Source organism: Cavia porcellus, unplaced genomic scaffold (genome assembly GCF_034190915.1).
Source record: "Cavia porcellus strain 051 isolate PalLab524CR breed Dunkin Hartley unplaced genomic scaffold, mCavPor4.1 scaffold_31, whole genome shotgun sequence".
Classification (NCBI taxonomy): Eukaryota; Metazoa; Chordata; class Mammalia; order Rodentia; family Caviidae; genus Cavia; species Cavia porcellus.
The window spans coordinates 41,645,919-41,717,045 of record NW_026947514.1 but is presented as its reverse complement, the minus strand read 5'-3'; the positions used below and the strand labels follow the sequence as shown (position 1 = coordinate 41,717,045).

General features: G+C 39.8%; 2 long non-coding RNA genes and 1 pseudogene across 2 annotated transcripts; 2 read left to right on the top strand and 1 right to left on the bottom strand.

Annotated features, from left to right (window-relative positions):
* Nucleotides 1-10,637: 10,637 nt before the first annotated feature.
* Nucleotides 10,638-30,193, bottom strand: LOC134474161 (uncharacterized). Its single transcript, XR_010044809.1, has 3 exons — nucleotides 29,895-30,193; nucleotides 12,415-12,482; nucleotides 10,638-12,109 (listed from the first exon to the last, which is right to left on the bottom strand). It is a non-coding gene; the product is annotated as an uncharacterized LOC134474161 (long non-coding RNA).
* On the top strand, nucleotides 14,127-18,210 carry LOC134474156 (uncharacterized). The gene is made up of 2 exons (XR_010044802.1): nucleotides 14,127-14,305; nucleotides 18,036-18,210. It is a non-coding gene; the product is annotated as an uncharacterized LOC134474156 (long non-coding RNA).
* A 14,630-nt stretch (nucleotides 30,194-44,823) lies between the features above and the next one.
* LOC100733142 (ubiquitin domain-containing protein UBFD1-like) lies at nucleotides 44,824-48,829 on the top strand (annotated as a pseudogene).
* Nucleotides 48,830-71,127: the final 22,298 nt, after the last annotated feature.

Sequence of the window (71,127 nt, the reverse complement as noted above, 5' to 3'; positions counted from 1 at the left end):
CTATTGTATCTGTGTATCTTTTGGTGCCATGTTCTAGGTGATGTCTTTAGCTCTGTCTTCCAAATCACTAGTTCTCTTGTCATCCAATCCAGACCAAGGGTTGGCAAATATTTTCTTAAAGGTGTAGATAGTAAATGCTTCAGGGCTGTGGGTCATTCTGTCTCAATGGCAACTGCTCAACTCTTGTTGGAACTCAACAGAAACCTAAGATACCACCTAGTGAGTGGGTGCGGCTGAGCTCCTGTCAAACTCTATTTACAGATTTGCAGTTGCTCACAGGCTGTAGTTTGTAAATAATTGCCCATTTTATAGCCCAGTCTATCCTACTGATATGAATTAAATTACTACATATTTTTGTTTCATAAATCTCCACTTGTTTTTCAAGTTTACCTGTTGTTTTGCGGATTTGAAATTTGCCTTTTCTTCTTTGATCCTTTTAGACATATTTTTAAGTGTGTTCCATACCACTCCATATCTGAGATACCTGGGGAGCATTCTCACTCATATATATATATAGCTACTAGTAACTAATTTTTATGGGCTGGGTTTCCCAGTGCCCTGTGTTTTTTGCCTCTGAGGTCCCTTTCAGTGGACAATTTCTGCAGGAACCCACTTGAGCACACTGAGTGTGGAACTGGCATAAGGAGCTTTGGAAGAGTCCCTGCCTGGTTTTTCATACCAATGGGGCAGAAGAAGAAGTCTGGCTGCACACTTGCCCATGACTAGGATGCAGGGTGTCAGTTCCTTATTCCATATCCCTGGCAAGTCCCTTGGGCCAAATGGTAAGACTTTTAAAATTATAGTAGAATAGAAATTCTTTTCCAACTTCTGGGTCTTTTTTTTTTTTTTCTGCCTTACAGGTTCAGTTCTTGCTTCTCTCTGTGAAGGCCGGGACCTAAATTCCTGCCCTCTTATGAGTATCTGTGTTATTTTTCCTACAAAAAATAGGAAAAACCCACTTTAAGGAGGAAGAGTTAATTTTGCTCATGGTTTCAGAGGTTTCAGTCCATGATAGGTGATCCCCCAGCTGTGGTCTAAGGTGAGCAGAGCCTCATGGCAGGATGCCATGGTGAAGCAAGGCCACTTGCCTCCGGGAGAGAGGGAAAGAGCACAGAGCAAGTGGCTGGAGAGCAAATGCAGTCCAGGTCACCTCTCCATGAGCTCTTCCTTTTAAATAGGCCTGCTTCCTAAGTTTCCATCACTTCCCAGTGAGGCCATGGATTATAATCTCATCAGTGGAGAAACAGGTGGAGTTAGAATCCTCACGGTCCAATCATCTATGAATTTCTAAAGCTTTGCAAAACATTTTAGACCTAAACTATAGCAGCACCATAACTGAAATCCTGAAAACTGTGTTCTGTTTCTGGGCTACATGTGATCTATCTACTCCCTCTCTCCATTGGGTATTCCTTACCTCCAGCACTTACAGGTGTGTTAGTTGAATACTCATCCATGCAGTCCATTTTTTTTCAATGTATTTTGTCTAGAGTGTCTGTATTTGAAACAAGACACGTGAACTTCCTTGAGTAGCTCAGTCTGTCTTCCAATCAGAAATCCCCATTCAGCCTGGCAGAGCAAGATTAATTACAAGTGCTGAGCATGTATTCTAGGGATACGCACCAGATGATGCTAGAATTTTATGAGGTAAATCTCTAAATAAAACTGATGCTTCCTGTGACATAGAACTGCCCCACCTTCCCTGGAGATTAGGATTCGGTTCCTTACTGTCCCAGTTGTATTGCCTGAACATACGCAGTCACTATGTCAGTCATTACATAGTTGTGCTGGTAATTACATCAATCTTTTCTTCCCTTGGTTTTTCTCACTGAAATTTCTATGTATCTTACAGTGAGTTTTTCTCAGATGGTCACCTGCCAGGCACTGTTTTTAGGTATTTGATTAAAGTCACTGCAGTCTACACAAATTCTAGAACTGATAGTCTGCACTAATCAATCCACAGCAGCAGTCCCCAGGAAAGCCTCGGTGGGCAGTTAGGAGAGCTAAGCAGTCACTTCCAGACCCACTCGCCTTTCTCCAGTGTAACACGTAGGATTTGGAAAGGAGCCGTGTGTTCAGATGGGGAAAGAAACAAATTGTCTGTTGCAGGACCATGTTAATGGTTCACTACCTAGAACCAGACAGCATCAGGGATGCCACTGGGCGGTACCTTCCCTCCCATGCAGAGTTCCTGTGCACCATTAGCAAAGTCCTGCAGCAGATTGGTTTTGGAATCATCCACTGAGGGAAATACCCACAAATTTGTGCAGAAAAATGTCCATAAATGCTTGTTTTCATAATTTAAATCCTAAATATGCTATGTCTCTCACAGTTGCATAATTTAATTTAATAAAATGCTGTATCTATAAGGCCTTCAAAGGTACAGGGCATTTTGGTGGCATCTTAGGGCTTTAAGAAGAATAAAACCAAGAACTCTTAGTTATGATGCAATGCCAGATGTGGCTGCCTATGATGAGTCACAGGAGAGCAGCCAGTCAGCAGCAAGGAAAACAGAATAACACACTTGGATTGGCTACTTGGAAATCACCCACCAAGAATACAGTTGTGGAGGATATTTTCAGTTTCCTGGAGATTATAGGAGTTTCTATGAGCAATGATCAGTTAGGCACGAAGGAAAAATCCAAGAATGACTGAGGCTACAAACTCCCGGACTTTGCAAGGGTATGCTGCACTGCCTTTAACTGAAAAGCCTGGCCCGACACCTGTTCAGTTTACCCCCTTCTACGCAGAAGACACAGAAGACTGCTGTGTTCAGGCAGTCCAGACATGAGACGCTGTCTTTGCCTCTGTGCCCTAAAGGACAGCAGTGTCAGATTAAACCCAAGTTCATGGTCTCTTGGGACTGAAAACCAGATCTATGAACTGCAAATCTCCAATGAAATGAAGATAGAGTGAGAATATTTTTAATTGCTATCTAGAAAGTTAGTCACTTCAAAGATGAAGGAAAGAACAGCTCTTTTGAAATACTCCTATTATTGTTTCAAGTGGGTCTTTTACAAGAAGGAAGGAAGAAAGGAAGGAAGGAAGGAAGGAGGGAAGAAAGAAAGAAAGAAAGAAAAAAAGAAAGAAAGAAAGAAAGAAAGAAAGAAAGAAAGGAAGGTACGGTGATACACTAGACCAGGAGAAGTTCTTGTGTTCGTTTCCCTCTCTGCCCCACCCGCACAGGCCTTAGAAGTCTCCTCAACTCCAGACTCCAGGCAGTTATTACCCACAAATCCACTTTCTTTCCTAGATGTGTAGCAACTAGATGTGGGGGACACTCAGGAAAACAAAAACTATAGCTAGGCTAGCAACTGCCACAGGAAAGATACATTTCTTTTTGGAGGTAGTACAATTTGCAATTAGACAGATGGAGGTCAAATTTCACCTTCTTGCTTTACAACTCTGGGCAAGCCCGAGAGCTGGATCAGCACTGGCTTCTGTATAATCAGTGTGGGAGATGATGTGGCAGTCAGTGTGGGCCTGTTGTGGAGCCTGAAGGAATATAACATATGCAAAAAGCTTGGCGTGGTGCCCAAGGGTCATTACTATTGCTGTTGTCAGTTAAAAATAAGGATACAAAATTAACCATGTAGATATTCTAGTACTTGCATTGTGGTTAAAGCTTACTGTTTTAGAACTGAGCTTCTCAGAGGCCTTGAGAGAAGACCTTAGGGGCCACCTTCAGAGGGGGCCATGAACAACAGACAGAGGAACCTTGAAATGTGCATCAACAGACCAACGCAGCAGTCAGAGCTGGACCTGTGACCAAATCAACATCTGGGGAAGGAAAAAGAATTCCTTGTCTTAAAAAGAATGAAAATTATTGCTGGGTTTATATTCATGTCTTTTTGGCCTCTTGCTAAAGTCTAAATAAAAATTACAACATTTTTAATCGCAAAACAAGCACAATTAAGCTTAAGTTGGCTAATGATTCCCAGATCAGACAGTGTTGAACGTTCTACTTATTAATCCCATTTTAAAGGTTTTCTTTACTGAGCTAAAGATGTGTGCCAATTCACCTAGAATGAGCCTGTTTCCTTTTCCAAAGACCTCTCCAATACATGAGAATGATTGTTAGCACCCTCCTCCTGAAACTTTACCAGCCAAACACCCTAAGTTTCCTCAACAGGACAAGAATGTGCTGTTCCCAGTGTCACTTCGAGGTCTGGGGAACCACTGGGAACAAGACACCACTAATAGCACACCTAGAGCCCAGAAGATACGAAATTTGGTCTCGTGCAGTATGGATACAGTCAGCTTACAATTAACTTTCTGCTTCCTTTACTCTGTAAAATTCAGAGGACTCCCTCTGTGCCCTCTCCCCACCCCTATGATGACGCCAAACACTGTTCCATCTGCAGGAGCCAGTTTCAGGGTTATTAGGTTCTTCATGGTTGGAATCCAGTGTGGAACCTTTGAAGAGCTTTATTGTGGTCTCTGGGAAGGTTCAGTGGAGGTGAGACGTGACAGCTGAGGAGGATCAATCAAACAGCTCCATCTTAATTTAAGAGCAAACTATCACCAAGTCAGCACAGCTCAGATGTCTGGCAGCTCTGGTCGCCTAGATTTCTTATGTAAATGGTAAACCGCATGCTGAATTAGGACAGTTTCTCAGACTGCTAGGACGAGCTGTCAGCTGCTCTCTGCTTGCACTTGACGTCTTGAGCTGCTGGTAAGACGAATCATGTTAACAAAAACATTTCCGGACTAATCATAATCATGAAGCCGTGCTTAGAAATGATGCTCCTTGAACAGCACGTCATACTGTACACCTCTGCTTCCCTCGCTGGGCTCTGGGGTGAGAGCTGGAAAGGTCTAGCATTACCTGGCCCACCCAGTGGCCAATTCTTTTTGCTTTATTTTTTGTATGGCTGTTAAAATGCTTTGACTACATGTGGTTGCCATGTTGCCTCCACTGCATGTGTGGTAGACAGCATTCATCCAGCAGCACGGCAGGGCCTGCGAATCCCACGGGGCTCTGCTTCGCTCTCAGACCTGACTACCCCTGACTACACTACTTCTTCCCTAGTTAGGCAGTGCGGTGGCCTCAGATTTTGGCACACATGCGTGCTGTGATCTGAATGGTGTCCCGCCCCCTTCAAACGTCCTAAACTGAAGCCTGGTTGTCCCACCCCATGTTTGTTCTAGAGAAGGAAACTTTAAGGAGGTGGCTGAAGTTAAATGGGGGCATAAGGGCAAAGCCCGGATCCAGCACACCTAGCCCTGGTAGGAAGAGCACTTGTTCGTCAACATGCAAATACACGGCGGGACAGTGGCTAGCTGTGAGCTGTAGCAGAGCCTTCCCCAGACATGACCTTAGAATTCTAGCTCCAAAACTGTGAGAAAGTCTCAGTTACTTAAGCCCCCAGTCTAGGGTTCACGCCAAGGCAGCCTATCTTAGTCACTTCCCTCACTGCTGGGACAAAATACCTGACATGCACCCCTGAAGGAAGGAGGGGAGCCTTTGGCTCATGTTTCTGTCGATGGTCAGCTGGCTCCAAACCAGGATGGCATGGAAGAGGGCCATGATCGGGAAGAGCTGCTCGCAGCATGGCAGACAGGCAGCAGAGAGATCAGGGGAGGAGCCAGGAAGGGTAATACACCCTTCTGGGTCATGTCTACTGTGACCTGCCTCTTCTGACCAGACCCTACCTCCTAACAGCAGACCACCTATGATCCCCATTACTCAACCACCTTGGGACCAAAGGTCCCAACTATGAGCACATGGGGCTTTTGAGGGATGTCCAGATATAAACCCTAATACAGCCTGAGAACACTTAGGACAATTAGAATCACACAGGGAGTTTGTCAGACAGGTTCCTAGGCTCCCATTCTGAACAGTACTGATTCTATTAATGTTTGCTTTTTAAAACACAATAAAATAAATCAATGTCCTAAGCATTGTTTCCACGACCCGCACTTTGATATACCCTGGGCTAATAAGAAGCCTGATTATCTAGACTCCTGTTGGCACTCTTGTAGCCTGAGTTGGGAGCTGTGAGGTGAACCCCTAATTCCACCACTCCAGCAGTGGTAACCTCATTAGATCACAAGTGCCCCCTCTTGGCAAAGCATTATAAACCGTGAAATCCATGAAACAGGTAGCAAGCACAAGTGCCCTTACTACAGTGGGGTTACCCCCAATGGATGCATCATCAGCTAAGAATGCCATGACAGATGTACTTAATATGCCCTACATGTCCAACTTCCTAGCCCAGCACCCCTGTACACTGGCCTATTGGTTGATGCTTGTTATGTCTGTGTAGCTGACCAGGAACTCTGGCTCACTGCCACTGCTCCGGTTAGCCAGAAAATACAGCATGGGCAACTATGGAAATTCACAGCGCCGCTTTTCACATTGTAAAGTCAAAAATCCTTATCTGGACTCTCATAAATTGAGACCATCTTATTAATGAGTCATATGTGCCAAACTGCAAGTCACATACTGGGAATTAGTAAACTTTATTTTTTATCTAAAAAATAAAGAATTTATGCTGCTTTCACTCTGGATCTCAATGACTCATCTTTTGTCTGCAGAGGCCTCTCACCAAACAACAAATTCTACTTGCCTTTGCATGCCATCCCCATCCTTCTTTTCTACTCTTAGAAATGGCCTATTTGTTCCAGCGCCCAGCTCATAAATCTTCTCTGCATAGTGCCCTCCACACTGCCCACAGGTGGAACCGCTCCTGCAGCCTGCTTCGCAGCGCCTCTGTGCTGCTCCTGCGGCTGATTTAGCTCAATGAATTGCAAGTATTTGTTTAACCTGTCAGCTCCTTAAGCTCGGGGAATGTGCATTATCTGTTTGATCTGTGCCTCGCACATGTCCTGGCATGGAGCGTGCATTTGTTAATGTTTATGAAATGAGCAAAGCAAGGAATGAAAGTGCAATTAATCAGTGCTTTAAGCAAGTCATCGCCCTTCCCTGCAGAAGCAAATTTCCCCAAGTGCATCATCAGAAATAATCCACACAAAAAGAGTGCAATGCAGAAAGCTACCTCAGGACATATCAGGTTTGGTGTTTGTGTTTTCAAAAACATACATACATCCCAGAATTCTTGGAGGCTGAGACAAGAGGATCACAAGTTCAGGCCAGCCTGGGCTACAGAATGAAACCCTGTGTAAAAATGAAAAAAAAAAAAAAAAGACAAAAATTCAGACCCAAACTAAACATAAAAGAAAAACATACAGACTTAATAACCAGCCAATTGCAGAAAAAGAGGATTTTTTGCTGTTTTCCTCTTACTGCTTTTAAAAATTTTTTCAGTTGTCTTTTAAGGTCAGGAACCTCCTGGCAGAAGAATAATGGATGATTTGTGCTCAACCTCAGGGCATGCTTGTGGAGCAGGACAGAGATGGACGGTGAACAGCAGTGCTTCTAAGAGCATCACAACTCGTAATCTATATCCAGGTCTGCACAAAATGAAGGAATCACCTGGTCTGAGTTCCAGGGATGTTGTGGCTATAAATATTCACTGCTAGTGACATGCACCCGGCATGGGTGACAACAGTAAGTGTCTTCCTTTGTGCTTCCCAAACTGCCTCCTTTATTAGGAGTTGGTCCACCTCTTCCTTCTTTACAGGCTCTTCTGGCCTCCGCGGAGGTCAGTTACAGCAGGACCCCTGCCAGAGGAGTCGGCTTGGCGCCCCCTTTCATGTGGTAGGGCCCACACTGATGAAAGGAATGCTTGTCACTTACCTGTTTACACAAAAGCTTTCCCTCACAGCAGGAACCTGAAAGACTCTAAGTTGTACATAATTTGTTTGCCTTCTCAGACCCACTTAAAAGGCTTGACCCTGTGATATATTGAAAAGTAAAATGCAAGTCTATGAATCTTTTTTGAGAGGTAATTAGCAAGAAACATTAATAATTAGAAGGATTTCTATTTTGTCTCTTAAAGAAATAAAAATGTAGGACGCTCAGTTAAATTTGAATTTCAGATAGTGAGTAACTCTCAGGTCTAAGTATGTCCCAAATATTGTCATCTCTAGCCTTAGAGGGCAGAGACTTTGCATAGCTCTTATGTGGAAAAATTCTCTGTGACCTTTTGGAAATGTTTTCTTCGAGTTAGGAGGTCTGTTAATAAAACCATAAATCTGAGCATTGAGCTATATGAATTGAACTATTGCTTATTTATTACTTCAAAAACTTTATCCCAGTTATTCTTTGCACGTCCACCATGTACAGGTCCTGGTAGACTGCTGGGGAAATGTAAGTGCTGGAGCACACTATCCCTGGCTTGCTGGGGCTTATCTCGGGGCACTGTAGTAACCTTTGGCTCCCTTGCCTCCTGTTCTCTGCATGGGACACAGCGCGGAGTCCTCTCAGGGTTGCATGCATACTCAGGACTGTGGTCTATGCTAATAGAGCGATCAAAGAAGTTTTCCATGAACCAAAAAATACAATCCTGTGTTAAAGCTAACGCTTTAGTGTAAGCCTTTTCAACATGAATGACAGTTGCTGTGGTCTCCACAGTGTCTAACCCCAGAACTGTCCCTGCAAAGACCGCTCTGAGGATTAGTGTTCAAGAATACATACTGGGAAACCCTGTCCTCAGCCAGTGCCTAAAATTCATTATAAATGTGCCATTCTGGGATTCTGAACTTGCCATCTTTCCCTTTTTTGCCTAAAATCTCCTTTCTCCAGAAAGGTCCACCCCCAATTTCCACCTCTAAGACCTTCTCTTCCCCTTCTCTTCCTGTTTCCAACATCCATTATCACACAGCCAGCACAACAAGCATCTAACACCTCTGTATCCTGCTACAGACAGAACCCACAGGTGAGCCTCATTGATAAGTTTTCTTTTGAACAAATGATAAGTGAGTTAGCACGTACTGCCAATAGATGTACCCAGTCCTGTTGTTTCTCATCATATCCTTTCTGTTGTGAGATAATTATTTCTTCAATATCTACTTCCTATTTATATTGGGACTGTTTCGAGGATAGCATAAAAATCGGGCTAATTTGTCCACCATGCCTAGTAAACAAACACAATGCCTGGCACCCAGCTTGCTCTTTACAAACAACAACAGCACTGATCACATCCTACCCAGGCACCCGTGTGAATGACTGCACTTGGTCCTCACAGCAATCATCTGGAGGATATGATGGTAAATACTGTGCATGGCTTACAGACTTCATGCTGGAAAGATGAAAACCCTGCTTCCTTTGGAGCCTGAGGTCTTGCATAAATATTGGCTTTCTCAGATCACAAGTGTCTGCATGAGTCAGGGAAAGTGGAAGTGAGGCAAGCGTCACTTCCTGCTCCTTTGGAAGTTTCACCTGGAAGCAGAAGTATTGGTGACATATTTCAGTCATGTGCTTATGAACACAATGTGTGTCCCATGGTGACTTTGGAGGCAATGTCTTCCCTATTGGGCCTGCTCTGAGCAGGAGCCACTCCACTGGGTACACACCAGAGTTGACTCCTCCAGGCTGCCCACCAGCTGTGCAAAGACATGAATCCCTGTGCTAATAAATAACTAAGTAAATAAATTTTAAAAATGATCAATAACTTTGACAGAAATTACAAATTTGCAAATAGTTGCACCATTTTTTGAAAAGAAAAAAAAATGGTGCCTAAATGGATCCATGAATTAATTCTTTTAAATTTCCAGTGTTACATTCCAGAGTACAAAGAATTAAAGGATCCTAATTCTTTCGAGAATATCTGAATACCACTGACTTTAAAACCTGACAAAATTTTAGCAAAGGAAATCCAGAAATACATTAAAAGACTAGTGTACTAGGCAAGTTTTAGTCTAATAACATAAAACTAATTCAATATTAAGAATCTTAATCATGAGTCTCCCTGTTACTACGCCAAAGGAGAAAAATCGTGTCATCACCCAAACACAGGATGAAAAAATAATTTAAAAACACCCAATGCTCATTCCTCAAAAAAAACTCTTAATGAGAAGTAGGGTGACATGTGGTTATATCTGTAAAACAAGGAACATATTTGGAAAGGGATGGATAAAGAGATAAATATGGAGATCTTGAGAAGGTCAGCTCAACACTTAATGGTGAATCACATGGAGATGCTCCCAGAGAAGGAGAGAGATAGGAAGTTGTGCCCTGTCTCTACTGTTGTCTGGGAAGGTTGTGGCAGTGAGTGTGTTGAGACAAGAGGACAGATGTGAGTTTGAGCAGCTGCCAGGCTCTTCCAGGTGTCAGCTGTTGTTCTAGAAGATTCCTCTATAGAAGAGTACAAGGTCAGTGTAAGACTTAGATGGCCAGGACTCCGTCCCCTGTGTCCTCCCTCTGTGGACACCTGCCCCAGCACAGCCAGGAACTCATTCCCTTGTTGCTCTCCTAGCCCAAACCCCAGGTGACCCCCTACTGGTTCCTCCATGTCTCCTTGGCAACAGATGCCCTGGTCTGTCCCTGCCAGACCTTTGCAGCTTCTCCAAGATCCCAGCCCTGCTCCTCAGTACTGAGCTCCCAGTCTAACCAGGTAGATAGTGGAACCCACCGCTGGCACAGCCTAAATAAGGACCAACCAAGTGAAGCATACCTTTCCCCAGCAACCTGTTAGCAGTGAGACACAGAGGCTTTGTGAGGACAGTTTCTTTCTTTTTTTTAAATTTTATTTAAAAGAAAAAGAGAAAAAATAAAACAAAACAAAGCAGTGTAAGGATAAAATTAATACAGAGGTACAAAAAAAAGTAAGAAATCACCAGTTAATAGATTACAATTATCATCTTAGAGATAGTTGCTCAAGTCACAGTATCAAAACATACAAAATGGACATTCAAACAGTGAGACTGCAAACAGTTGTGTTCAATGATCCAACCAAAAACATTAATATGGTCAGCTATTTAACACCCCTAAACACACTTGCAGTTGTATACTTTAGAGCACTTTTTTTTCCTCTCTTTTTTACAACAAAATTTATACATTTTGGGTTTTATTACTCCTTAGTTCTTATTACTGTTTTTTTTTTTTTGGAAGAGAATAAAGTCAGAGGACAGTTTCTTATGTGCCAGCAATGACACTGATAGAGGGAATTTTAGGCAACCATGGTAGAATCACACAGACCTCAGAAGGAATTTCTGACTCGACCAGGCCTTCTAAATGCTATATGTACTGTCATTGGCTGTATTTAAAGTCTTCCCTGTACTTGACAAGCTTTGTTGACATTATTATTGGTTTATCAGTATTATATCTTAGCTGGATTTTGTGACCCACATTTGTAATTCTACTATTCTGCAGGCTGAGGCAGGAAGACATTTAATCCCCAGCACCACTAACAATAACAACAAATAAGAATAAAAATCACCAGAATTAAATATCATAGGAGTATAGAGCTTCCTGGAAGTGGAAAACCAAAAACACAGCATGCTGAATATCTCACACTGCTTGCTAAACAGCACCATCAAATTCTCATAAGAATCTAAGCTCCTGCTGTCATTAAATTCCTACACACGCAGCAGAATAGTCCTTCGGAACTGCCCTGCACAGCTGGTAAGAGCTGACAAGCATCTGCCACGGTGAAGAGGCCTCTGTCCTTGCATTCGAGTCCTTCTGTCCAGGGTGCCTCTTTAGAAATGTGGGTGCTAGCAGAAGGCACAGACGAGAGCAGGAGGAAGACGGCACCTGGCTGAGCGTGGTCACTGTAAGGAAGGATGCTTAATTAGCACACATGGAGCCAGAAGAGAGGCGCTGTACAAAGAATCCTGCATCATTATTATCCATCAGTGTAAACACGAGACTTGTTTCCAGCTCTTCTGTGGTAAAGTTGATGAGATACTGTAGTAAAATTCCTAGGTGATGCTAAATGACTAGAATGACTAGTACCGCTCCTTGGAAGGCAACACTTTTCTTTCCGGGACCAGGCACCACCATTGTCTTTTAACATAACTGATGCACCATCAAGCTGTGGACTTCTGCAAGGCTGGGAATAATTCATGCAGCCGGTCTTCTTTAAGCAGCTCATTGTCTCTCCCTTTAGGAAATATAAGGTACAAAACCCTGGTGATGATTGTGAAGCAGCAGCAGCATCTGCAGGAACCTACTGGCTCAGTTTTTGTTCAGTAAAGCTCAGGAATCTTCAAATGCAGTGAAAGATCTTTCCAAGCAGCAAGCTCCAAGCCTGCCACAATTACTCTGCAACGAAAGTATTCAAATGCTGACTTCTCGGAAATCTTTTATACTCTCAAAAGATCATTAAAGGCCTAAAGAGCTTTCGTATACATGTAATATACAGATATAGATAAGATATTGGTATTCACATATTAGAAATGAAAAAGGGAAAAATTAAATAAGTATTTTGTTAATCTTATTTTTAAAATACCAGGCTGAGGCCGGGAATATAGCTCAGCAGCACAGCACCTGCCTGGCTAGCATAAGTTCTTGAGTTGGATTCCTGATACCGCCCCCCCCCAAAAAAAAAACATTAAAAAGCAAAATACCAGACTGGGAATGTAGCTCCATGGTAGAACACTTAGCATGTGTGAGGCCTTGGGTTTGATCTTCAGTCCTGAAAAAGATAAAATTAAATTTAAAAAAAATTAAAAATCCATTAAATGTTAATGTTTTTATAAAGCACAAGTAGACTTTCCATAACAAAAGTAAGAAGAGTGGTATTTTTACATGTTTACAAATCTTTCTTATGCCTGGCCATGAGTGAGATTGCTGTATTCAATCTATCCTCATTTCACATGTCACAGAACAGGTGTGAAAACCACTGTCTGCTCAGGACAGACTGACAGCAGAAGAGGGTAAGAGCTCAGAGACCTTGGGAGAGTTGTGACCTCACAGGCTGACAGGATGATTCAGGGATGCTGAAGCTCCCTTTACACTTAGAGAACTGCATATTTTAATAAGACTGTCTCCCACAAAAGGAAAATTAAGCTAACTATCTAAAGAAGCAAGAACTGAAATTAGAAAAAATGAAAGTTCTACTCTGGGTGTAAAGATAAGCAGCAGCAGGAAACACAGTGTGTCCTTCCAAGAGCCCACAGGTTATCTTGCTGTAAAGTGGTGACGTGTGTTGCGTCACTGTGAAAACATTTGCCATCTGTCTCTCCACTTCTCACTGGGCTGTCTTTGCAGAGCTCCTCCACATGAAGACGGTGCTCTTCCCACCCCACTATGTCTGGCATCTGTCACTGTGGCCAGCGACACGCGAGTGGAAGTGACAACTCCTACTTCTGTGGAGAACCTCAAGCACTATCACCTGGCTCCTGTACCCCTCTTTTCTCCTACAAGATCCGTGATGTTCCAAAAGGAGCTTGCTTAGCCCTCAAAGAGAAGCAGGGCACAGGGTTGCATGTCACAAAGATTTTTAATTCACTGAGATTTTTGACATTATGTATTACTGCAGCACAACTTAGTCTGTTTCTGCTAACAGAAAAATTGCAATAACATAAATTCAAAATGCTTAAGCACTGCAGAAAATATAGGAATAATGATTCCCACATATTAAAGAATATGAAACAACAAGTGATCTGCATCAGTGCCCTCAATATTTTCAGTAAATACTTATTTAAATAGAGGCAAGCCCTGGGCTATTTAATACACTGAATATTCAAGGAGAGAGAAGACATGGTCTCAACACAGCAGAAGATATAAAGAAGCCAGAGTCTGATACTAGTAGATGCAGTTAGAAACCTGGCTTCTCTGCTCATGTCTGTGTAATCCCATGTATGCTTCTCTGAGCTTCATTATTCTCACCTGTAAAGTGGTTGTGGCAATAACTACTTCAGGAGATTGTAGAAATTAAAAGGGATGACTCTGTAGATAATAATCAGATTACTCTGATAATATTGGCATGGTATCAAGTCCACTGAAAGCTACGTTTCCTCTTCCTCCAGCTCCAAGTTCCCAGTAGAGACTGGGGGCTCTCAGCTCTATCAAATGCACTTCTCAGTTACTTTTCTTAAATTAAGACTTTCAAAAAAGTTGTATATACACTCCTCTATTAATTTAGTCTGCCATTTAACAAACTAAGTAAATAGTATTGTCATCCCTATTTTGCAAATGAGAGAACCTAGGAGAGACTGCATATTACAGTTTATGTCTGGATGCCCCACCAAAGCCTCACGCAGTCATGGGGGCTGGCCTTTTGAAGGCAGCTGAGTCTAGAGCTTGTGATTGGTTCATTGTCTAGTGCTGGGGTTGGTGATGTGAATGCTGCACCAGCCCGGATGCAGGCAGCCAGCATACAATGTAAGGGAGAGAAAGAGACTTGCTCCTTTTTGCTCTTGTTGGTTTTGCTGTTTTCTGCCCATGAACTGTTGCCCCCTGCCATGCTACCCTTCCTCGAAGCCAGTTGATTATGGACTGAAACCACCACAAACTGTGAGTTTAGTGAACCTTTCTTTCATTAATTTTGGGAATTATTTTGTCTCAGCAATAACAGAAATGTAGCCAACACACTGAATAACTTCCTAAGGTCATATGTGGCACATACTTATCTACTTGATTCTTTCTTTGGTTAATAATAGTCAATATATAGAGCTTGTGCCTAGCACTAATGTTTACCACACCAAGTCCTCTAAATGGTCCCATTTCATGCTGCTGTCACAAGGTTGCCCTGCAGACAGCATCCCTCTTTTCTGTCCCTGAGGTTTCCTCCACTTTCCCTCAGGGAATTAGACGAGTCTTGCTGGAAATAGGCTTTGTTCTGCTCTGAGCTACACAAGAATAATTCCTCAACCTCAAAGGTAACTTGTATATTGATCCAGAAACATTGCAGGAGTGTAGCTTTCTCATTGATTACTTGATAATGGATCATTTCATTTTTATCTACACTGATTTCTCTAACTCAGATAAAAACCTAAGTAACCTGAGCATATAATTCATCTCCATGGAAAGCATTTGGTCTGCCAATTCACATTAGTTCAAAGAGCAAGCCTGCAAGCCTCCAAGTCATCCAGAACAATGCAGTCCAGTGATGCCTCTTCCCAACTTATTTTTGTAAAATATTTGAGCAAATAAAATCAAGAGAAAATTTAGTTTAAAGAAAATTGCATTTCATATTTTGTTGGAATGAGACAAGAGCAGATCCAAAACATCTTTCAATGGCATGAGCCCACACTGACAAGAGTGCTTCCACTGTGTGTTCTTAGCCAATTTACAACTATAGCCACTAAATTAATAATAATCAGCTGGGACTCACAAAGGCCTAATACCCAGGGCTCTGCTCTGAAGCTCTGGCCTGATATTTAAATATTTATTGATGATAATTAGGTGACAGATAGGAATGAACTCAGCCTGAAATAAATTCAGTCTGCCTGTACAGGCACAAGCCACCTCTTAGCCAAGATTCCTCCTCATCCCACAGAGATATGGTACCAAGAGAAACAGGATATCCCTTAAGGAGATATGAGACTAACACACTGTCTTATAATTACTTCTTTGGCTAGAAGACAAATTCTTCAAAATTATTTGTTGATTGTGTGTGCTTTTGTAGTTTGCTAGTTTCACTGGATTGCGAACAAAGAGAATTGGGAATTCAACATTTTGCTTTCCTGGATTCTGGATTGCCCTCCCTATTTCAAAAAATATTTTATTATAAAGGCATTCCATTTATGTACAGGTCATTAAGATCTGGGGTTCAAGATCTGCCAGGTTTTTCTCAATAACAAAGAACTAAAAAGTCTTAATGAAAACCAGCAAAGTTTCTTCCGTGCTCCACATCCTGGGCTCATATCAGACCAATGGACATTCTGCCCATTGTTATCAATCAAGGACACAAGCTGGTACAGGAGCCAGGTCCTATATCAGAGAGGAAAAGAATGTTCTAGAAATTCTGACACAGAAGCAAGCAGTCAATATTATGACTGCTGCAGAGGTCCATGCTTACGATAAGTGTGGTTTGTGATGCCTTCCTGCTTCTTACCAACCAGGGGATTCTGAAGATAGGCTTACATTCTTAACTGCAAAATGAATAGCATTTACTCATCACATGTCTCTGAATAATAAATGAGACAATAAACATGTAGCCTTTGGCACATACTAGGGGCTCTACAAATGATAGGATTTTCTGTCTATGTTAAAAGACTTTGATGTTACCCAGGACTCATGGGGAAACGGTTTTGCTCACTTGTACTATACTACACACAAAAATCTTGAAATTAAACTGCAGTATATATAGTGGTACCTTGGCTCATAAACTTAATTCTGTCCACAATTCTGGTTCCAAACCAAATTAAATTCAATGTCTAGGTTTAATGTTGACCTCATAGGAAATTAGGATTCACAGAAAATGGAGTAATATATTGTGTGGAATGGTCATTGCACATACATAATTTTAAAAAATCTTTTAATTTATCCAATCCTCTCCTAAATGCTGCCTGGGAAAGGTACTATCCTGAGACACAGTGGATTCACTCTCCTCTCCCACAAGCAAACAGGCTGGGCAGAGCAATGACATAGAGAACAGAGTTAGCAAATTTAAAAGATTAAAAATTATTCCATTTAACATCCATAATAGTAGCTAATACTAACTGAAAATTTTTTCCTGTGACACATTCTGTCCCATATTCTTTTCAAAGACTATCTCACTTAATCCTCACACTCGCCATAAGGAAAATAACCCAATGAATCTTAGTTACTTTTCTTGTTGCTAAGACAAAATATCTGACATCCAAACTTAAAAGAGAAGAAATTTATTTCAGATCACAGTTTTTGAAGATTTCAGTCCATCGTCAGGGAGCTCCAAAGCACAGTAGCATAGGAGAGGAGAGTGACGGGGGAGAAACAGTCCATGGCAGGGCAGGAAGGAAGCAGCAAGCAGGAAGCAACAAGCCTCCTTTTTGCTTTTATACCATCCAAACTACAAGCGTTTTGGGTGGTGCTACACAGTCCCAGGGAGGGCTTTTCTCTTTGGGAAATCCATCCAGACACACCCAGCACCATAGTCTTTCCAATCAGTGGACTAATTTAGTGCCGCACACTCTTATTCTCAGTATCACACTCCCTTGGTCCAGCCAGTTCCAAAAAGCCCTACCTATAAGCACATGAGATGAGGCTTTCGAGGAACTTCTAGACACAAACCATAACACTGTAATTCCATTTTGTAGGTAACAGACCTGAGGCATCATTAAGTGAAATACTTTGCTTAAAGTCTCTACATAGTAAGTGAAAGAATTAAGATTTGAGCAAGTTTGTTTTATTTTGGATTCCATGTTCTTAACTTCTTCATTGAAATTTTGTCATATACTCATTATTTTGAAACCCTACTTACCAGAAAAAGAGAAGGAGGGAGGATGCAACTGCTTTATAGCTTAGAGGACATTGTGAAGAACTAGGAACTGTTGGTTTATTTAAACATCCTTATGATTCTTACCCATGACTGTACAGCATCTTCCTAGCATCAGACAAGTAACCACAGGTAAGTTCTTGAGCATGTAAACAAAGAATAAAAGAATGGGGCGGACTCTAACATTGAGTGTGTGTTTTCTGAATGAGTCATCTAATTTGTGATGTAATGGAAGATGATAGTCAACAACATCTCCTTCATAAACAAAGCTCATTATATCAACGACCCTATTCTTTCACATAGGAGATGCATGCCAGATTATTCAGGGGCAACTTTGTTGCACCACTGCCTCTTCACACTCCTAGGAAGACAGTTGTGGCATAGAGTGTTAGGGAAATGACTGGAGTAGAAGCCAAAGAGAGAACTCACCCCATAGCAGGAGCAGGTGGGCTTCATCAGTTTGACAGGTACTACTGAAGGGACCAATAAATTGCAGGGAAAACTCAGTACCATTATTTTAACATATACCTAAATGAAAATTTTAAATTCCATATCCTTGCGGCCTAACACTAACCTCGGAATGTCACAGCTAAACTCTAGCAAATAAAACAATGCTCTTTCCAAATGAAAACAGCAATATTTAATGTAATTCTCTTGTGTTGTAAATGTATACCCAATTAGCAATCACTCAGCCAGGAACTAATGGAGCTTACTGTGTATCCCTTCCTGATTTCTCAAAGATAACTTGGTATCTAATGGGATGTGACGTATTTCACATTAAGTCCATAAGCCATTTTCAAACTCTTGTTTTTCTGTCTTTCACAGGACAAAGCAACTATCAATTTCTGCAATCACAAGAATGATCACTGTCACTAAATAGAGGCCACAGGACAATAGCATCTGGCCAGCGTACAATAGCGTATTAATTCATTTCCTGTTGCTATAGTAAAATACTTGAGCCTACATTCTTATTAAAAGGCGTACAATTGCCCTCCAAAAAGACATGTGTAACTAAGAGGAGAGGAGGCAAAGGGATGAAGAGTTTTAAAGAATATTATGTACATGTACAAATCTGCCAAGAGGAAACTTATTAATCTTTATAACCAATATGCATTAATAAAAATGGGGGGGGGTTAGCTAATAATTTTGGATGCTGAAAGTTCCAAATCAGGCAGCTCCATCTGTTTGGCCTCTGTTCAGGGTCTTCTTGGCTGTGTCATATCAAGACAGATGACACTGTTGGGGATATGAACATGATGGAGAGAGAGTTCGTGCAGTACGATAAAGAGCCAGAGATTAGGAGGGTCCAGTCTTGCTGTAACAACCTACTCTCACGGCCACTAATTCACTCCATGAGCTCAGTGTTAATCTCTCTCAAGAGCAAGACTCCAACAATCAAATTATCTTGCAAGAAGCTTCCTCCTCTGCCTATTTTTTAAAGACTCTACCACCTCTCGCATGGCCACACTGGTGCCCATTCTTGCAATACAGTGATCTTTGGGGACAAAGTCAAACTTATTCAATCCATGGTGGTTAGCATCTCATATAGTGATTCAGTCAACACTGCTGACTACACTCTTCTGCCTGCTATCCATGTCTCCTTAGCTGGGTGAGCAGGTGAATTGTCCCTGAGCTCCACTCACAATAGGGATAAATGACATATGGGCACTGAGAACTCACCATGAAAAAAATATCATTCAAATTTGTAAGCCCTAAAACAATTATACAATGGTCACTGAAGTCATCAATGATGTTCATCTCTATTGGAATAGACCAGTATCACTGCACTGATAAAGGATCAAGGTAACCCAAAGGAAAGCCTTTTGGCTTTCTGATTGATTAAGAAAGAATGGATGGAAAAAAAAAGAAATGATTGAAGAACATTTTCTGGGCCCAGGGAAGACCTGTAGCTCTCAAGAAGTATTCACACCCTTATGTTTTTCTGAAATGAACCATAGAGACCATGATATAAATGGGTGCCTAGCATCACTACCATGCATATCATTTGTGTATCTAGCATAAGACCTAAGTTGTTACTTCCTACAAATGACTTTATACAAAAGCTACAGCACACATATGTTTGAAACCCCAAAGCACTTTTGTTAAACCATGATAAATACACTAAATACAAATTTTATTTGCTGATCACATGAGGAAGAAAGAGAAGAAACTTCAAGCATAAAAATGTCCTGAGTTCCTGAGTGGAATATTTTCCTTTATTGGCACTAAACATTAGATACCTCTTAGCAACCCAGGGTGCTTCAAAGCCCAAAATACCCTACTCAGTTGACCACCCCCCCCTACAAAAAATAAAACCCAGACATGTTCAGGAAGAAGAAGAAAGAACAAACAAGTTAGAAAAGCAATGTAAGTATGACACTGTGGAAATGCTGTTACCTTCACGAACATTTACCCAGACTCTTCTGTAGGAATAACTTGGCCCAGCTATTAAAATGTCCATGCAGACAAGGAAATGTGGGAGATGGAAGCTAAGTGGAGGTGATACTGACATTCAGAAGGCCCATGGGAACCTATCAACTAACAGTCCTGCCAAGAGTACCAAGAGGGAAACTAGATATCAGACACAGCAGACTGTAGTTGATTATGGATTCAGCTCCCAAGAAAACAGCAGGCAGACACCCTGGCACCAAAGATATGGCCAAGAAAACACTGAGGACAGGTCCCCGTTTACAAGTCTGTGATCTCAAAAGAATCCTTAGTAAAAGGTTTTTCACTCCAAATTCATCAGTCTGCTTTCATGCTTGTTGTCTCTCGATGTGCACCCCTACCTGGACATCTGAAGGAAATGAGCCTGGGTTTTTCTAGTATTTATCCACTAAGTAAGACATCAGTTCCCATGATGGAGAAGCAGTAAGCTCTTCCTGAAAGAATCCTTACTCCAGGACCTAGGGAATCTATTGAACATGTCCTGTCTCCTAGAGACCAGATAAAGGTAAGGAGTCATACAAGCAATGGGGGGCAATGTGAGGGGAGCAGATAGTGGATAGAGAAAGAGACTCAAGGCTTGAACAATGTAGCCTTGGGGTCCCCAGTCTGTTTCCCGTCCCTGGCCAGATCAGCCTTTCTTTATAGAAGCCAATGCTTTAACTCTGGGGTATCCTGGGACATCCAACTCCCTGCCTTCCACTCACCAATAATGGCTGCCTCCCCTCACTTCTGTTTTTCTGCAGATGACCTCCTTTCTGAGTGGGCCTGGATACTACTGCTTCTGAGATCACAGTCTCCAAGTCACCATCTTCCCACTTATTACTTCTTGCTACTTTTCATGGGGAGACTGCCTTAGATCTAGAAGCCAGCAGATGACCAAATGATGAGCAAAAAGATGGCATTGTCACAGGAAGACAAGGCGTCTTGTTTCTAGCATTCTCTTAACAGGAGAGAAATCTCAGGTTTTATCCTGTTTATAGACAAGATACTCAGCTGTCTGGAATTCATCTGTAAAAATTCAGGAATTTTTACAGGAATTCGGCAGCCACATTAGAGCAAGGGAACTGAGAGTGATTAGAACCCAAAGTCACAGCTATACTTTCCTAAAGCCACCAGATTACAGCACAGATTTGCAGTGCCAGGGGAGAGAGGCACTACTTAGCTTCTTAGGAAGGGTAGACACAGGGCTCAGCCTGAGGAATTTGGATCATTCTTTTGCATCATAACATGTAAAGGCTGATGGTGAGCTTACTTGAGACAGACAAGAGAGAAAAGATGGTACCACTGATGCAAGCCTGGGTTAGTAGCAAGGAATTAAAGACAGTTGCCAATGTCAAGGTCCTCTAGTTCTTGATTTTCCATCCCAGCCAAACTTGCCATGGAAAGACTGGTGATCAGGCCTTGTGGCAAGAGTATACACACAGCACATCAGAATGCCTGGATGGTTTCTCGAACAGTCCAGCACATGGACAAGTACAGGACCATAATCTGGAGGAAAAGTTCAGAAGAAACTTGACTTTGAACTCTAGAGTCCATGACTCCCAGTCCGGAACATACCCTAAGGCATGGACTAAGGGTTACTGCTTTAGGAAGCACAATTCCAGGTTAGTAAAAGAAAGAAAAAAGAAAAGCGAGTCCGGAAAGCATGAGCAGCAGTTAGACGCTTCATTGTGCCTTCACTGCTTCCCAACAAGTCTCAACAGGGAGCAGCTATTTCTCAGTGCCTACACCTGAGTGAAGGTCATCTCTGGTCAGGGTATATAGAGAAAAAAAAACTCATCAAAAATAAGAATGGGTAGGGAATTTAGTTATCTGTCTCCAGCTTCCCTGGCCAGCCTCTGAGTGGCATGAAATGGCCCCATCCCCTTGGAGAAGCCAGCTCCCACACGCTGTATCATGATGTCCTTCCATGCCCAGAGGGGCTGGGAGGAATGAGAGACACTGCCTCACATCAGAGTCTCGTCAGAGGCAACTTCTGAAATGACCAAGCCCTGGGTCTCCAGGCAGGTGAGGCTCATGATATTTAGTTAAAAAAAAAAACATTCGTCATCACTCCTGGTTTCAACGCAGCTCCTAGTTTTCACTCTTGAATTCCGAATCCATCCCTGAAATTGACAAAGTCTGAAGGTTAGGAAGGAAACAAGGGTCTCTCTGCCTCTCTAAATGACTTTGTGTAATGATAGAGCTCTAGCCCCTGTGGCACCTTCTTCCTCGAACAGGCTTTCTGATTTCCACCCACAGAAGCATTATCAATTGGGTGAAAGCAGGGTTGACCTGCTGGCCACTGGTGTCTCCTCTAGAATTTAGTTTAATGATGAGGCTAAAAGTACCCATGCATCTTCTTCTCTATTGAGGCACATTAGCATTAGGCTGAGAGGTTAAGTTTGGGCTGTGACCTCTTTTTTTTGGTACCAGGATTGAACTCATGACCTCATGTTTGCCAGGCACTTCTGCTGCTGAGCTAAATTCCCAGCTCTTGTGTGTCCTCTGTAGTAAACAGGATTCTCAGTTACCACCTGCCATCTCCATCCTCTGAAATGCAAATGGAGAGCTCTTGTGAGGGCACCTTAGGCCTGTAAAATGACTAAACAGTACCTAGCACTGAAAAAGCATGAGCATTAGCATTTATTAACAAACAAATTATTTCATCCATTATGTTACTTCACTGCATTGTGTTGGTGACTGCACTTGCCTTCATTTATGTACAGCTTGCTCTTCCTGTTACCCTTCATAACAACCTGCATCCTTACCACTTCCCATCATGCTTTGCTCCAGTCTCTTGTCATCCCCATTTTCCCAGATAAAGAAACTGGCTGCTGGCTACTTCCAGTGCATTTTATAGGGTGCGGCCCACTGAGCGGGATCCCAACCCTTCCTTTTGTGTGTCTGGATCTGGAGAGAGTATATCCTCCTTTAATTAAGAGGTGCGGGCAACCTGTAAAGACCCAGCAGTCCTTGCTTGAGGCAGGTGCTGGGAGGCAGTGAAGAGGGAATAAGAATCCTTCAAAATAAACTGCCTGGCAGACCTGGGAAAATTCCCAAAGTTGGGGCTCCTGTCCCCTCAGCATCCCTAGCCAGCATTTAGACAGCATTCTGGAGATAAAAGCAGCGCCCCCAACCCTCACTCTACCCCTCAGTGGGTGCATTCTGTTTGACAGCACAGTGAGTCTTTTGGGTAATTGACAGATTTTATTTGATATTTAAAATTCAAAACCACAGGACATGTACTGAGTTGCTGGACTTCAAGGAACCTCCTTGTGTCCTCAAAAGTCACATTCACTTGTGTGATTCCTGTAGAACTTTTAAAAGGCCCCCACAGTTCAGGGTGGTGACTTTTGCAGAGGACAGAACTTGGGCCCAGTGCAGGAAGGGGAGGGGAGCAGACCACTGTCACCTCCAGCTGCAGCTGCTGCCTCTCCTTCAGAGGCTCTGTGCTGTGCTGAGCAGCTCCTCCTCTCTGTGGTCCAGGAAAGCTAGAGGCTGATAGCAAACGTGCAGCAGGAACCCCACCATGTGTGATGATGGAAGAAAGACTCCTGCTTCTTAGAACTGGTAGTAGGCATCCCCATGGATAGGCTTGGGGCCCTGCACCCTGGATAGTCACCACTATCACTGTCAGTTGCCAGTTCAAGCTACTTGATATAGGCTGTGGGAGGGCCGAGCCCTAGAAAGGTGAAGGAAGACCCTCCACCAGTCACCAAAATCCTCCCCACAATTCCAGGAGCACAGGGAAACCAGGAGAAGCAGGCTGAAACAGTCCCACGCAACCTCTTAATCCAAAAGCCAAACAGGCCAGAACATTCTACAGAACACCACAATGAGGCTGTTTGTTTACTTACAGCCAGACTACATCCATAAATTAAAGAGAGCCTGTAATGCAGACTGTCAAGGTATAATGTTAATTTTATACAGCTCAATTTAATGAACTTGCCTTGACAAATATAAATACATGGCCAACTATGTATCTCCATGTCCCCACCGTATGCCTGTCTCAGCCTCACCCTGCCCATCAGGGCCACAGGAATCTTTAGTATTCTCAGTGCACTAAGACAGGGTCAGGAATCTGCGAAGCTGCCCAGAGCCTCTGGTGTTTCATGGTCTTCCCTGACTTCTCTGAGTGTCCAGGTTGTCCAGGGACAGGGAGCTAAAAGAGCCTGAGGTCCCCTTGGGCTATCATGTGGGCAGAGAAGCCTAGGGCCCTCTGCTCAGGGTTCCCCAGTTTATCTAAGGTTTCCATGAACATTCTCCCATAAGAGTTTGATGCTGACAGTGTGATCCTTTCTCTAAAATACTCCTGACATCAAACTCATTTTTTATTCTCTCTCAATCCAAAAACAAACCAAAGATATCTCTCCAAAGCCAAGGAAAGGTTTGTAGCAGTTGGCTGGAAAGATTGTTCTTACATAATTGTTCAATTTTTCCAGTTGTATCATTTATGAAATCAACCTTAAGTTTCTTCCAGCATATTAGCTGTTGAAACTCAATAATGATAGTAATAATAATAAATAATAATTTAAAGATAGCAACAACTTTTCTCCTCCTGGCAAGGGTCCACAGGCCTCACCACCCAGAGTGTAGTCTCAGGAGCTGTATAACACTCACGGCCTTTTCTGGACTCTCTCTGGATGCAGGCCTCTGCCCTGGGCACACAGATAGACAGCAAAGAAAGGAAATTCTGAAGTTTTCAAATAAGCAAGCATTCAGAATCCAAGGAAGTAAATGACAAGGTCTTGTCCAGCAAAAATAGAAGTGGTTCCTGCCATAGAAGATAGTGGCTGTTCCACAACTGTCCCTGACACCAGCTATTTAGAGTACTTTTCAAACTGCTGTTCCCTGATTATTTCCCTTCATTTCCTTGTGAATTGCCTCTGACAGAAAACCAAAGGAAACCAAAGTTGTGAGAGAACATCAGGAAGAGTCAAGCTCTCAGGAATCACAGGAATACTTCTCAGCCTGTAATGTGGAGACTTAAAACTCAGCGATTGTTTGTCAGAAACACGCAGGCACAGATCAGAAAAAAATTTTTGATTCATTTCTCCTTCATTAATCAATTATGATTTTTAACACTGACACAGCATTACAGCACATAATTAAAATGACTCAACAGTTAAAAAATGTCCTTTAGACCGATTTGCCTCCAATGTCCAGTCAAAATTCACACACTGTACTTAGTTGAATGTTTTGCTGATCTCCTGAAATCCATAGAGTTCCTAGACATTTTGCCTTTTATGACAGACTTTGTGAAGACTCTAGGCCAGTTTATTTGTTTTTGTTTGGTTTTGTGGTGTTGGGGTTGCTCCCAGGGCCTTTTCCTCACTGGGCTCAAATTGTGATTCTCCTGTCTCAGACTTCCAGGGTATTAGCTTCATAGATATATACCACCATGCCACACTAGACTAATGTTTCAGAATGTCCCTCAGCTTAGACTTCATTGTTTCTTTTTGATTAGATTCAAATTCAGTATTGCTTTGGGAGGAATTCTATGCAAGTGGCATTGTGTCTCTATGTTGCACTATATGTTTTTTTTTTCAATTTTAAAGAAAATGAAACAAAACAAAACAGAACAAAGCAAATCACAACAGAACAATGCAAGTAATGCAGTCCTTCAAAACAAGACAACAGAAAATCAACAGTGACACCACAACGTCTCTTGTTTTCTTTAAAGTAACTGTCCATACCTTCACACATAACAAAATCAAATAATAGAAAACAGATTAAAACCAATCAAAATAAAAGAATGAAAGCATAGGACTTCAAAACAAGGTAACAGGAATTAACAATGGCTACTATGATGGCTTATTTTCTTCAAAATAGCCATCCATATGATCATACAAAATGAAATTAAATAAAACACAACAATAAAACCAATAAAAAAGAAAAAAAGCATTAAAGGACTTCCTCTCTTCTACAAGCTTTGGGCTTGACTTGCTCTTCCTTTTCTAGAAGCTTGAGTTGTAGCATTATTTGTGCTTGCTATGTTTTCCTGATGTGACAATTCATTGCTATATATTTCACTCTTAGGACCATTTTCATTGTGTCCCATAGGTTTCAGTATGTTGTATATGCATTTTCATTGAATTGTAAGTATTGTTTAATTTCTCTAATTTCACTTATAATCCATTGGTTGTTCAAGAGTTTGTTATTTAATTTCCATGTGTTCATGTAAGTTTTATAGTTTCATTTGCTATTAATTTCCAATTTCAGCCCACTATGGTCAGATAATAGGCATAGAATAATTTCAATCTCTTTGCTTTTCCTTAAAAATATTCTGTGGGCTAAAATATGGTCAATTTTAGAGACTTTCCCATGCGCACCTGAGAAGAATGTGTATTCTGATGTGGTTGGGTGGCACACTCTGTAAACATATACTAAGTTCATTTGTTCACAGGTTTGATTTAGTTCTGTTATTTCTTTGTTGATTTTTTGGTCTAGTTGATCTGTCTCTTTGTGTCAATAGGGTGTTAAGTTCTCCCTGTTATAATTGTGTTATTGCTTATTTGATTTTTCATTTCTATTAATATTTGTTTTATACATTGAGAGCTCCCATATTTGGTGCATATATATTTATGATTGTTAGCTCTTCCTCTTGAATTTTTCTACTAACAAGTATTTAATGACTGTCTTTATCTCTTGATCATTTTTGGTTTGAAGTTCACATTGTCTGCAAAGAAAATAACTACCCTTGCTTTTTTCTGGATTCCTGTTGCATGGAATATTGTTTTCCATCCTTCAGCTTTTACCTGTGAGTTTCATTTTGAATCATATGTGTTTCCCGTATTCAGCATACATGTTGCATCCTGTTTCTTGATCAATTTTGTCAATCTATTTCTTTTAATGGATTAAAACTGAGGCCACTTATATTGATGAGTACAACTGATATGTACTGGCTCAACTTTGTTATGTTATTTTCCTGTTGTTGGTTTCCTGCTTTTCCCCCTTGTTTAATTGCTTCTCCTGCCTGGTGGTTTTCTTTCTGTTGTTGTTCTGGAAATTGTACTCATTTTTCTCTCTATCTAGTACGTTTTTCAGTATTCTTTCTAGGATTGATTTGGTGAACATGAATGTCTTCATTTGTTCTTTGCCATAGAAGTATTTTATGTCTCCATTAATTTTCAAAGAATCTGGGTTGAAATTGTTTTTTTTCATGGCCTGAAACACTTTGTTCCATATTCATCTTGAATTGAGGGTTTATGCTGAGAAGTCTGGCATGATTCTAATAGGCTTTCCCTGATAAATGAATTGTGTCTTTTCTCTAACAGCTTTTAGTATTCTGTTTTTATGCTGAATTTCTGGAATCTCAATTATTATATGTCTGGGATAGATTTAGTTTGGTTATGACTGTTTGGCATTCTATATGCCTCACTTATCTGTATATCACATTCTTTCCCCATGTTTGGGAAATTTTGTGTTATTACTTCTGTGAATAGTTTACTGATGTTATTTGTGTTGAGGGGGGAGGCTGACCAATGATCCCATCAGTCTCCAAGGTCATAGCGCAAGGAGGAGGGGAGATCAGTGATCCCGCTGGCCTCTTAGGTCCATGGAACAAGAAGACAGGAGTGGCCAACCATCCTGGCAGACCCTAGATCTATGGAGCAAAGAGGGTCAAGGCCAACAATCCCAGTGGCCCCTTGGTCCATGGAGCAAAGAAGGGGATAAGGCTAACAATTCTGCTGGCATCTAGGTCCATGGAGAGAGGAGAAGGGTAAGGCTGATGATCCCGGTGGCCCGTAGGTCTGTGAGGTAAGGAGAGGGGCAAGGCTGATGATCCAGCTGGCCACAAGGTCTGTGGGGCAAGGCCGATGATTTTGCTGGCTCCTAGGTCTTGGGGCAAGGAGGAGGACTTGGGTTCTTAAAATGAAAATGAGAGTACTGTATGAAACTACCTGAAGCCTACCCTGAAGGTAGGAGGTTACTGAGAGGAAGGTACACTGAGTTTGTGGAGATTCACACCATGCTGGCCGCTTCCATTGGATGTGACACAAAGGTAAAGGAGTTACTCTTTTTGACAACAGAAGGAAGACATTCAGTTATGTCTATATGCTGCAAAGGAAGCTAGGATTTGAACTCTATTGTGATGTGTTAGGAAGTGCAGCCTTTGGGAAGTAATTAAGTCATGAGAGTGAACCCTGTGTGTGGGATTAATGTTCTTATAAAAGGGAGCCAGAATGTCCTCTCACTTTCTTTTCATCATGTAAAGAGAAACAGCCATATCATGCACACAAGGAGCTGGCTGTGTCTAACTCAGAAGTGGCCCTCACCAGAACTAGACCCTGTTAGAACTCTGATTGAAGACTTCCATTGTCTAGAACTGTGAGAAATACATTCTGTTGTTTAAGCAGCTCAGACCATGATACATTGTAAAGCAGCCCTAATGAACTAGGGTACAGCCCCAAAGTAGCTTTTGTTCCTGGAGAATCCACAGAAAATCTTCTCTGGCCAGGTAGTCACCTGCAGCTGGTAGAACAGAGCAGACACTGCAGTGAGGACTCACTCAAGTGACAACCTAGGGACTGATTGACCTTCAGAAATACTTGAAGAAGAAAGGAGGTGGACTACTTGGTTTATTGCAAGTACATGTGAGGTAAGGGCCAGACTAATCTGGAATACAGGCTAAGTGATCATTTACAGTGATGTGAACATGATAGTCATGATTACCTAAGACATGAAGGCTCAGTGGGGTCTGCTGGTCTTAGGGCCAAATAGTCATGAAGTGGTTGGAATTCACAGAATGGGAATTAATGACCCACTACTGTTTCCACTTAGCAAAGAAGAAGGAAAAAATTTAGAAGAATGAAAAGAGGATAGATCACAAATAACCTCAAAATTGCCTGTACATACTGGCCAGACAGACCATCCTCACGAGCCTTGGACTGAGGGAGTGATTCCTAGGAACCCCCAGGGAAGCCCCATCCATGGGATGATAGAGATGAGGAACATGCCTTACTGGCTCTGGGCTCCAATGACCAAGGACAAAGAATGGGACCAGTGAAGGAGAAAGTGTACCTCAGCAAAATAGAAACAATCATATACACACTGAACACAGGCAAGAAACCAGAGAATAAAGAAAGGGGACGTTTGGCCCTTAGTATGTTATGCTTATTTGTTGGGCAATATCTACCAATCGTGGCAGAGTATGAGGCCTTCATGGAAACACTTCCGCAAAAGCACAGGATCAGCCTTGATGGAGACATAGCCAGTAATCAGTGCAAACCTTGGCTTATCTTTTTGAAATCTCTGAGCATCATTTATAAGAAAAACACACTTGTCTTCCAAGACTAACTTAGCTTTCATGCACTGTCTGTTGCCTCCCCCTAGTGACTGGAAATATGCAGTGTCCTACATGTCTGCAGGCAGATCCCAAAACTCAAATGACAAGATTGCACGTGCCTCCAACTGCTCTCACACAGTTCACTCTGGAAAACAGGAGGCATTCTACCCCCATCACCTCATGTGACAGGGTTTTTGGGCCAGTTGACCAAAACGGGAGAAAAGAAACACCCAAGGCTTACAGTCAGGCCTGTACCTTTGTGCACAGGATGTGATCTCCATCCAGCCCAAGGCTTGAACTCCAGGCTGTGTCTCAACCCGAGAGACAGGGCAAAGACAGTAAGCCTCACAGACATGCTCTAAGTGATGCTGGCCTGTGCAAGGTGTGTGGAGTGAGCTCAGACCTCCGTAGACTCTGCAAGATGGCTGCTGCTCCCCTGAATGGCCTTCTTTATTTCTTCAGAATCTCATGTATAGTTTCCGGGCCTGCTTGACCCCTTATATCTAGCTGAAAAATGTATTACAATCATTGCTTGAAATTCCTTTCTATTCAGTTTTCCTTGTTTTCCAGTTACTTTTCCTTTCTTAGTTTGGCTCCTGGGCTTTCTGACAGTTCACCACATGGGAGGAGAATTGTGACATTACAAGAAATGCATGGTCTCCGGTGTTCCTTTCCCAGTGGTCTCTCAGGTTCCACAAGAGTCCACAAGTCTGGGGCACTCAGAGAACCAAGCTCATTCAGAAGAACACACTCAGAACAGATTCCACCCAGCCAGATCCTTCCCTCCGGGCCTGCAGTCCCTTGTGGTTAAAGAGGAAATAGGGGATATGAATGGGTGAAGAATTGGGCAAGGAGGGCTTGAAGACTAAATCACTGAGTGAGCTTTTATAACATATGAGTTATTAAACACATACATGCATGTATGCACGCACACATTAAGAGTTTCAGCTTGATTATAGGCTTACCTGTCTGCTGGGGGTTGGTGGAAAGCAATGTCTGAAGTCAGCTACTGAAAATAGGCCCTGCTCCTGGACTTAACAGATGTCAGGATGGAGAGCAAGCAGCCTGTTCTTCAGCAAACACCTTCAATGCAGGCAGAAGCCACCAGGCTGCTGTTGGAGTTGGCTTTCTCTGCTTCATGGAAGAGTCACTAGTCTGACATGTCTTTCTGGGGTACTTTGATATAATAAACATGAAAGAAAGTAGAAAAGGCAATGAAGAACCACAGAAATTCCTTCATCCTGGTGCCTCCATCCTACTGCTGAAGAGAATACCTCCAAACTGCAGAGGGATAGAACTCTTCTCATTGTGCCCTAGGAATTCTTTCCAAAATTTATGCTCTGGGCTGTGAGACATCAGCCTGTCACATGCACTGCTGGAGTGAAGTTAGAGAATTTGTACTCCTGTCCTTAAGGGACAAATAGCATAATCCTGCATGACTTCCTGCCTGCCTTGAAGCCTATGCCAATGACACATAGAAAAGGACAAACCAACAGCCAAGGACGCTTGGGGAACCCAGGCATACTCCAGCATAGTGCATCCTATATGAACTCAATGAATGTTTGTTCAGTTGAATTGAAGGGTTCAATGCATATGTATTGAGGAAACTCTAAGATGCACCCAACAGTTAGGTGATGGTGGGTGAAGGGACAGGACCATGAAGAGACTACTTTTCCTCTTGAAGATGTACATTGTGAATATCTCCTAAGACGTGGGCACTGTGTGAGATGCTTGGCCGTGTTTCTCATTTGGCCCCACAGTGACCCATGAAGAGGGTGTCAGAATCCCTGCTGGACAGTGTGAAGCCTGGTCTGAAAGCGTAGGTTTCAGCTCAAGGGGCACAACAAGAATTCAGAGCCAAGTCTGGACACTTAGAGGTGGCCTGATCACAACACTGATGCCCTGAGAACCAGAAAATGTTACTGTGCCTAGGAGTTGTCATCTAAACCCCCAATCAGGGACACCCCCCCCCAATTGGCACCCCCAATCAGAGGCAACTTTGGGGAAGGCTGCACTCACTGGCAAGCCTGGTCAAACAGGCAAGCTGTGTACCTGGTCATCATTCTAAATATCCAAATCTTTGCTATATCTATCAGTGGGAGGACACACCACTCAGGAACATTAAGGAATTCTTTAGCATTATGAAGCAAGCCCAAAAGAATCAAGTGTTAATAACCATATTCTCTCCAAGGAATGAGTTTAGCCAGCATAATCTGTAGTATCACACAACTGAAGAAACTCTGATGGAGCTGTGAGACCTTGGACAAGTCACACAATCTCTCCAAGCCCATTTTTCATTTGTACAACAGGATAAAAAGAGAATCTACTTCACTTAGTGTAAAGTTGAAAGAGAATACATGCTTAAAGTACTTAACAGCATCTAGAACATAGCAGTTGTTTAATTAATGCTTGCTATTGCTATTACTAATGCCAATCATGATTCCACACAAGAGACAGATGACCTGTAGCAGGAAGACCTCAGAGGGAAATTTCTAAACTTTCCTTTGCTAGGAATTAAAGAAGGGCTTTAATGTCTCCACTTCTTTTGCTTTGAATTATGTAAGAGTCATGCCTTCCTCTTCTTCTGCCTCCTGGGTGGGGGAAGAGTATCTTGACTGGCCAGCAGACACCAGTGTGTTCAGGGGTACAGTCACAGGAGCCAGAGCTTGGCTCCCTGCCATCCACACATCAAAGCCTGGCCACATTTCCTTGGATCAAAGTGTCCAAGACCTAGTGCAAGAGATAACTAATATCATCTGCCTGGGCACACACAATGCTGTAAACACGGCCACCACTGGCTGCACTTTGAAGGGAAAGGTGTTTTTGCTTTACTACCGCTGGTCAAGTATACACACAGTATACCACATCATATTTATCCGGGATTTCTAGAGAAACAGATCCATTAGACTAGGTGTGTGGGTGTGTGTGTGTGAGTGGGGGGGGTGTACGCACGTACACGCATGCGCATGTGTGAATATGATTCTTTGTGATTATAGATGTTGGCAAGTCCCAGGGTCTGAAGGAGAGTCAGCAAGCTGAAGATGCAGGAAAAGTTTCAATTCAAGTCTCAAAGGTAAGAAAAAGCCAGGGTCCCTGTCTGAAGGCAGCCTGGCTGGAGGAATTCCTTCTCACTCAAGGGAGGCTTTGTTCTACCCAGGGCTTTTGGCTGATTGGTGGCTCACACACATTAGAGAGGGAAATTTGCTTTATTCAGTTTACCTATTTAGGTGTTAATGTCCCAACATGCCCTCACAGAAATACTCAGAATGTTTATGCACCACAAATATCTGGGTACCCTATCACCCAGTCAATGTGCAGAATTAACCACCACATCATGCAGGATGAAGCTTTTCCTCCCTGAGCTGCAGTCCTGTCTTCCAGAGCTCCACCCTCTTCAGCCTAAGAGTAACGATGAAGGCTTTGACCCTGCTCCTTCGGGTGACCAGAAAGCTTCCAGACTGGGTAAGAGCCAACTCATGCCCCTGTCATGAACACACACTCCCCAAGTGGCACATCCCAGGCAGCACCAGGAGGGCCTGCCACACAGCTAAAGGACATGGTCAGACCCCATTGGAAATCTGGTTCTTCTTCCTGGCCAGTTGAAAATATTACTTAATCTCTCAGCCCTGTTTCTTCATGCTTAAAACAAGCTCAATAATATCTCCTTCTCAAGGGGGAAATTAGGACAATAATGGTAATGCATACAAAACAGTTGGCCTTGTCAGGGTCCCGGAAGGGGGCTTTGCCTGGTATCAGTGCTGGCCCAGCAGTCTGGAGTGTGTCCTTTCCACTTACCCAGCCTACTCACGCAGCACCCTCCATTGCCGAGGCTAATGACCTCTCTTGTGCCTCTTATGTTATTCTTGCTATTTGCTACAGTTAATTATTGCAGAAATCTGTTAGGTGCAACCCTCCAGAGACTCCTGCCCAGAACAGCTTACAGTTCTTCCCATTAAAAATGAGCACGCTCAACTCTTCCTGTGCCAATTCCCCTAATCAAAGCAATGTAACCAATTGACACAAATTTTGAGTAAAGCATCCTGCCTCAAATCCCATTTCTCTTGAGCTCCTTAAATGACTTTCAGTCCCGTGTTAAATGAAATCTTTCTTTTCAGGGATGGTAAGAGATGTTTAATATTCCATAGCCACTCAGCTAGGGAGCTGGCTCTCCGCTTCATTCCTTCTGGACTCCACTTCTGCTCGTTCCCATTTTCTTTCTCACTAACACCCCTTCTTGCCTGTTTTCCCATCCTGGTATTGGTGTTGAGGATGAGGACTGAACACAGGCTAAACATTTACTATATGCCAGGCACTGATAGGAGCAATTTACATGTAGTAATTTACTTCCTGCAACATTTCTATGATTCCTACTCTACAGATGAGGCTGGGGCACCGAAGTGTTTGAAGAGCTGGCCAATGTCACAAACCAGTAGGTGCCAAACCCAACATATATTAATGATATTCCAGTCATTTTGAGCCCTTCTTTGACTCTCATCCTTTGCCTTTAACTCTTACCAGGTCTTGCCCCGTGTGCCTCTTAAAAAACTACTGGAGCATCCATTTCTGCCCATATATGGTACTGCCATGGCCTGGCTCTCACTGCTGCCTGGATTCTCATTTTCTACAGCCTTCCTGCTGGTCTCACTTTGTCCACTGGCCTCCTCTTTGTCACCATTCTCCACACAACCACCTGAAAACAGCCATTCTCTTATTCAACAAAATACCCTGCTAAGTGGTAGGCATGGTTGTGGACTCTGGTGCTGCTCAAATGGGTAAAACTGTTCTTGAGACTTCCAGAAAGACGGTGGACCAGTCAGCAATGCAGGTTAGCCTCTCCAAGATTCAGAATCCAAACAACGTGGAGAAGAAAAGGAGGGAGGTGGATCCCTGGACCCAGGAAGGATATGAAGGGGGGGGGGTTGGAGCCTACAGGGAAAGTGAAGAAATAGATTTCAATGCAAGAAAAGAAAGTGGCAAGCTGTACTTTCTCCCTGACCTCCAGCTCATGGCAAGAGAGGAGGCTCGACTCTACAGAGACACAGTGAAGACAGGTGACCACAGAGGCCTCCATGGTCAGTGACTCCAGAGGCCTTCATGGAAAAACATGCCAGTGGAGTGAAGCAGTGTATTCTGTGAATGACAGCAGCCAGTGAGTGAGTGACTCTAGTCCAAGTGTCCCTAGAGAGGGAGCTTAGACAGATTCCATTTTAGGGAGGGACCAACTAACCCAACATTCAGAGCAGCCATGGGTTGGCTCCCTATTAGAGCTCCCATTGACTGGGTGAGGAACAACTGTAGAAGACATTCAGGGTCAGGCAGCTGAGGACAGGCCAGCAAGAGATGCCCAGAGTGCTGCAGGCTGAACAACTGAGGCCTCAACCCATCACAGAGGCCAAGATCAGTCTGAACTTCTGTGGAGTTGAAAGTACCAGAATCGACACTCCACATTATCTTAGTGTAGGCTTGCTGGGATCACCCAGAACAGGCCTGGGCTCTGTCCGTCTCCTTTGTCTTCCAAAGATGGCAGACACACACCCTGACCTGGATACTACTCCAAAGCTGTAGACCTCAGAAGATAACCACAGGCTTACAATTACACAGAAATCTCTTTTTGTTTTTCTGTTTTCATTCTTGTTGATTTTCATGAGTGTCAATATTGACTTTTAGAGGTTTTGGTGAGGGTGGGCTTTGTTTACTTGTTTTTCCCTTATCTTTCTTTAATTCACTCCTGTTTCCTTTGCCAAGTTTCTGAAGCTTGGGTAACCCTCCTTTGTGCTTCAGCCTTGCTGCTAATCGCTTTCTCTTTCTTATTTTTCTATTTTTTTCTCATCTCTCTTAAATTTTCTCCCACAAAAGTAAAACCACTCCACTGTGTTAATATTTACTGTATATAATTCTCTGGTCTTTCTCAAATTTTCTTATACAACTATAAATCTTGTACCCATGGTTTAAAGTGACTAATAATTACTACATTTTGTCACTTTCCAGACTGTACCTCCTGCTATTATTACCAGTTGTACTGTAGCCAAGGCGACATAGCTGTTGTAATCAGTGATCAGTTATTCTTCCTTGTATACAAATACTGAGATTGTCTAAAGGTCACAAACAATACCATAGTCCAGCAACAAACAACTGGATGTTAGGACAAACAGACAGCAACTTGTTATCCTTAAGAAGTTGAAGGGGCAGGATCTTGGGACAGAATCAAGAGCCAAAAGTCAGCTATATCTAAAATATATCTCTAAAAAATAGACATTTCTTAAGGAGGTCTTGATACTAGTAACAAAGCTACTCACCATAAGCAATTTACAAGTATCAGTGCAGAAAACAAATTTTGAAAAACAGAAAATGAGGAGACTTGAAAAACAACATGCAGCCCCAGACCTCCAGTTCACCCAAGGCATCCAGGGGCATTGAGGTGGAAGAGAATAAAAGCCATAACTTTTCAAAATGGTAGCAGTAGTAATAAATCAGATAAATAAGGCTCTATTTAAAAAAAAAAGACCACAGGTCATTTCACAGATAACTAAAGAGATGGTTACCATAATGAATGACATGATTAGTGAATGCAGAGTAGATGTGATAAAAAAGGGTTTAGGAAATTGATAGAAATCATGAATATCTAACACAGGAAAGAACTGAATTCCATGACAGAAATTCAGATATCCAGGAAATTATAATTCTATTGAAAATATACCAACAGAATCTACTATTGTGAGGACAGAAAATCAGATCTAGAAAACAGGTTTGTAGTTAGTGATTATCACATGAAATACTTTTTTAAAATAGTAAGAGAGCATAAAAAATCTAACCAACAGCTGCTAGATGATACAAAGAATAATGTAAGATTGATAGGAATCAATGAAAAATTAGAAGATAGCTTCCCCTGCTTTTCTTTGGGACATAAAACATTGTTTCCCATCCTTTGACTTTCAATCTATACATTGCTTTTAGTTAAATGTGTTTTTATATGTAGCATATTATTAGATCTTGTTTTCTGACCCATTCTACCAATATGTTTCTTTTGATTGATGAATTGAGACTATTTACATTGATGGCTGTAATTAACAAGTATTGACTTATCCTTGTCATGTTATTTTGTTGTTGGTTCCCTTTTCTCCTCGTTCTTTAATTGCTTGCCTTATCTAGTGGATTCATTATATTGGAATTCATAAAAATTTTGTCTTCATTGTCACTTTCTAAAATATTCTTCAGAAATTTTTGGAGTGCTGGTTTAGTGTTCATGAATTTCTTCAGGTGTTGTTTTTCATGGAAGTATGAAGGTAATTTTGCAGGGTACATCAAGCTGGATTAAAGTTGTTTTCTTTTACATTTTGAAATACTTCATTCCAAGCTCTCCTTGATGTAAAGGTTTGTGTTGAAAAATCTGCTGTGATTCTGATGGGCTTTCTTTTATAGGTGATTTGTTTCTTTTATGAAACAGCTTTTAATATTCTGTTTTGTGTTGAACTTCTGGAATCTGAACTATTATATTCACTGGTGTAGTTTTTTGTTCTGATTATGCCTAATTGGAAGTCTATGTGCTTCACTTATCTGTTTGGCAGGTAATTTTTCCATGCTTAGGACTTTTTCTCCCTTGACTTCTGTAAACAGGGTTTTTATATTCTTTGTGCTACCTTTTGATTTTTTCATTGGTTCCTATCAATCCTATGTTATTCTTTGCATCATCTAGTTTCTAATTTTATTGATAAAGGAAATCAGAAAACTGTACAAACACATGGAAATTATGTAACACTTTACTGAACAACAAATGGGTCACAGATGAAATTAAAGAAGAAATTAGACAGGTTCTATGATTAAACGATAGTCAATATAACATACTAAATTTATAGGATGCAATGAAAGCAGTCCTATGGGGGAAATTTATAGTAGTGAATTCTCACATCAGAAACAGAATGAGCTCAAATAAGCAACTTGATGCTGAGCCTCAAGCTTCTAGAAAAGATGAGCAAATTAAATCCAAAGCATGTACAAGGGGGAAATTAAAAAAGATCATAGCAGAAATTCATGCAATTGAGACTAAGAAGACAATATTTTAAAAAATCAATGAATTGAAGAGGTGTTCTTTGAAAAATTAAATAAAATAAACCCTTACCCAACCTTATCAGAAAAAGGGGAAAAAAAGACTCAGATTCATGTAATTAGGAATGAAAAGGATAAAAATCACAATGGATCCTGCATAAATACAAAAGATCATCAATACCTACTTCAAGATAGAAAACTTAGAAGAAATGGGAAGATCTCTAGATACATATGAATTTCCAAAGCTTACTCAAAGAAGATAAAAAAGCTCGGGCTATCCAATGTCAGTTGGTGAAATCAAAGAAGTAATTTTTAAAAACCTACCAATAAAGAAAAGTCCAGATCCTGATGGATTCACTGCTGAATTCTACAAGAACTTTTGAGATCTAATTCCAGTACTTAATGAGATTGAAAGGGAAGCAATACTCCCAAACTGATTCCTGGAAGCAAGAATTACCCTGGTATAAAAATCAGAAGAAGGTCCAATTGAAAAAAAAAGAAGGGAGGAGAGACAGAGACAGAGAGAGACAGAGACAAAGGACTATAGGCCAAGATCCTTAATGAACATAGATGTAAACATTCTCAATAAGATACTGATAAACAGAATGCACTAAATTATCCAGAAGATTATGCAACATGACCAACTAGAATTCATCCCAGGGATACAGGGATGGTTCGACACGCAAAGTTTATAAACGTAATACACTGCATGAACAAAGCAAAGAACAACAATCCCATGATAATCTCAATAAACACAGAAGAGTTTGACGAAGTTCAACACCCACGCATGAAAAAAAAACTATAGAAAATTTTAATATAAAGTCTTTATCTTAGTCTGATAAAAATCATCTATGACAAACCAACAGCCAACATCATATATTAAATGGTCAAAAACTGAAACTTTTCTTCTTGAAAGCAGGAACTAGACAAGAATGCTCACTATCACCATTCCTATTCAATATAGTTCTCAAAACATTGACCAGAGTACTTAGACAAAAATAAAGGAATAAGGATAAGAAAGGAAGAAGTTAAATTATTATTTGTAGATGACATGATACTTTATACAGAGGATCCCCAAAACTCTACTGTAAGATTCCTAGATTTAATAACCAAATTCAGTAGCATAGCAGTTATAAAAAGTCAACACTCAAAAATCAATACCATTTGTGTACACTGAGAGATTAGAGAAGCAACACCTTTCACAACTGCATGAAGAAAAATGAAATATTTAGGAATCAATATAATGAAGGAAACAAAAGACCTTTACATTGAAAACTACAGGTATTTTTAAAAATATGATAAAAGAGGATAGTAAAAAATGGAAAGATATCCCTTGTTCTGAAAAAGGACATCAAATGGATATCAGAAAATAAAGAGATATTCTTTGAAATATCTTTTCAAAGAACCAATATAGCGAAAATGGCCGTATTTCCCAAATTGTTATACAGATTTGATGAAACCTTGATTAAAATACCCAATGCATATGGCACAGAACTAGAGAAATTCATTTGGAACCAGAAGAGACCTAGAATAGCAAGAACAATTCTGGTCAACAAGGCAAGGCAGAAGGCATCGCAATCCCCAACTTGAAATTACACAACAAAGCTTCTATGATAAAAACAACATAGTGCTGGGGGAAACACCCAACAAAATGAAAACAAACAAACAGATAAACAAAAACAGACCTGAGAATCAATATAACAGAAAAGAAGATGCAGAAACATCTCCAAACACACTACCAAAAGTTAAAAGCATCATATCACAGCAGTATAGCCTCACCCATGGTTACAGCAGCACAAATTTTAAGAGCTAAATCTTGGAAACAGCCCAAATGCCCATCATCATATTAACAGATAATGAAGCTGGTTTTTATACACAACGTATGTACGACTTTTCCACAAAGAAGGATAAAGGCGAGACATTTTTAGATAAATGAATGCACCTTGAGACCACACTGTCAGGTGAACTAAATCAGGTACACCTGTACAAATATGACATGGTTTCTCCTGTGTGAAACAATGAGAAACTGAAAGTGTAATAAGCACCAAAATGGATGATAGATATTGGAATGTAGGAAGAATATATTCAAAATGGGAGAGGAATAAAGGAGGAGGGAGGGCTATGAAAGGAAGGGAAAAGAAAAAAAAGAATAAAAAGGAAAAATTAGAACAATGCTTTTGTAAATGAGGAGGAGAAGAAGGATTGAAGGAGAATGAGAGGGGGAAGCAAGATATATTATGTATGGATAAAAATTCCCTATGACACATGTGATCATTATGCATATCAAGCACACCAATATGTTTAATTTAAGAAAAATTGAGCCCCAAGGAGCTCACAGAATTAGAAATGTGAAACAGGCAAACCATACGAAAATACTTGGTGATAATGCACTAGAAAAGGATGTGACCTGAGACGAAAACATCAAAAAGCACTACCAGGTTTTTCCAGTGTAATATTACAGAACTGATTTTGGCTATAAGTAACCATTGTAGCTTAAACAAAATGGCGTCTGTTTTGTTTTTTCATACTCAGAAGTCTTGAGGTTAGAGGTTGCAGGAGTAGGGTAGGGCCCTTTCAATAATGCAAGGTCAATTCTTCTGCAGGTTTGTTTTTTTTTTTTTTTGGTCCTTCTTTCATGGTCACAAGCTGCAGCCTCCCCAGCTCTCCTGCCCCCTTCCATCTTCAAAGTCAATAATAGTAGATTGAGTCCTCAAATTGCACCCCACAGTTGCTTCCATTATCACTCTCACTGACTTTACTTTCTGTCTCTCTCTAGACGATCTAGAATAAAGTCAGTCACCTTAATTCCATCTGTAACCTTACACACCTTGTCATGTAACATAATGGTTTCAGGTTCTAAAGATTAGGCACAGACATATTTTAGAGCTTCTATTTTGCCCACTACACTGGAACACAGCAAACACTCTTTGGGCTGGGTGAGGAAGGGATCACAAGGGTGGGAAATCTTTCTTGGTGGTACTGAATTTGGTAGGGGTGAGCACACTGCATGGAATCCTCCACGGAAGCAAGAAGTTAATGAAAACCACTAGAACAAGGAAGAGAAGGGTTTCCTGTCATGTCCCTACTACGCATTCTGTTGACAAACTTTAACAGCACTGCAGATATAAGAGAAAGGCTTGAAGGACCCAACTGTATTGTAGAGCTAACGAGGTAGGTTTGGAGATAACAAGCAATAAAACTGATATGGAGGGGTGTTAAACTTTGGTTAGTGGCCAAGGATAATGGTAGAAAAGACTGGAAAACTTACTGATCTTAATTTCCAGAAAAACTCTAGAGTACAGATACTAGAAAGCTGAAGACTTAGACGGTGTCCAGTCACATCTTGTGGACACACAGCAATGCAAGTAATACCCATCCAAATCAACAGATCTCTGGACCTGTGTAGACTGGGCCCTGGGGAACAGCCAAAGCCTGGCCATCTGAGTAATATGGAAGTTCCCTGTGAATGGCCATATGCCTTTTTAATGTTTCTAGTTTTTCTAATACACCAAATTACACTTTAACTCAGTCAGCTTACCTTCTTCCTGGGCTGTTTAGTCACTCCTCCTACAACCACTGAGGACTTCCATTCTTACACAAGATAACCTCAATTCCAAATCCAGTAGCTTAATTCTTAGCAGCTGGTGAACTCTCTCCTAAGGTTTCACTTGGAATGCTGCAACCTTGAATCTTTCTGTCATTTATATAAGATTTAAAATATGATCTCATCAGATAGCCAGAAAACAAGATGAACTAAATGAATGGATTCTGAAGGAAGTAAGACATCAAGCCTAAACTCCTATGAATTTCAACTTCCTTCTGCAATGTATTTAAGTTTTAAAAGTTATACCCTTACTCCTGAGGTCCAGCTATTGTTGAAACTGCAGAGGGCCATGGTTGCACCAAGTGCCAATATCACTAAAATGTGCTTACTTGCTAGGTATTGGTTAAGATGCTTCAGGCTTGTGACATGGAATACTCAGACTCCAAATATAAGGGAAGAATACAGCTATAAACATGGTAGTAACTCAGTCTGCTGTTTGTTTCTTCTCTATCATGAAGACAAATGATCCCACATTGAAACCTCAATTCATTCTAATAATTCAAATAGTTGTGTTGGCAACTTACTTTGTCAAGGGCAACAATGCCACCCACACTTCTGAAGTGTTTTCTTGGTCTGAACTGCATGATGAGCTATTGCTCCACTTTAAGCCTAAGTGCCCTGCCAGACTCAAGATAATGAATAAGACTGGGAAGCCTGACACAGACGGTTCTCCTTCCAGAGCATTCTCTGTAGGTTATCTGCAGCGTGACACAGCATTCATTTCTTGGTTCTTCATCAGGTTAAGCCTGGCAATAGCCCAGTGACACCAACTGGTACAGTCAAGGATCTGGGTGCTGGAATTCAGCTTCATAATTAGAGAAAGCCTGTAGGTGACGGGGGAGACATCTGGTACAATGACATACTTTGGTGGGACTTCTCTTTAGAATCAAATGTCTCTTTGGTTTTCTTTTCCTCTTTTTATTTTTTTCAGGAACAGGATGGAGATATCTTTCAGCCTGAGGTTAAACAGGTGCTAGGGACCAAATAAAACTTATCAAATGCTTTGTTTAAAGACCAAATTGTTCCACAAAAAACAAATGGTTTCTGAACAGCGATTATTCTTTCCCCAGAATTTTAGATTAATCTTATGAGGTTTGACTCTTACGCATGCACAAGCAGATTTGTATTCAGCCAAAGACTCAAAAGGATCCCCATTCAGACTTTTAGGACTCTTTCCCTCTTACGTATTCTGCTGGACACATTTTATGTGCTTTGCTTACCCCAAACTCTGACCTCTGCCTCTTCAATTTGCCGAGACAGCATCACTGTTTAATTTCCCCCTCTTCAGGACATCCCTTCTGGGCAGAAGTTCTGGGCAATTCGTAGTGGTCTTCTTGGTCATCTTACTTTTCTCAGTCATCATCTGCCATCCAATGTCTGTAAACAGAGATCTATAATTTGTCTGGCTTTTTATTTATGTAGTGAGAAGGGTAGTTTCACACCCTCTTTCTTCTATACAGCCTGTTTGCTGTTTTACTTGTGTGCTGTTAGTTTTTACAGTCACTTTCTCTCTTTTCCTCTCCTAGTTAATCCAATCTGTTTTAGTATTACATTCTATTTCATTTTAGCTATGCCTCTTAGTGTTTTTGTTGGATCACAATAGGCCTACTTAATTTATCAGTGTATTTGAAATTAACATGGTACCAACTCAGGTGATGTGGAGGACCAACAGGATGACTCTCCTTGAAATAAGAGTAATTATCTCCATTTTGGCCAAACATGGCCCTATTTCCATGTATTAATGTATACATAGCTAGCTATGATTTTTCTTTATCCCTTTAATTGGCTTTAAGTAAAACAGATCGGTCTTGGTGAGGTGCTGATGTGTAATCTTTGAAGCAAAGTGACAGGTCAGTGTTGTCCCATCCCTGTAGCTCCCAAAAAAACATGGGTGCACTAGGCAGGAAGGAGAGCCAGGCTCCACACTGTTGCCTGGGATTGAGCCTCAGGCTATGAGACTAGGACTTCCCGGGACATAAAAGACTACACATTAGAGCTGAATCAGTGACCCCATAACATTAGCTACGATGTCAACTGTGTTATGCAGATTATTTTTTCTGCATATCCTTCTCTCTGTACATTGCAGAGGTGATTTCAGGCCACATTCCTAGCCCAGCTCACAGTTACCCATCATCAAGCCACCCCTTTCTTCACCAACTAATAAAACCTGGGTTGGCCCTGGGTTGAGGCCTTTGTTTTGGTCAATCATCACTCTAGCTGGATATAGAATCCCCTTGGCTTTCCATAACTGTAAATATGCTTTAGTGTCTTTATGCTCTCCATGATGTTGCACTGGAAGTGAAAGACTGAAATTAACTCACTAGAATTCCAATAATCTTCTATTGAATTACAAATATAAGCTTCCCAGATTGAGATGAAGACTGAGAAGGTCCTTTTATATAATGTGACATATGGAAGAGTAATTCCATGCACCCAAGTTTTTTATGTTCCTTGGGCATTACATTTATATGTTAATAGTTTTAAGTTTAGTTACTGTGGAGAGAAACTGTTAAAGATACACACACACACACACACACACACACACACATACGCATATGTTTAGCCTTTTAGAGCTCTTCATTTCTTCCTGCATTAAAGTTTTCATCTGGTATCATTAATCTCCAGCCAGAGGGAACTTTAGCATTTCTACGCAGATGTGTGTGTGATAAAATCTCTCAACTTTCATTTATCTGAAAACATGTGAAGTTCATACCTTTTTACAATTCTTTTACTGTTGTTCAGTGGACCATTAGGAGGAAAACACTTAAAACACATTTAATATGTGTTCTTTAACTCAAAGTTGGAAGTTTGCCCTTAGGAGATTATAAATTTCACTCTGGGTGACCCAACCCAGTTTTTCTGGGAAGATTTCTTTAGAAAAACATTAATCTGGCACTCAAAGTCCTCAGAAATGGAAATCCAGATGGAGGGTATATAAAGATTACAAAGGGAGGGCTCACTATCCATCCAAGCAGGCTATGTTTCATTCACAATAATAAAACATAACCCACGCTTATGTTCCAGGTACTAGTCTGAGTGTTTTATGTGTGTTCTCTTAGTTCATCCCAACAGCTGCCCTAGGAGCCAGGAGAGTAGTACACACACTGCCTTTGTGGATTTGTTGTGAAGATGAACTGAGAAGCAGGCAAACTATTAGGGAGAAAGATGTTGGCATGAAGAGACTTCAACAAATGCTATCACCATTAATAGAGCAAATAAAAACAAAGGTCGTAAGGAATGTAAGAATGTAAATGTCCTCCAGACACAGAGGTGGTGGCTGGATTGGCAGGATAGAACAGGGAAAATTATCCACAGAGTGACTTCCAGTGGATTGATGGGCAATGCAAGGAGGCTATGGTCACAGACAGACCTTTGCAGTTTCTGTGAAGACTTTGTGTGGTTTTAGCACATACTGTACCATACACTGTTACGCAATCCAGCAGCCTTAAAAAGTGAAGAGCAAGCATGGTAGTCAAAAGAAAGTACAAAGTGGTAACGAAGGTGACAAGAATGGATAGAGCAAGAATGGTAAGAAGATTTCAAAGAAAATAACCATTTAGTTGACAAAGCAAATTGTAGAAAAGCCTCAGCATATTTGTTTGAATGCTTTAGCCTCAGAACTCAAGATGACAAAGTCCACAATCTTGCCTATTTTGAAGAGTAAATATGGCCAGCAGAGTGGTTTGATAAATTTCACAGAAGTGTCATCCCCAGTGTGATATGACACAGTGAGGCTTCCAATTCTGACAGTGCCACTGCAGAAACCTACAAGAATTTGTGAAATTCATCTGAAGGCAGAAGGGTACACTGCTCAACAAGTGTTCAACTGTGATGAAACGGGGCTCTTCTGAAAGAAAATGCCTATAAAAATCTGTATCATACAGGGGACACAGCTCATGAAGGACAGAGTGATCATTCTGCTGTGTGTGAACACAAGCACTGAAGTGAAGATTAAGCCACTACTAGCGTACCAGTCTCAGACACCTCATGCATTCAAGGAGCAGAATGTGAACAAGACCGGCCTGTGTGTCATGTGGAGGGTCAATGCAAAAGCTTGAGTCACCAGGGAATTGTTCAGGGAAGGGCTAGATGAGGTGTCTGTATCTACTTTAAGAAATACCTTTTTCAGACAACCAACTGCCCAAAAGGTACCTTTTGGTGGACAGTGCCCCAGCATGCCCTCCAGCCCTGGTGGGTGATATGGACATTGAGCATGACTTCATAAAGGTCAAGTTTCTCTCCCCAACATGACACCTCTTCTGCAGCCCATGGGCGAGCGAGTGATCTGCAACTTCAAGAAGCTGTACACAAAGGCGCTGTTTACCAGGTATTTTAATGTCACTGAAGAGATGTCCTTGACTCTGAGAGATCTAGAAGAAACAATTCTTCTGATGTTATAAAATCCATTCTGGAAAAATAGTATGAATGCCAGGATTTCTTTGAGAAGCACCACCCCAACATAACTGCAACAATGTTGAGTTTCTTGAACGATAATGTGGTGTCTTTCATTTCTGTAAGGCTCTTAAAAAAAAACCAAGTGACATTAAGTGGATTTTTCATCAAAGCTGACCCTGTAGCTAAGAGACAAAGAAGATAGGAAGCCCCTGAAGGAGATATCACTATGTCCTTATGGAGTGGGCCTCTCCCTCCAAAAACAACCCCCTCCCCACTCACCCACCTGTCCACACCAGAATCCACCTCAAACAGTATTTTGTTTCATATTTCTGTGGTTAAAAAAATATATATTGTTGAAAATATATTAACTTTATTTACAATGAACCATATGGGAAAATCTGATTCATTCAGTGACCAAAAATGTATTCTCATCCACATTTATTATGGGTCAGAATGGACTAACCTTATTTACATTGAACTCATGGGAAAACTTGATTCTGTTTACAACCAGAACCATGGAACAAATTAAGTTCATTAACTGAGGGACCACTATAGCCCTACATGACTTCTAAGTGACTCTGACACAGGTGTCTGTTAACACTACCACTGACAGTGAGGTTCTCAGCACATGAGAAACTCTTGTATTCTCTGTGAAAGTGTGAATAGGAAATGAATTAGTTTACTCAAAGTGGATGTTAAATTACAGCAGAAAGTTATCAAGAACAATTGTTTAAAAAAAAATTCCCTGCATCATCTGGCTGGATATGCTTATCTGTTCTAACAGAAGGATAGGTCTGTAGATACTGCTTCCTAAGAGAGCATTAAAGCCAAGATCTCATAACAACTTTAATGCTTACCTGAGTTTCTATATTATTCACACCCTGTTAGGCTAAATAAATCATCCTGTCCTTGGTATCAAAAGTAGGAAAAGTGTATTTATCTCATTCCAACCAATTCTTCCTTCAATGAGACAGTAATTTTAACACTGTTCAGTTGGAGGATAATATTCATACATATTCAGATTTAAGTAAGGAACAATAAATGCACAAAAAAGGTAAAATACCTAAGATCAGTTTGAGGTTTTTTTTTTTTACTGTTGTTTTAAAAATACTCAGCATAGCATAAGGAAGAAATATCAAGAAACACCAAGAAGACCACCAAAAGGCATTTATGTGTCTCAGTTTTATTTGGGAGTAATGAATATCCAGGGTAATACACTGCCCATATACTGCCATTTCCCTCTCACCAAATTTGTTACATTTACAGAAATAACCAAAAATAACTATCTATGCTCTAAAACAGCAAGAATTTTCATTTAGGAAGAAATTATGACAAAAACATTTGCAAAAACTGAAGAAAGGCAAACTGAAAGCCGTAAGGCATGAGCTTTAAGTGTGGTCCGCAGAACAGCAGCATCAGCATCACTTGTGGATGTGTCCGAGCTACTCCAGATGTCCTGACCCAGGAACAGTCTGGAAACCTGGCACAGACGAATTAGCAAATTTCACAAGTAGAAAACATTTGCTTTTAAACTGTTTGGAATGCTCACAAATACTAACCACTTCCTTGGCAACAAACTGTTGAAGAAAACTTTATTTGGGTTAGAATTTGATAGAGCCACATTTTAATTTTACTTGCATAGCTATGGAGGAGAAAAACTAGATGTATGGATCTAAAGAATGTGAAATTTATCGACACAATTTATAGATGTTAAGGGAGCAAATTTCCATTTCCTACAATTTCAATTTATGAATTACATTAACAATACTTTAGAGATTTGAAATGAATACTACTTTCAACAGAGAAGCAGTAACTTTGTACTTGGCATTGAATGAACTTTGTACTTAGAATTGAATAACTCAGGCAGATCCTATGCTAACTCACAAATGCCTAACTGTTGGATTTTTCACAGCAAAAGCAATAGACAATGCAGATATGAAATATAGATATGACCTTTTTCCACTGCTCATTTCATTCACTCCAGATCACTAGAAAAAAGTTCCTCAAATTCTTTCGATTTTCTCACCAAAGAGGATAATAGCCACCATGGCACAGTAAAAACACAAACTATTTCAAAATAATAAAATCATTTATTACCAAAACTTTATTCTCTTACCAGTATCTTCTTTTATTTTAAACCAAGGCTGCTTTTTTAAATTCATATTTTTCTGAAGTCAACAGTAATTGAGGAAATTAGTATCATTCAGATCGCATAAACTGAGTCAAATGCAGTGACAGCAAACAATCCTTTAAAAATCCATGCATGTGAAAAATTTAAAAATTCCAAAGAAATCTTAAAGAAAATAAAATAGGTTGCATAACACTTCTGTAAACTAGTGACAAATTAAACACTACTTAAAAGAATATACAAATAAATTATGGCATATTCATAAAATGAGAAAAATCTGCATGTATAAATTTTAAAGCTGGTAATGAGCTATAAAAGGCAAAATAGGCAGAAAGATTTATATAATGTTATATATAATTTATATGTTTTATATATATATATATATACACACACACACACACACACACACATACACACACACACACACACACACACACACACACACACACATACATGAGTATTTAATTGTAAAGCAACATAGAGTTAAACCACAACTTTCGTGCAGCAGGATCAAGAAGTATACGGAATGTTTTAACTATAATGTTTCATTTCTTTTTAAAAAACTCAAGTACAAAAATATCAAGTTTGACAAAGGGCGTGTATTTTATTTTCTATGTTTGAAATATTTCTAGCTTTTTAAAAACATTATGAACTCAGACAACAAATTCTTGCATATTGAAATCCGAGACATGAAGAAACCCAGAGAAAAACGTACAGGCTAAGAACAGTTACCACAAAACAAGAAGTAAAAATACACTTTACAGACAAACTGGCAAAGACTAGAGGAAAACATAAAACCCTAATAAAAAAGTTAATAGCAGTACACACGCCCAGACGTGCAGCTGTGGCCCTCAGGCCACGAACAGCGGCGGGCTGGCTTCTTCCCCGCAGCCTCCGCGTGTGCGGGGTGCAGAGTGCAGTCATCTTGGGGGTGCTGGGCCCAGAGACTGCGGGAGGTCAAAGCCGCAGAGGGGCGACGCTGAGGACCCCTGCTGGGGACTCTGTGGTCCAGGCCTTAGCAAAGACGGGCCCAGGCGGCAGTGCAGCCAGGGAGCTGGAGTTGATGGTCCTGAAGATCAGCTGGAAGAAGGCCCAACTCACCACGCGTTCCTCGGAACAGCTCAATCTCTGAGCTAAAATAGAAGATTCACTCCGTCGCGAGACTCCCGCCTGTCATGCTTAGGTCATGTGTAAGGGGCTCCTCCCTGAAGATAAGACGGTGAGGGACATAAAAGTGACCAGTGCCGTCAAGATCATAGTGGTTGGCTCCACAATAAATGATATTTTAGCAGTAAACACACCCAAAGATGCCTCGCGACAGGATGCAAATGCTGAAACAAACAAGAAAGTGCTTCTCTTTATGCAGAAACAGCACAGGAGTGTCGGACAGAGGAAAACCTGAAGATGCAATGCCTTTTGTGAAGGCAGGAGCGCCTGCCTGTGGCACTTTTGTCTGGCATGCACAGTAAGTATGGAGGAAAGTGAGGTTCACGTTTAAGCTAGAATGAGACCAGCTGCGGATTGGCAGTAAAGAGTGGACTGAGAAGTTACATTAAAAATGTAGTCAGCGAACCTGTGGAAGGACATGACAACTACCATGGATGGTGTTTCTTGGCCCGGCGGAACCCCGCGGAAGTATACTGGGTTCCAACTCAGTATATGGATGCAATCAAAGCCACTGTGCTGAGCAAATGGCAGTATTTTTGAAAGCACGTTCACCTCTGGCCCAAGAAACTGACTGACCCAAAGTGAAGGACACTGCAGGAGAAACCCGCAGAATCCTGCTTTCAGAGTCCCAGAACTTTGGTCACAAAAACAATCTCTCTATACAGTCTAAGGCACTGTGGTGACTGAAGCCAGGGGTGATGTACTTTCACCATCAGCTTAATTTTAACTTAAAAGCAACAGTTCACTTTCTTACAGTAAGCTTCTTACCATTCTTAATGTTGGAACCATGGAAACCAATAAATCTGAATTCAGAACATCTTGTGTAGAATACTCTACAGTCTGAGAATAGATTTGCCAATTGATGTCAAGAAAAAAATCATCAAAAGCTTTGCTTTTGTTTTTGCTTTTAAAAATGATTTCAACTGAAAATATTTTCATAAATCTTTGGTTGAAAAAGCAAACAAAAACAACAACAAAAATGTATTGGACACACACACACATGCGCGGGCACACACACACACACACACACACACACACACCAGACCAGCAGCTATCAAATTTTTGGTTTCAGAATTTTTTTAGATTTTTAAAAGCTTTTGTTTTTATTATTTCTATTTGATGTACAACTGATGTAGGATGAAAGAAATAAAATGTTGAAAAAAAGGAAGTCATACCTAAAAATTGTACTTTTAAGACAACTTCCAGATTGAACAGATTCCCAATTACTTCAGTCTGTAAAAGATCAAGAAGAAATTCATTTTAACATACAGCAACAAAGTCAAATCAGAACACATTTTTCTTATATATATTTCACTTGACCTAGCATGGCCTTTCAAAGCAATTCACACTCAGAAAAAACAAACTTTTTAAGGATTCAGAAGCTTTTAGGTAATCAGTTTACAATATGAGCTGAATCTTATTAAAAAATTAAGAGGACAACACTGAAAATTCATTTTTTTATTAGTCTGACTCATGAGACTACAGATCTGAGGCCAGTGAGAATCATTAAAAATACAGTCAGAAATTTACAACATTTTAATCCATGAATAAATATTCACAAGGTCTAAAGGCAAGAGGTAATTGGTAATCTTGTAATTTTTTATGCTCTACAAATGAAGCTTTCTCTAGAGCACCACAGCCTCTTGATTAACTTCAGCACATTTAGCATATTCTATACACACCTTCAGCATCTCATCACAAGCCACAAAAGGCCTAGATTAGATCTAAGTTTAAGAAACCATTAATGATGCCACCAAAAATGGTATCTTAGGACAGGAGAAGCCACTCAGAAATGGAAAAAGGAATTAACAGCAATGAAAGGCATCAATACTGAGGTAAATTTCTTATTCTAAGAATCCTTGTTCAATAGGGAAATGGAAAGGTAGGGTGGTGAACTGAAGGAAAAACAAGTTATATGGAGCATGCTTTCAAGACTGGACAGAAGGAGCATGTGGAGAGAATAAGGCTGAAGCTGTGGGAGGGAGAGAAGAAAGAGTTGCCTCAAGAAGCAGGAAACAGGTTGATCCTCAATTTGGGAGATGGAGAATGTGGCAGAAGTGGGCTCCAGGAAATTAGAGAGGTCAGCTTACAAGGATAAAAGCCTGAGATAGGTGTCTTTACTTTTACTGATACTTAAAAGAGAATAAGCAGGGTTTCTTATGCAGAGTCCTCTGAAAGGTAACTGACCTAAACTAGCATTTTTTTTTTATTTAAGGAGAAAAAGAAAAAAAACAGAAAAAGGGTACGAGTAATACAAAATTTAAAAAATAAACAGTAAGAAATCACTAGTTAATAGATTACATATTCTCATCTTAGAAATAGTTGTTCAAGTTACAAAATTGAAGCATATAAAGTGGACTTTCAAACAGTGAGAGCGGAAACAGTTTTGTTCAATGATCCAAAAAAACTCAGTAATATGGTTATCTATCTTATACACATAAACATATATATAGTTATAACCTTTAAAGCACTTTCTTTTCTTTTCTTTTGTACAATGACAATTACACATTTTGGATTTTATTACTCCCACAGTTCTTATTACTTTTTTTGAAGAGAGTAAAGCCAAATGCGACATAACAGAACAGAGTCAGTCAAATCAAAAGGATGGACATAACAGATAATGTAAAAACAAAATACAAGGTGATCAACAATGGTTACCATACTGCCTCTTGCTATTTTAAGAAGAATTGCCAGTTATAATAAAATTGAACAAAACAGTAAAGAATAAAACCAAAGCATTGGAGACATTACAGGACTTTAAAAGAAGGTAATAGTCAACCGGAATGGGCGTCATAATGAATCTTATTGTCTTTACAGTTTTGCCTATACTTTTGAACTTGGTACTATCAAGCAAAGCAGAATAGAGGAAAATCAGTCAAAACAAGATGGTGAGGGCAATACAGGATTTCAAATCAAGTTAATAGGAAATCAAAGTAGGTTACTATAATGTAGCCTATTTTTTATTTATTTTTCCCTTAATTAAAAGGATAACAAGAAAAAAGTAAATAATTTTTATAAAAGGGGATTGAGATAAAAGAGGCATAACAACAGAACAGCACAGGTCAAAACATAACCATTTAAGCAAAATAGTGTTTCACCACAAGATACCCTGACATAAAAATAGTTACCATAGTGTCTCTTTCCTTGAAATCTTTGAGTATAACTTTGTATACTGTAGCACCAAACATATCAAGACACTATAAAACCATTCAAGAGAATGACATTATTATAGGGTATTTAGAACCAATTAACAGAAAATTAACAATGGTTTCTATATAAACTCCTTATCTATAAAAGTTTTTACTTATATTATCATGTATAATAAAATTCAATAAGATACAACCTTTTAAGACTGATGCAGACAGAAGAATACAAGTTTGATGGGACTTCAAAACAAAATGATACTAAGTCAGCACTAGCTATTATGATGTCTTGTTTTCTCCAAAATAGCTGTTCCTACCATCCCATCTTCTCTGCCTCATTTCTGTTGAGCTCTATTTCTGTCATTAGTTGTCAGTTTGTCCTCTTCATTTCACTTTCTGCTCCATTCATTGTGGCCTCTCTGCCACTATTCTGGAATCTTGGTATTTTCCTTTTTTAGACCAGCCTGCAGTATTCTCTGTAGAGTTGAATTGGTGGTTGCAAATTCCCCTGGTTCCTCTTTATCCTGGAAGCACCTTGTTTTTCTATCAATTTCTAGGGACAGTTGTGCAGGATATATCAATCTTGGCTGGAGCTTGTTATCTTTCAAAGCTTGAACTATTTCCCCCCACTCTCTTCATGTTTGATGGTTTGTGCCGAGAAGTCTGCTGTAATTCTGATGGGTGTTCCCTTGTAAGTGATCTGTTTCTTGTCTCTGACAGCTTTTAATATTCTGTTCTTATATTGGATTTCTGGAATTTTGATTATTATATGCCTGGGTGTAGCTCTGTTTGGGTTGTAGGTGGCTGGGGTCCTGTATGCCTCGTACATCTGAGTATCTTTACCATTTGCTAAATTAGGGAAATTCTCCTGGATTATTTCTGTGAATAGCTTTTGTAGTCCATTTGTTTGTGTCCCTACTTCTTCTTTATGTTCTTAATTCTTATGTTATAGATCCTCTTATCATCTTCTAGCTTTTGTATTGTTGCTGTTTGTTTTTTTTTGTTATTTTTAAGAAGTTTTTTCATTTCATGCTCCCATATTACAAATCTGCCCTCCAGTTCAGATAATCTATCCTTAGTTTCTTTCAAGCTGTTATGCCAGTTTTCTTTCCTGGTAATCTCTTTGAACCTGCTTCACATATTCTATGTTTTCTCTATTTTCTCCTTCAAACAATTCTCCCCTCTTTTTCTGTTCTTCCATTCTACCATCTGTTTTTTCTTGGGCGGTGTTTAGCATTTCTCTAACTATTATACTTATGTCTTGCTTCAGGTCATTAATAACTTCATTCCTGAACTTGTCTCTGAGGCTCTGGAGATAGCGCTTTATGTCTATTGGTGCTGTGTCTGATATTGCCTGTTTCTCAGAATTGGGGGCTGAGGACCCTTTCTTGTTGCTCCCTCTTCCCATATTTTTTTTTCCTTTTATACAAGTGAATATAGGAGGCCCAGCTTCTTTCTTTGTCGGTGACAGTTTGTTTGAATTGAGCTGGTTAGGTGTTCCCGCCCACTGCAGTGTACTAGGGAGACAGAGACCTGGGCAGCCTATGCTGGGCCCACCCCTCCAGGTCAACCTACCAAAGGCTTCACTGCTAGGGTGCACCTCCAGGTGCTGGGACCTGGTTTGGGCTAGCCTACTGGGTCTTAGACAGCGGCATCACTCAGGCCAGGCACTGCCCACCAATCCCACTTGAGAGGGAATATGTGACTGAAGTCACTGCAACAACCTGTTCCAGCTAGTCTGCCCAGTCCCAATATGTCCTTTGCTGAAGCCTCCTACTCTAATGGAAGGGTCCCCGATCTGCTCACTCACCTCAGGTCGATGCAGGGCTCCCGGCCAGTCCTGCTCTCAGCTCCATTCACCACTTCCCACTCTCAGAGCTTTCGCGCCTCTCTCCTTGCCGCACCGATTGGGACGCAGCAGCAGCTGCAGGAAATTCAAATTGCAGCTTCCAGTGGCGTGGGGTCCAGCTTCCATGCTGAGACTTTATCTGTTCCTTTATCTGTTGCATTTCCAGTTGGTTTTTCTTAGTTTAGTTCTTTCCTGGGTTGGCAAAGTATATATCCCCTTGCTTAGGATTTCTCTCCCGCCACCATTCCTGGATTTTAAGTGCAGTTTCTCAGAGAGCCTCTGAAGCTGCTGCTATCTATCCGCCATGTTCTCCCGGAAGTCCTAAACTAGCATTTTAAAGAAAAGCAAGTACTGAAATAGGCCAGCGGACGAGCATCCTATAAAGGTGAGAAGGTGTGTCTCACAACATCAAAATGGGAAGTATTAACTCCCACCTTCCAAATCACACAGCAATCAGGAATTTGCTTCAAGTGGTAAATTTTGTGTGTTTTTCCCCATTAAAATAAAAGTTTTGATTGGATTTCAGAAACCATCAGGAAAAATGTTGTGATCACTTTATTTTACCAAATCATGAACAGACTTTGAAGGAGGAGATATACAAATACTTCCCCTGACCTAAGATCGGAAGAAGCTAATGATGCTGCAGGTATTATGGCAACAGACAACCTGGGGGTACCAAATCCAAGAAAATTTGTTAGATGAAAAGATCAAATTTAGCAAACATAAAGGTTTTGTCCCTCCCACACTGAAAGGTCTTCAAACCATACACAAGATGGAAGATAATAAAGAAGGTAAACAGTTATGATAATAAATAGAGAGCAACACTTCACTTATTCTTACCCAAACCTTGGAGAGTAATTTCTTCTTTGAGCTGTCTGTTTATAGCCTGCAGGAGCTGCTGTAACTGTGCTACAGTCTGGTTTAGACTCACAGACATAGTCTCCTTCTCAGAGGACTCTGGGAAGAGGAAGGCAGTGATGGGAAACTCCTAACCACAAGAAAAAGAACAAGCAATCGAAACCAGAAAATATCTTATGATTTCAAGTACAGATGTGAAAATTATAAAAAATTACATAAAAATTAGCACCAGCAGAAGCCACATAGAGAAGTGTGTATAGGGCAGGCTTCCACCCCCAAGCCTGATCTCCTTGCTGGTGATAGAAGCCTCATTCATGCTAGCAAAGAGCTACACTCCAGCCCAGTATTTTACACAGTAGCTCACTTATTCCTGGCAACAACGTCACAGACAGGAACTAGTATTATTACCTTGTATGAACGGGACAAGCAAACCGCATAGCAACTAGGAATTTGCCTACTCACACATGAAAGTACTAAGCAGCAGGGCTAAGATTCACCTCCAGAGCCTCCATGCTTAATTAAGAACTACACCTCAGTACCTCTCCACACAAACCTTACACATGGACACAGTATCTCACTGACCTAAAATGAGAACAAAGTGCAATGAAAACAGTGTATTGTGGAGACAGACTATTTTGAAAATTGACTTTCAATTAAATGTGGAACACAGAGGTTGGGGTTTAGCTCAGTGCTGGAAGGCTTGCCTAGCATAAGACCCTGGATTTGAGTGCGAACATTGCAAAAAACCAACCAAATAGAAAAGGTGCAATGTAACTAGCAAAAAGGCATTTTTAAAGTCAGAGATGGATCCTGCACTTAGCATTATTCACATAGCTTGTAAGATACATGGCCCAGGGATCTGCGGTTGAAGAAAATTCATACCATTTCTTGGGAAGCATCACTATTCTCAGTAACAGTAGTATCTCCAGCAGCTTGTACTAGTTTTGACTGGATAAGATCCAATGACTGCTGGGCCTGTAAGGAAAGCAATATGGTAACTGATATATACATACAAAATGAGTGTTTAGTTGTGTATGTTGCACAAAATTAAAGTCCTTTCAAAATACAATACAAATTGACAACAGTTATATCCCTCACCACATTAGAGAACGTATGCACACTGTTTCAGAAAGTTCAAATACAGAAAAATGTATACAGAAACTTTAAATAGAACTGACCATGGCTGATTTTTAGGCAGTATCAGTCTAAAACAGGAGTTACCCAAATCTGGCCTGCTTTTGTATGGCTCAAATCTAATGATTTTAATGTTTTTAACCATTTTTAAAAATGAAACAGACAAGAATATTCAAGAGACTGCATGCAGCCCACAAAACCTAATACAGTCCACAGGTCTGCTGACTCCTAGTCTACATCTCTTTGTATTCATAATATGAACTCAGAGAAAATTGCCAGGATATTTTATATAAGTGGGCTTTACCATACATGCTATTTTATGTTTGTCTTATCTTGCTAACTTTTTCAATCAATAAATGTTTTGTGCATTTCCAATCAAGTGTTTCTTGGTACTTCTATTATACAGATACAGGCAAGTATCATCACATTTTAGCCATCGTAAGTAACACTGCCTGTCTACATCACTGAGCATCTGCTTAATATTCTGAAAGTGTGAGGGTATTTGTAACCCCTACTATCTGCGTTCTTTTCTTTTCCATTTTCTCTTTGAAATTCCCCAAACCCTTGTCTTGAAAATCTCACTTATTTTATGGCCTATAGATTACACCTTAGTTGCTCAGCTAGCAGTTAGATTTCAAACAGCAAGTGGACTTTGGCCAAATCCTGAAAAGGCCTCTTCCTTGCTCTTAATTGGCTATAAAAACTACAAAAAGGGTAAACAAACAGGTTTATCTCAAGGCAACCAAACTGCCAGGTGCCCATAGCTTGTGAGTTAATTAACTAGATGAGTAAGGAGGTCTTATAAAATTCCAGAGCAGTAATAGTGTTGCAAGAAGGTAGTACCCACAGTGTTCCCCGACCTTGTGAACGCATATGGGGGTACATAACAGAAGAGAACAAATGAATCAGGGCCAGCCAGCCCCAAGTCTAATGGCCTGAGCTGAATGATTGCTGCAGTTTTTGGAATAAATTTCACTTGTTTCTCGAATTCCAGTGTCCTGTGGGTTATTTTCCCAAGTACGTCATTACACTTTGAGAAACTACACTACCAGGCTAAAACTTCCTGTTCCCTATTTTCCTCCAGAGATCTGAAACTAAAAATAACCTATCAAAGTAAATTCAGAGATCAATCTTGGCAGTGTATCATGCATAATTTTTTCCTGTAAAGCAAATTTCTTAACTTACTTACATTCTTTCTTTCTTTCTTCTCTTTTTGAGACAGGTCTTGCTCTGCAGTTCAGGCTGGCCTTGAGCCCCTTATGTAGCCCAGGCTGTCCTCAAACTTCCAGTGATCCTCCTGCCTCAGTCTCCCAAGTAGTGGAATCACTGGCATGTGCCACCACATCCGGCTCCCATTCTATTTAAATTTAAAGAAAATGAGGCACCTGCAATTCCTGGACTTTTGTATAATGACAGTCATAAGCTTTAAACAAACATAACCAACAAAATTATTTCATATTTTAAAAGGTGACACAGCTTTTAAGTAAGACACTGTTAAAAATCTATTAGAATACCAAATATTTAAATGTTTGGGACTCCTTAACACTGGTAGGTAACAGAAACTTTCAGACCACACTGGGAGGAATGTAACTCGCTGATGAATCTGGGCATTCAGTTTAACCATCATCTAAAGATGTGCACTCCTTGATTCTGCAGTTCCAAGAAAGTGACATGTTTTTTTATTTCAAGGGGAGTAAAACAGAACAGTAAAATGAAACAGAACAAGTGATAGGACAGTAGGAAATCCAGAATGGTTACTATAATGCATACTATTATACTCTAAATAGTTGCCCAGACCACTGGCCCCAGGCCTGCAAAGTCAATCAAAAAACATGTATGTCAGGTTGCTTCCCGCCTTCAATTATCATCTCAGCCTGCGTCACATCTGGCTGCTTATGGATGCGGGGTGGGCAGGAGGCCAACACAGCTTCCTTGTTGTTTCTCCCCGGCTAACGGGGCCTGCGCCAGCACACAGGGAAGCTGGGCGTCTGGTCTGCTGCTTCTCCCCAGCTGGAAGGGCCTCCACCGCTGCATGGGGTTGGGGACCGCATTGCTTCCTTGCCATTTCTTCCCAGCAGCTGGCAGGGCCTCCCTGGCACACAGGGCTGAGAGCTGTATTGCTTCCTTACCACTTCTGGCAGCCAGCCACAGGGCTATCTTTTTTTTTTTTTTTTCTTTTTTGTTTGGTGCTGGGGATCGAACTCAAGAACTCGCATTTGCCAAACAGGCACTAACGCCCCTGAGCTAAACCCCGGCCCCACAGCGTCTCTCTTAAGGTATTACTATGGTTCATCTACAGCAGCTGATAAGGTTGAACTTAGGTCTGCCATCTTGTAATTTTTTTAGATTTATTTTTAAACTTCTAACACAAATAGTAATGCGTTTATCACTGTAAATTCCATTCAGGCATTGCAAGTATATAAGAAAAGTGAATTTATATTTACAGTATTAACCTTGCATTTCAAAATCTTGCTATAATACCATGTAATTCATTCCTGAAGGTTTTGTCTACTTGTTTGGGATTTTCATGTCATCTTTAAACAAAGACAGTTTTATTGCTCTTTCCTATCATTATTCTTTTAATTCCATGTCCTTATTTCAATAGCTAGTACTAATGAATAAGGGTAGGTCCTTGCCTTGTTGCTGTCAGAAATAGACTGTAGGAAACTGGCATAATTTCTTCCTTCTTTGGTTGAATTCACCAGAGAGCACAAATTTGGGCCATATGCTTTGTGTTTTTAAGATTACTTCTCTAATACATACACAATATGATGCAAATATCATGCAAATGAATAGTTATTATACTGTTTGATGGTTTAGGGCAGTGATAGTGAACCTTTTAGAGCTTTCAGTAACAGCTGGCTGGGGTACATTTACCATAGATTCGCCACCGCTGGTTTAAAGAAGAATGACAGAAGAAAATGTCCATAAATGTTCAGTCCTGACCAATTATTTTTTTTTTTACATACTTCTGATCCATGATTGTTTGAGCATTTGGAATTTGAGAGCTGAAACAAATTAATTTGTGTGATCAAGTCTATCTTTCATTCCTTTCATGGAGGCTGACAAATCTATATAGTTGTGCACAGACAGTATCTCTGTTACAGAGGGAACCTGTAGTAGTGTCTGCCCTTGCACTTCTGATGTAATGCCTGTCTACTTTTTCTATTTAAACTCTTACTTAGGCTTATCTTTTTTTTTTTTTTGTCTCTTTAAAGTACTGTTTTTTTGTTGTTGTTGTTGTTGTTGTGTTGTGTGTGTACTGATTTTTTGTGTTTAATTTCATTAATTTCCACATTAATGTGGTATTTTGAGTTTTTTGTTTTTTTGAGACAAGGTCTCACCATGCAGTTGAATCTGGCCTTGAACTCACTATGGAGCCCAGGCTGGCCTCAAACTCACAGCAATCCTTCTGCAGCCTCCTGAGTGCTGTGATTACAGGCATGTGCTCCCACACTGGGCTGCTCTTTCATGGTATTTAAGGCTAGAGGATATGGAGAAACCTTTACTACATTGTTGGCATTCATGTGACTTCTCTCCAGTATAAATCTTTTCATGTCTTTGAATGACGCTCAAACATATGAAGGTATTACCACATTGTTTGCATTCATACGTTATTTGCTGTGAATTTTTCGATGTCTTCTAAAAGTACTGCTACTATTGAAGGCTTTACCACACTGGTCATGTTTATAGGGCTTTTCTCTAATATGCATTCTTTCACACTCTTGAAGTGTGTGGAGAAGTCTAAAGTGTCTCCCACATTGTGTATATTTATGGGACTTCTCCTCTGTAAGAGAACATTTATGCCTACAAAAGAAACTAGAATCTCTGAAGGCTTTGCTACATTGTGTACATGCATAGGGCTTGCCTACAGTATGAATTTTTTCATGTCTTCTTAATAAAAAAAGAAAATCAAAGCATCATTCACATAACTTACATTTAATAGGTTCATTTCCAGGGTATATTATCTTGTGTTTCCTCAACTGTGTGCCAAAATAAACCAGTATGGTGTTTTTTTTGTTGTTGTTGTTGTTTTGTTTTTTTTAAAGAGAGAAAAAAAAAGGACATAAAAAATGCAGTAAAAGGGTACAAATAATATAGTATTTCTAGAAAAAAATGTATACAGTACAAAATCACCAGTTAATATTATCTTCCCAGAAACAGTTGTCCATATCACTAAATTAAAGCATATAAACTGAACTTTCATACAGTGAAATTGGAGACAGTTCCGTTCAATGATCCAACAAAAGCTCAGTTATATGGTTTTCCATCCTACACACTCGAACATACCTGTGGTTATATCCCTTAGTCCACCTTACTTTCCTCTCTTTTTTATAGTAACAATTAGACTTTTAGGATTTTATTACTTTCACAGTTCTTATTACTTTTTTGAAGAGAATACAACCAAATGTGACTAAGCAATACAGAGTCTGTTAGAACAGAAGTGTGGGCATAGCACATGATGCAAAAATAGAATACCAGGTGATCAAAACTGGTTACCATTGTGCCTCTTGCTATTTTTAAATTGAGTTGTCTATATCATCAGGTATAATAGAATTGATCAAAACAGTAGGGAACAAAACCAATAAAATCTACACTGAGGACCTTACAGGACTTCAAAAAAAAGGATGATAGTCAATCCATATTGGGCATCATAGTATATCTTATTGCCTTCAAAGTGATTGCCTATACCCTCAAACTTGATACTATCAAACAAAATAGAATATATAATAATCAGACAGAACAAGATGGGGAGAGCAATACGGGGGTTCAAGTCAGGTTAAGAGAACAACAAAAAAGTTACTATAATATGTCCCATTATTTTTTAATTTAGTTTTCCCTTAATTAAAAAAATGAGAGAAGATAGATTAATTTAAAAATAGGGGGAAGATTGAGATAAGAGAGGACACTGTAATAGAACAACGCAGGGCAGAACCAAGCAATTCAAGCATCATTGTGTTTCACCACCAGATAATCTAACATAATAGTAGTCGCCATAGTGCCTCTTTCCTTGAATTATTTGAGTGTAACTTCGCATGCCATAATATCAAGCATATCTGGACAGTGTGAAGCCTTTCAAGAGAATGCAAGAATTACAGGGTATTTAGAACCTGCTCATAGAAAACAAACAATGGTTTCTATATTATCTCTTTGTCTATAAAGAATTTTGTTTATACTATAGCATATAGTGAAATATAGTAAGATACAACATGTTAAAACCAGTGGAAACAGATGTACTACAGCTTGATGATACTTCAAAACAAGATGATATTAAATCAGCACTAGCTTTTATGTTGTGTTGCTTTCTTCAAAATAGCTATTCTTGCTATCATAGATACTAAAATTGAACAACCCAGGGTAAAACCATTGCAGTTAATGAGTGAAAACATTATATGGCTTCAAACCAATATGATTGGGAATCATGCTTACCACATACTTCTAAGTATTCTTATCATTTCTTACACTAGGTAAACTATTTGGTATTTATACATGTGAATTTGATTTATTTCACTTATGAGTATGGTCTCAAGCTGTATCCATTTATTTATAAATGTCTCAATACGGTCATTTTTATAGCTGAGTAGTACTCCATTGTATAAAAATACCACAACTTTTTTATCCATTCTTCAGTTGATGGACACTTAGGTTAGGACACAAGATCTGGCAATTACAAATTGTGCTGCTATAAACATGGGTGCACATATATCACTGTGGTATGATGCTTTCAGTTCTTCTGGGAATATGCCGAGAAGTGGTATAGCTGGGTCATATGGGGCTTCCAGTCCTAGTTTTCTGAGAAATCTCCAGACTGACCTCCACAATGGTTGCACTAGTCTACACTCCCACCAACAGTGCAGGAGAGTTCCTTTTTCTCCACAGCCTCTCCAGCATTTGTTGTTGGTGGTTTTCTTGATCCTGGCCATTCTTCCAGGAATGAGATGAAATCTCAGTGTGGTTTTGATTTGAATTTCTCTAATGACCAATGATGAACATTTTTTCATATATTTATTTGCCATTTGTATTTCTTCATCTGAGAATTGTTTATTTATCTCAGGTGCCCATTTTTGGATTGGGTCTTTGAATTTTGGGGGTCTGATTTTTTTAAATTCTTTGTATGTTTTAGACAGAAGTCCTTTGTCTGAGGGGCAGTTCACTTTTTTCCCAGTTTGTGGGTTTTCTTCTCACCACACTGGAGACTTCTTTTGACATGCAGAAACTTTTTAATAAGAGGTGATCCCAGTTATTGATTCTTGGAAGTATTTTCCATGCGATTTGAGTCCTGTTCGTGAATTCTCTACCTACTCTTATATCTTCAAGGTTTTTACCCAATTTGTCTTTCAATAGATTTAGTGTTTCTGTTTTAATATTTAGATCTTTGATCCATTTGGATTTTATTTAATACATGGTGATAGGCATGGGTCTAGTTTTAGTTTTCGACATATGGAGAGCCAATTTTTCTAGCACCATTTATTAAAGAGACTGTCGTTCTCCCAGTGAACATGTTTGGCCCCTTTATCGAAGATAATGTGGTTGAGTGTGTTTGCAGTTGTGGTTGTATCTTCTAATTTATTCCACTGACCTTCAGCTCTGTTTTGATTTCAGCACCATGTTGATTTTACTACGGTTGCTTTGTAGTATAATTTCAAGTCAGGGATTGTGATGCCTCCTGTCTTGCCTTTGCTGCTTAGAATTGTCCTTGCTATTCAGGTCTCTTCTCACTCCAGATGAATTTTAGGAGTGACTTCTCAAGTTCTAGGAGGTATGTTGATGGTATTTTTATCGGGATTGCATTGAATCTGTATAACAGTTTTGGGAGAATGCCCATTTTCACAATATTTATTCTTCCTATCCATGAACAAGGGATGTCTTTCCATTTTCTGAGCTCTTCTTCAATTTCTTTTTCAGTTTTTTATAATTTTCCCTGTACAGAGCTTTTACTTCTTTCATGAGATTAATTCCTAAATATTTCATTTTTTTGGATGCTAGTGTGAAGGGTGGGGCTTCTCTAATTTCTCTCTCTGATTTTGTTGTTTAGTATATAGAAATGCTATTGATTTTTGAGTACTGAATCCAGCTACATTGCTGAATTTATTTATTATATCTAGGACTCTTTCAATGTAGTTTTGGTGGTCTTCTATGTTGACTATCATATCATCTGCAAATAATGATAATTTAACTTTGTCTTCTCCTATATTTACTCCTTTTTATTTCTCATTCTTGTGTAATTGCTCTGGCTAGTATTTTCAGTACTATGTTGAATAGGAGTGGTGATAAGGAACATCCTTGTCTTCTGCCTGATTTTAAGGTAAAGGCTTTCAGTTAAAGGCCATTTAATATGACGCTGGTTGTTGGTTTGTTGTAGATGGCCTTTATCATATTGAGATTAAAGACCACCTATTCCAATTTTCTGCAAGGTTCTTGTCATAAATGAGTGCTGGAGCTTATCAAAAGCTTTTTCTGTATCTATAAAAATGATCACGTGATTCTTATTTTTGGTTCTATTCTTATGGTGGGTTACATTTATTGATTTATGTAGGTTGAACCATCCTTAAATGCCTGGGATGGAGCCCACTTGGTCATGGTGCATAATCTTGATGATTTGCTGCATCCTTTTTGTCAATATTTTTCTGAGTATTTTTGCATCTACATTCATTGGGAAGATTCGCCTATAGTTCTCATTTTTAGTTGATCTTTCTCAGGTTTTAGTACTAGAGTAATATTTGCCTTCAGGAATGACTCAGGAAGAATTGCTTCCCTTTCGATTTCATTGAAAAGTTTAAGGAGTGTCTGCATTAAGTCTTTTTGTATTTCTTGTAGAATTCTGCAGTGAATCTGTCTGGGACTGGGCTCTTCTTTGTAGGTAAAAACTTAATTACATTTTCAATTTCATTAATAGAAATTGGGTTATTCAGCAATTTTACATCTTCTTTACCAAGCTTTGGTACTTCATATGTTTCTAGGAATCTGTCCATTTCTTCTGTGTTTTCGAACCTATGAGAGTAGAGGTTTTTGAAATAGGTGTTGATGATCTTCTGTATTTCAGAGTCTCTACTGATTTCACATTTTTCATTCCTTATTGCATGAATTTGAGATTTTTCTTGCCTTTTTAAAAATAAGGTTGGCTAGGGGCTTATCAATTTTATTTATTCTTTCAAAGAACCAATTCTTTGATTCATTGATTCTTTGGATTTTTTTTTAGTCTCTGTTGCATTAATTTCAGCTCTGATTTTTATAATTTCCTCCCTTCTTTTGGCTTTGGGCTTGATTTTCTCTTGTTTTATAGATGTTTGAGGTGCAACATCAAGTTGTTATTTGTGTTTGTTCTGTTTTCCTGATGTAGGAACTCAGTGCAATAAATTTTCCTCTGAGACTACTTTCATTGCACCCCATAGATACCCGTAAGTTGTATTTTTATTTTCATTTGCTTTTAGGTATTGTTTAATTTCTTCTTTAATTTCCTTTATGATCCACCGATGGCTCAAGAATATATTATTCCGTTTTCATGTGTTTGTGGGGTTTTTGCAGTTTCTTCTGTCATTAATTTCTAGTTTCATGGCATTATGATCCAATAACATGCATGGGATAATTTCAATTCTTCTGCATTTACTTAAATATATTCTATGGACTATTATATGGTCTATTTTAGAGCATGTCCCATGTACTGCTGAGAAGAATACATATTCTGATGTTGTTGGATGGAACACTCTGTATATGTCTATCAAGTCCATTTGTTCACAGGTGTGATTCAGTTCTGTTATTTCATTGCTGATTTTCTGTCTAGTTAATCTGTCCCTTTGTGTCAATGGTGTGTTAAGGCCTCCTGTTATAATTGTGTCATTGCTTATTTGATTTTTCATTTCTGTTAATACTGGCTCTGTATAGCTGATGCTCTGAAATTTGGTGCATATATATTTAAGATTGTTTTTTCTTCCTCCTGAATTTTTCCCCTAACGAGTATATAGTGACCTTCTTTATCTCTTCAGATCATTCTTGGTTTACAGTTCACATTGTCTGCAAACAGAACAGCTACTCCAGCTTTTTGGGGGGTTCCTGATGCATGAAGTATTGTTTTCCATCCTTTGACTCTCAGTCTGTGAGTTTCCTTTTGGATTAAATGGATTTCTTTTGGACAGCATACGATTGGATGTTGTTTCTTGATCCATTCTGCCAGTCTGTTTCTTTTAATTGGTGAATTGAGACCATTTACATTAATGGTTATTGAAAGAGCTGCTGGCCCAGACCGGACACTTTAACCAGGAAAAGCGGCAGCCAAGTTACGGGACTCCTGCCTCCCCCGCCCGCTATAGATTTAACTGTAACCCTATACCCCCATCCCTAGAAACCTGTTTCTGGCGCTAAACGTTTGCCAATGAAATACCTGTGCATCTCTAATGGCCTTAGGGCACTGGCCTAAGCTTAGGCTATATATTCCCCCACACCACGTGTCCGAGAGAGAGATCGCCAGATTCCAGCAGCCAGTGCGCCAGTCTCCTCTCCCCGTGTTCCCGGAGAGACCACCGGCCCCTGGGTGCAGCAGAGATGCTGCGCCCTGGGCCGGGGGGAGGGTCTCTCCCCACATTCCCGAAATAAAGCCACCGCTGCCCACTACTTTCACGGCCGTCCAATCCACTCCTTCCACGGACCTCTTTCTCGACCTCTTCCCCTCCTCCTCTTTCCCTTCTTCTCAGACCTAACAGTTATAACTATTATATATTGGTTTATTGTTCATGTGTCTTTCAGCTGTTGTATCTTTACCTTTCCATTCTGTTTAACATCTCCCTTGCTTAGAGGTTTTTTCCTGTATGTATCTAGAATGTCTTTCAGTATTTTTTTGCAGTGTTGATTTGGTGATCATGAAGTTCTTCAGCTGTTCTTTGTCATGGAAGTATCTTATTTTTCCATTCATTTTGAAGGACAGTTTTTCAGGGTACATCAGTCTGGGTAGGAAATTTTTTTGCTTTTAGGATCTGAAATACTTCACTCCATGCTCTTCTTGACTTCATTGCTTGTGTTGAGAACTATGCTTCTGAGAGGTCTTCCTTTAGAGGTGATCTGTCTTTTCGCTCTAATAGCTTTTAATATTCTGTTCTTATGTTGGATTTCTGGGATGGTGATTTTTTTTTTATTTAAGAGGAAAAAGACAAAAACACAAAACAAAACAAAGCGGTGTAAGGGTACACGTAATACAGAACTACAAAAAAAAACATAACAGTAAGAAATCACCTGTTAATAGATTACATATTATCATCTTGAAAATAGTTGCTCAAATCACAGTATCAAAGAATACAAAGTGGACATTCAAACAGGGAGACTGCAAACAGCTGTGTTCAATGATCCAAAAACATTGATATAGTCAGCTATTTAACACCCCTAAACATACTTGCTGTTATATCCGTTAGAGCTCTTCCCCCCCCCCCTCTTTTTTACAACAAAATTTACACATTTTGGATTTTATTACTCCTTAGTTCTTATTACTTTTTTGGGGGGGGGAGAGAATACAGTCAAATATGGCATAACAAAGCTGTCAGTCAAAACCAAGGATAGACATAGCACATGGTGTAGAACAGAGTACAAGGTTATCAACAATGGTTATCAACGTTGTCTCTTGTTTCCTTAAAAAGAATTGTCTATCTCATTAGATATTATAAAGTTGGACAAAACAGTAGAGAACAAGATCAATAAAACTTAGGCATTGTAAACATTACAGGACTTCCAAAGAAGACAATAGTCAAACCAGAATGGGCATCTTAGTGAATCTTATTGCCTTCAAAGTAGTTGCCTATATCCTCAAACTTGATAGTATCATACAGAATGGAACAGAGTCTAATCAGTCAAAACAAGATCGTGAGAGTATTACAGGACTTCAAAACAAGTTAATAGGAAATCAAAAAGAGTTACAATTTATATATCCTAATTTTTTAAATTTTTTCTTTAATTAACACAAACATAAGAAATGACTAAATAATTTTTTTAAAAGAATAAGGGGGAGATTGAGATAAAACAGGACATAACAATATAACAATAGAGGTCAAAGCATGACTGTTTCAGCAACCTAGTACTTCACCACCATATAACCCGATTTAATAGTAGTTACCATAGTGTCTCTCTTTTTCCTGGAAATATTTGGATAAAACTTCATATACTCTAGCTTCAAATATTTCCATATCAAGAAGCCCAGAATAAAGCCTTTCTAATTAATGAGTGAAAACTTTATAAGGCTTCAAGGCCTCCTAATGGGGAATCATGATTACCACATATTTTTATATATTTGAATCATTACTTACATTAGGGAAACTATTCGGTATTCACACATGCGAGATTGATTTATTTCACTTATGAGTATGGTCTCAAGCTGCGCCCATTTATTGATAAATATCTCAATGTGATCCTTCTTTATAGCTGAATAGTACTCCATTGCATAGAAATACCACAACTTTTTTATCCATTCCTCAGTTGATGGACACTTGGGTTGTTTCCAAGATCTGACGATTACAAATTGTGCTGCTATAAACATAGGTGCGCATATATCACTGTGGTATGATGCTTTCAGTTCTTCTGGGAATATGCCGAGAAGTGGAATAGCTGGAATAAATGGGACTTCCAATCCCAGCTTTTTGAGAAATCTCCAGACTGACCTCCACAAAGGCTGTACCAGTCTACACTCCCACCAACAGTGTAGGACAGTTCCTTTTTCCCCACAGCCTCTCCAGCATTTGTTGTTGTTGGTTTTCTTGATCCTGGCCATTCTTTCAGGAGTGAGATGGTATCTCAGTGTGGTTTTAATTTGCATTTCTCTAATGACCAATGATGATGAGCATTTTTTCATGTATTTATTTGCCATTTGCATTTCTTCATCTGAGAATTGCGTATTTATCTTAGATGCCCATTTTTGGATTGGATCTTTGAATTTTGGAGGTCTGAGTTTTTTTAATTCTTTATATGTTTTACACAAGAGTCCCTTGTCTGAGAGAGAGTTCACTAAAATCTTTTCCCAGTTTGTGGGTTTTCTTTTCACTATGCTGGAGATTTCTTTTGACATGCAGAAACTTTTTAATAAGAAGTGGTCCCAGTTATTGATTCTGGGAAGTATTTCCCGTGCGGTTTGAGTCCTGTTCATGAATTCTTTACCTACTCCTATGTCTCCAAGGTTTCTACCTAACTTGTCTTCCAATAGATTTAGTGTTTCTGTTTTAATATTCAGATCTTTGACCCATTTAGATTTTAATTTAGTACATGGTGATAGACATGGGTCTAGCTTTAGTTTTCGGCAAATGGAGAGCCAGTTTTTCCAGCACCATTTATTAAAGAGACTGTCGTTCTTCCAGTGAACCTGCTTGGTTCCTTTATCAAAGATAAGGTGGTTGAGTGTGTTTGCAGTTGTGGTTGTATCTTCTAATCTATTCCATTGATCTTCGGTTCTGTTTTGATTCTAATACCATGCTGATTTTACTACTGTTGCTTTGTAGTATAACTTCAAGTCAGGGATTGTGATGCCTCCTGCTTTGTCTTTGCTGCTTAGAATTGCCTTTGTGATTCTAGGTCTCTTCTGGTTCCAGATGAAATTTAGGAGTGATTTCTCTAGATCTATAAGGTATGTTGATGGTATTTCTATTGGGATTGCATTGAATCTGTATAACAGTTTTGGGAGAATGGCCATTTTCACAATGTTTGTTCTTCCTATCCATGAGCAAGGGATGTCTTTCCATTTTCTGAGATCATCTTCAATTTCCTTTTTCAGTGTATTATAATTTTCACTGTATAAGTCTTTCACTTCTTTCGTAAGAGTAATTCCTAAATATTTCATTTTTTTGCTTGCTAATGTGAATAGTCCAGTTTCTCTTATTTCCCTCTCTGTGATTTTGTTGTTCGTGTATAGGAATGCTATTGATTTTGTATCCAGCCACATTACTGAATTTATTTATTGTACCTAAGAGTCTTTCAATGGAGTTTAGGGGGTCTTCTATGTAGAGCATCATGTCATCTGCAAACAATGGTAATTTAACTTCTTCTTTTCCTATCTTTACCCCTTTTATTTCTCTTTCTTGCCTAATTGCTCTGGCTAGTACTTCTAGTACTATATTAAATAGGAGTGGTGATAAAGGACATCCTTGTCTTGTGCCCGATTTTAAAGTAAAGGCTTTCAATTTTTGGCCATTTAGCATGATGCTGGCTGTTGGTTTGTCATAAATGGCCTTTATTATATTGAGGTAAAGACCATTTATTCCAATTTTCTGTAAAGTTCTTATCATGATTAAGTGTGGGACCTTATCGAAGGCTTTTTCTGCATCTATAGAAATGATCATGTGATTCTTATTTTTGGCTTTATTGATATGGTGGATTATATTTATTGATTTGCGTATGTTGAACCATCCTTGCATTCCTGGGATGAATCCCACTTGATCATGGTGTATAATCTTCTTGATGATTTGCTGCATCCTATTTCCAATATTTTATTGAGGATTTTTGCATCTGTGTTCATTAGGGAGATCGGTCTATAGTTCTCTTTTATAGTTGGGTCTTTCTCAGGTTTTGGTACTAGAGTAATATTTGCTTCCAGGAATGACTTAGGAAGGATTGCTTCCCTTTCAATTTCATTGAATAGTTTGAGGAGTGTCAGCATTAGGTCTTCTTTGTATTTCTTGTCGAATTCTGCAGTGAATCCATCTGGGCCTGGGCTCTTCTTGGTGGGTAAGGACTTAATTACATTTTCAATTTCATTAGCAGAGATTGGGTTATTCAACAGTTTTACATCCTCTTGATCTAGATTTGGTACTTCATATGCTTCTAAGAATCTGTCTATTTCTTCTGTGTTACCAAACTTTTGAGAGTAGAGGTTTTCGAAATAGGTGTTGATGATCTTCTGTATTTCTATTGGGTCTGTAGTGATTTCTCATTTTTCATTTCTTATTGCATGAATTTGAGCTTTTTCTTCCCTTTTTTAAATAAGGTTGGCTAGGGGCTTATCGATTTTATTTATTCTTTCAAAGAACCAACTCTTTGATTCGTTGATTCTTTGGATTGTTTTCTTAGTCTCTATTGCATGGATTTCTGCTCTGATTTTTATAATTTCCTCTCTTCTTTTGGCTTTGGGCTTGACTTGCTCTTCTTTTTCTAGCTGTTTGAGGTGTAGCATCAAGTTATTTATTTGTATTCGTTCTGTTTTCCTGATGTGGGAACTCAGTGCAATAAATTTTCTCTCAGGACGGCTTTCATTGCATCCCACAGATTCCGGTAAGTTGTATCTGCATTTTCATTTTCTTTTAGGTATTGTTTAATTTCTTCTTTAATTTTTTCTGTGACCCACTGATTACTCAAGAGTGTGTTATTCAGTTTCCATGTGTTTGCGGGATTTTTGCAGTATCTTTTATCATTAATTTCTAATTTCAGAGCGCTATAATCTGATAACATGCAAGGGATGATGTCAACTTTTTGCATTTGCTTAAATATGTTCTGTGAGCTAATATATGGTATATTTTAGAAAATGATCCATGTACTGCTGAGAAGAATGTGTATTCTGATGTTGTTGGGTGGAACATTCTGTATATGTCTATCAAACCCATTTGTTCACAGGTGTGATTCAGTTCTGTTATTTCTTTGCTCATTTTCTGTCTGGTTGATCTGTCCCTTCGTGTCAATGGCGTACTAAGGTCTCCTCTTACAATTGTGTTACTGATAATTTGAGTTTTCATTTCTGTTAATAATTGTTTTATATAACTGGGTGCTCTGGAGTTTGGTGCGTATATATTTAAGATAGTTATTTCTTCCTCTTGGAGTTTTCCCCTTATAAGTATGTAGTGACCTTCTTTGTCCTTTATGGTCATTGTTGGTTTAAAGTTCACGTTGTCTGCAAACAGAATGGCTACTCATGCCTTTTTTTGGATTCCTGCTGCATGAAGAATTATTTTCCATCCTTTGACTTTCAGTCTGTGAGTAACCTTCTGGGTTAGATGGGTTTCCTGTAAACAGCATATGGTTGGATTTTGTTTCTTGATCCATTCTGCTAGTCTGTTTCTTTTGATTGGTGCATTGAGACCATTTACATTAATGGTTATTACTGTTAAATGCTGGTTAATTGTAGGAATCTTATCTCTCTGCTGTTGCATCTTTATCTTTCTGTTCTGTTTAATTATTTGCTTTGCTTAGTGGTTTTTTCCTTTGTGTATCTAAACTGTCTTTCAATATTTTTTGCAGGGTTGGTTTGGTGTTCATGAAGTTCTTCAGCTGTTCTTTGTCAGGGAAGTATCGTATTGCACCATCTATTTTGAATGATAGTTTTGCAGGATATATCAGTCTTGGTTGGAAATCATTTTGCTTTAGGATCTGGAATACTTCACTCCATGCTCTTCTTGACTTTATCGTTTGTGCTGAGAAGTCTGCTGTGATTCTGATAGGTTTTCCTTTATAAGTGATCTGTCTTTTCTCTCTGACAGCTTTTAATAATCTATTCTTGTGTTGGATTTCTGGGATGGTGATTATTATATGTCTGGGTGTAGTTTTATTTTGGTTATGACTATTTGGAGTTCTATATGCTTCACTGATCCTGATGTCAGTTTCTGATCTCATGCTTGGGAAATTTTCAGCTATTACTTCTCTAAATATCCTCCTGACATCCTTCATGTTGTCTCCCTCTCTTTCATTAATCCCTATCATTCTTATGTTATTCTTCTTTGCATCGTCTTGCAGTTGTTGAATTGTTGTTTCCTGATTCCTTGTTATTTTCAAAAGATCTTTCCTTTCCTGTTCACTAGCTGCAATCCTGTCTTCAAGGTCTGAAATTCTATCTTCACTTTCATTAAGGTGGTTTTTACAACTTTCAGTGGAGTTTTTTATTTCCTGTATATCTCTGTGCATCTGCATTATGTATTCTGTTTGTTTC